Raw genomic sequence first — 54969 nt, 5'->3', positions numbered from 1 at the left:
TACGAACACCAGGCTGTGTTTTGACATTACTGTGCAACTTTGATTTTTAATTGTATGATTAAACAAAATAACATTAAAAGAACTGTGGTTTAAGTTTATAACTGAAACCCTCCCCCGTTATCAATGAACAATTTTTCAGTCATTCCCTCTTTTCACTCCCCATACCCATGTCCAGGAATAATAATAACTTTGATGATGACATAACCGGTTAATATTGCTTCAGGTTGAATATAAAAGTTAACGAGTCGTGGAGGTATCAACTTTTTAATAACAATAAGCACTAGTAATTACGCTATTACTCGTTTAGATTAAAATTTGAATGTGGTTATAGCCCGAGATAATTTGTTTCTCAGCTTATTACACCTTGACATATTTAAGCACAAAAAATTATGCATCTGAAAATATTAAGTATATATTTCGATAGCATTTAAATCAATCACATTTTCAAAATATTTATGTCCATACACTCGAGACTAATTCTTAAGGCTGAAAAAAAAGAACACAGTCGTGTTAATGTCAGTCAACTGAACAAACGATCCACCAAAGACAATAGAAGATGGTCGCGCAGTATCATGGATTGGTTGAAGTTAAACATTAACACCATCGAGTGTCAGCCGACTCAGTTATTTAGAGGTTAAGCATTAGCGCACGAGACAGGTCTTGGGTTCGAGTCTAGCGTGAGGTATCGTGGATGCCCACTGCTGAGGAGTCTCATACTAGGATGAAACGAACTTTCAATGCTTCCGGGTTTTCAATGGGTGTCTAACATCGATCGATTAGTGATCTCAGTCAGGACGCAATAATCTCCACAACTCTATACTGATTAAAATAAACTAATAATTCATGTTTATTCATTGAATTCGGGGTCGCTCATCATTCAAAATTGATAAACTCGTGTTTACAGTACAGCTGAAGTACTATCGTACAATGAGTACAAAATTCTAGATTTAACATTTTTTTCACATCTAGGAAGATAAGATCGTTTTTTTATCAGCTATGGTAGTCTTAGTTGCATAATGTTATAAAAACAATTTTTTGTTGGACTTCTACTATTGAAGATGTTTTGTGAAAAGCAGTTAAATGTTTAATTAAGCAAATGCAATGATGGATATATTAAGTACAGTACACAATTTTAAAAACCAATTAAACATGATAGTCCATCGAAAATTCAATGAAGTCTCGACAAGATTGTCAAAATTCATAAAATCTAGGCAATATAATTATGGATCATGTAACCATCCCAACCCTTGTTGTTGTATATTAGATCATACAAGAATAAAATAACTTAAGAAATAATTTATATATTTTTATATCTTAATAATATGTACATATAAATTAACAAGAATGAAAACCAATGTTTACTACTTATAATACTTCATTGTGATCTATTTCAATTTTAGCCCATATTAAACCTTTCCAACGAGGTATCACTTCTGTATCATCAATAATTTCATAATAAATCATATTGGTATTTAATTCATTGGATTCAGTTTTGAAATAAAATCTAAAATTATAAGAAAAATAAATGAACAACAGTAATGTAAACATTAGATAGAAATCATTGTAAATAATACAATGTAAACAAATATGTATTGTCAAATATAATTGTCTCTTTACTGGAGATTATCGATAAACAATATTCAAATGGCACATTGACCATTGTTTTCAGAATAAAGTTTTGGGTATGAAAACACTAGAAACTGATAAACCTATCTCATGTAAAAGAGATAATTAAGTGACAACTTTAATTCTCTTAGATTTAAGAATAGTCATTTGCATCAAACTAACCGTAAGAGTAGTAGAAGTAAGTATTTAGATAGACTGATTAGAATCACATGAATCATAAAATGTCATGTTAATTTGATCTTTTGTGAAATTGATGATATCCATTGATCTTACTGATAGTTGTTACGAAGAAATTATGTTGTAAAAAATCTACTCTTCAATAGTATGTTACCAAAGTGAGTAGCTTCAATTAAATCTATAGTAAAACGCTAATTCACAGATGAAACTAAATAAAAGTGATACTGTGTTGATAAACACACTGAACTTAAAGTAGTGAGCTATTTAATTCTGACTGAATGACTGTTCATTAGAACAAGAGAGTCTTTGATTGAGTTCTTATATAATGCATTTTAATTATTCAATTAATCAATTACCGTTTTATCCTTTTTAGAGAGATAATGGATTCTAAAGTTTTCTGTTGCTTATTACCTTGAGGTTTCTCAAACCGAAATGTTATCAAGACAAATCAATATTTTGCGTATAGTGGTTGTGGAGATTATTAAGTTTTTAACTAAAGTCATGAAACGATTGATGTTAAACCACCATTGAAAGCCTTGAAGCCCTGGACGGCCGCTTCGTCCTGTTGTGGAACTCCTTCAGCAGTGCACATCCATGATCCCGCTCGCGGGATTCGAACCCAGGACCTTCTGTCTCGTGCGCGAACGCCTATCCTACTGGATCACTGAGCCGGCATCCAGTAGTGTTAATGTCTGACCTCAATCAATTTACGAAATTGCGCGACCATCTTCCATTGTACTGAGGTAGATACTTGTCTCTACCCAACATGGATTAGATCCACTGATCATGGCTTCTCACTAGAACTCCGAGAACTCCCTCACAAAGCTAGTTACTAGTGAGCAAATAAATATGGATTTATTGTTTATTATCTATCAAATATCTTGTATAAACAATCAGGTAATCTAGATGTAAGCAACAATCTTCATGTTTAGCTAGCGAAATCTTTGACTTTAATAATAACGTTATTTGGTCTTTATGAATATCATGTCTTGAATAGGTTTTTTCTTTGAAAATTTAAATTCTCAATTATATCCATGATTAAAATCTCATATAAACTACATAGATTAGAAAAAATGCTTTATCATACCGTTTCTTCAAATTCTGGAATTCATTATACATTTCATTTTGAAGTTTTTGATTAATAGAATATAGTTTTTGAATAACTTTCTTCTTAAAAAGTTTCAATGTCCATTGAATATTTTCACATAGAATTATGTGTGGTAATGAATCTTCTGATATATAAACTATACTAATTATGAAGTTATTCAACAGAAAATCTTCTTTATCATTAATAACATCCTGTAATGATATTGAAGTTTGAATGAAATGATTATGATATTTTCTGTTATTGTATTTCTCTGATTTATCTAAACAGCTATTATATGAGGGGCACCTATTATAGAACAAAAACAATATTTAAAATAAATCCAATTTTAAAATAAATTTAGTCATTGAATTCGTCGAAATTGATAGGTTACCAAGATAACCGATATAGACAAAATGTGAAGTTTATTCATTATAAAATGAAATTAATAGCTAAGACTATATAACACTTTTTTAAGTAATCAAAACATATACGAATTGTTGTACCAATGGGTTAGGCTAATGCGGTCTAATTGAACTCATATATGGTTATATAAATACACGCTGTTTGATCTCAATTGGTAATATAAGGCTTTTAAATCATTTATAGTGGTTGTTTGAATCTTTCCATTGATGTTTATGACTGCTGTTTATCAGTCTCTTTTGTCATCCGGGATTCTGCTATTAGCCACCATTAAAATAAGGAATTTAAGTCTCTGCTTTTCAAAAGGAATTCAACCTTTGGGAGCTTGGACTGTGAATAGATTCTGCCAGTCTATTGTTGAAAACTATCTAAATTTTTAAAATCTACTATTTTGCTCGGTCATTTATATTTGAGATCATTATCTTTAGTTTGCAAGTTGATCATGACTCAGTTAGATTTTATCACTTTTTTACTATCCTTAATAAGCAGCACATCCGGCGTGATCACTTACCATCATTTTATATCTTGATTTAGTGACGCCATTATTGGATACTATAGTTTCTAGTTAATGTGCGCACATTAAAGTTTTCATGGTTTACCTTACCACCTATATACCTAACCTTAATTACTATCCAGATTTTTTGAAAGAAAAACATACATTTTTATTCAAAATTGGCGTTAGAAATGTTAGCTATTTGCTTCATTTTTTTAGTCACATTAAAAAAATTTTCAGGCCTAATTTAATCTCTCTACTATGTTTTATACAAAAACTTAAGATGATTTAATTTAACTACTTATTATTCAGTTAAAACAACAATTTCATTCATTGTGTGAACATGGGTAGAAAATGAAATATTTGTTTATTTTTATCTGTCAAGGCAACACAAGGCTAAGTCAGTCAATCATACATTTTAAGTCTAACTGTCACTAATATATATATATATATATATATATATATATATATATATATATATAAACTTGTATTGAAGAACTGACACCTATATAAATTATTCTGATAATGATTTATTAGTCTATGAAATCTGTCATCCAAATGACAAACACCATTACCATTGTCTAAAAATTTGTTTCAGCAATGTAGTTATTAATCCACACCCAATATAAAACAATAAATAAAGATATTTCCCCATTATTTTTAATATACTTTCACACTGTAAATGTGGTCTTTCAAATATATGAAACAGTAAATGAATGTTATTACAGTAGACAGTGTTTAATCTGTTAAAATAGGTTTTGCAACCAAATTTTAATGAGTTAAAGAACTATTAAGAAGTAACAAACCACAGGTAGCTATTTCAAAATAGATTACACTACAACTTGAAAATTTAATCAAACAAATGAAATTCTTTCACTATAATTACCAGATAGTAAAACTATATGTTATTACAATGTAAGAATGCTATCAGATAGTTTTTATTTTTTTCAATTCATAGGTTTTGTTATAAAAATTGTCAGAATAATTAATCATACCTAGAGTTTCTGATGAAATTAATGCGAGACTATAATTTATGAACTAACCAATTAGATTTAGGATAACAGGTCTTGGATTTTGGTGTGGAATTCACTCAACCATCAAGCTAAACAGCGTCTTGGCATTATAGCTGATTTCAGTTCGTAATGTCAAACCATAAATCTAATTCTTAACCTTAACCATCAACTATGAATCATAATCTTTATTCTTAAAACTACTTTATAACCTTCATTTAACCCTTTTAAGCAGTTAGACACTTTCAAGGTCACTTTGGTGTCGCTTAAAAGTTATCCATAAATTATGGTCTCACTAAAATGAATCCAAACTATGAGTCTTAAATTGAACTCATAAATTGTATATTTAAAACAGGTTCACATAGACTAATTTTATAATTTCATTGCATAGTCAAATTATATATATATAATCGAATGGATTCAAATATTCACCATATCAGATTTTCTTTCTCAGTTCATTTATATCTATTTTATGATGATATTTATCTAAGCAACATATTAATCACCACTTCATCTGAGATAAACTGGTTCTTTACATCCACTCCAAATGTATAAATTGTAATTCTTAACATCCTACTTCTTACTATCGCGAATTCATACTACTTATTTGGATATTTTGATTTATCTAAGTTATTATTCATATGTATCCGTCGAATTTATGAAACCAAATCAGGATAGGAAAATAAAGTTAACAAAATAATTAATAAAGAATTCTAAATATTAGTAATATCAATAATAATAATAATAAAATTTAGGATGTATATGGTTAGAAAAGAAGGAACAATTTCTCAGAATAAACGTTATGAGATAATATTAAAGCTCAGAATCTAATCAGAAGATAAATAGTTCGTAAATCTATGTTACTATAATCGATCACCAATTGTATTATTACTTTATACAAATATTCGTCAAGATTGGAATGAATAATTTGACAATCATTAGGTGCTGAGTATGGATAAGTCAGTATATGTGGAAATTATATTTGAAATAATCTCAGCGATTAAAATTTAAAATAATTTCGTTTTGTCTAGCAAACTTGTCTAAACTTCTTCAGGTTAATAATCAAAATAAAATCATCAAACATCACATCTATACTATGCTTAAATTTGATTGTTAAAACGTTATATAATTCTTTGATGATTTTGATTTTGATTATTACCCTGAACAAGTTCAAACATGTTTGCTGAACGAAACGTTGGAATTATTTTAAATTTCAATTGCTAAGATTATTTCTAATATATATTTTTCACATATAATGTATTATTACTGCTTTTGTCAAGTTAGATTTATCAGAAAGGGTTTTGTGGAGATTTTAGAAATTTCAATGATTGAAATCATTAGTCAATTGAACCTAGACCACCATGGTAAACCTGGAAGCACTGGAAGAACTAATAGATCCTGGATTCGAATCTCGGGGAAGGGGGGTGAGATCTTGGATGCACACTGTTGAGAAGTTACATTTAGCTTATGTTTACCATACACATATATATCTGTATCAAAGTAATGCATAATAAAACTAATTTATTCTTAATTATTTCAATAACATATTACTTTGAAAAAACAATATTCAAGAACCAATATACCGTGTAATATTTATCTACATATGAGATGACAAATTAAAAACAAGAAAAAAGAATCTATCATTTATACCAACTAATATAGTTAAGAAAATTTGTATTATTTTAAAAGTCCACATAAAAAGAAGAAAAAAAAGAAAAGGAAAAAGAAGGAAAATAAATAAATCTCTTAGCTACAATGTCCAGTTTTAAATATTTAATTAGTTTATTAGTAAACTAATTTGTTCTTCTTTAACAAAATCTCATGGGATTCTATTAAAAAAAAACATAAGTTGGATACATTGTATTATGAGTGAATAAGTTCGTTTTTTCTTTCTAATAACCCCATATAAAAGACAATCAAGTGAATGTTATTCTAAATAAGTGAAAAAAAGTACCCTTAAACAAAAACACAGTTTCCTTTTTTTGTGAATGAGAATGTTACCAAGTTGATAGAGAAAAAAATGTTAACTTGATATGCTCCTATTTAGTTCTCTGTTCTTTTTTTTCTTTTTTAATTTATAATTGAATTAGAAATTAGTTTCTAGTCAAATGTGTTTTTTGTTGTTGTTGTTGTTGTTTAATAAATCAAGCAATCATCTATGTGTATCATACATTTTCATATTGATATAGATTAAATTAAAATGCTTGATAACGAATTTTTTTCTTTTTTTAAAAAAAAATAAAGAAAGAAGAAAAACACAATTAAAATTGTAAAAAATATTGAAAAAAGGGATACTGTACTATTCAAATGTTGGAAGAAAGCGAAGAAAGCATAGAAGAAGAAGAAGAAGAAGAGGTAGAAGAAGTGATCATTGAACCATATCCATCTTAATATTAATAAGATAATTTTATTGTCTGTATTGATAATTTGGTCAGTTTGTATTCCAAGGATACGCTTGAACTAGCATCCAACTTATATGTTAGTATTATATATGATTGAATTAATTTTTAATGAATTAACAGAAATTACAGTACTATTCATGGAATCTTGGTAAGTAAATTAATATTCCTTACACTGCCATGATTATTGTGAATATGAAGTAGATGAAAAATAGTAGTAAAATTTGGGCTGTCAACCATTTTGTTCTTATTTAAACATTAATCTTCATTATCTAATTTATAATATTAAACAGTTAATCGGAACTTGATGTAAACGACTAATTTAGGTAGATCAATCAGTTTAGATAAAATGAAAATTGGATTTTTATTGATTTATTTTAAGATTTGTCGATTGGATAAATGTATACCAAAGAATTTTTAATATACAGTTAGAAACTAAACTCCGATTAGAGCCTCTTAGAGGCTACTGTCGATTCCAAGCCCGGATAAATGAGAAGGGTTGGGCATGTTGTTACAGACCACATCCCGTAGAAAACTAATTCGCTAAAAAACGCTAATCAGGAAAAAATAATTTAAACGATTTAAAATCTACCCTGAGAGTTAGAAGGTCTTTATTTAGAAGAGATCAACAAGCTCTGGAAGTGGATAGGAAACACACTGAGGAAAGCACCGAACTGCATCACAAGGCAAGCACTCACTTGGAATCTTCAAGGCCAAAGGAGAAGAGGAAGACCAAAGAACACATTACACTGAGAAATGGAGACAGACAGACATGAGAAGAATGAATAACAATTGGACGGAACTAGAAAGGAAGGCCCAGGACAGAGTGGGTTGTAGAATGCTGTTCAGCAGCCTTTGCTGCATTGGGATTAACAGAAGTAAGTAATTGAGAACTATACTAAAACAAGTTATTTAGAATACAAAGATTTTGTTTACAGTGTAATACAGTTTTTGTTTTATATACGAGTTGAGCGTTTTAGGTAAAGGCTACTAAATTCTAGTTCAAATGTGAACATCAACACTGAGATACAGGTATATCTAATTGATGAATCCCAAGTAAAATAAAATGTTAGTTCTAAATTTTTCTCCTAATCACGATTCATCTATTCTAAATAAAGCGAAATAATAACTATAACGATTCAGTTAGAACAGGATGAACATATGCTAAAGAAAGATCGATTAAAATCCATTTCTGAACATCAACAATGGAATAACTCAAGTTCTTACTAATGATGATATGTTGAAACGGATTTACGAAGAGCTCAATTTATCAATTAAGCACTAACCAATGAGAATGAGATAATTATTTTATTGATCGCAAAAAAGAACATGTTCAATTCACTATCTGGATTTGTCTCTTACTTTATATTATTAGATTGCTGAGAAGTATTTATTCACTTGAGTGAATCTAAATTCACTATTGAAAAATGTATCAATTTAAAATTCTAGACTGATCATGTCTATTCAGAATCTTGATGTACAAGCACTGCATAAAAATGTATATGGAATTCTATAATATTCGACCAATTTTCAGCCACATAACTACTAAAAACCAGAGGGCACTATATGAACGTTTTGTCTCAACTTTAGATTTATTAACAGTAGGAATTAACAGAATTAATTCTAAGACGTCTTCTTGTATTACAGAAGCCGAGAGGAAGTTTTAAACTGTGACCAAATGAACTACTAGTACTTCCTTGTTATTATTGATCTAAAAGTGAACTAAACATTCAAATTCGTACCTTAAACTTTTAACGCGATAAAGAAGTTCCTAAAATGAGCTTACTTATTCATTTGGACACGTTTAATTTTGAATCGTAAATAGTATTACTCACATTTATCAGGTATAATAGAGAAATATCATTTAAGGTACATAACAACTTTAGATAGTTTGTGTATGATTATTATGTTTCGAAAATTTTTTAAAACCTTATTTCGAGAAAAATCGATTTCTCACCTATGTTAAACATTTTCATAGTGTTCACTTTATAATACTATTGTAGTGAACAGAACACCAGTAGGGACAATCGAATGTATATGACACGAAATTACAGAGCACCTCAATAAAATCTGAGAACCATATAGTAAATCGTTAATTTGCAAAATATCAGTCCATCATATCAAACTTGACTGTTTCTGTTGCAAACATCAATCCATTGTCTCAGATTTCATTGTTCATACGTTTTCATACCAATTGTGTTCTGTTCCCGTTCTTTCCTCATCGACCTTCTACTGAAATACATTCTATGTCTGACCACCATTATATACTATTTGTGTGGATATAAGCAACCCACACCATACTATTATATCATTTCGTTGCTTATCATCATTTCCTTTATCAAAATCAATCAAATGTTTCCATATAATAATTTGTGATTATTTAACATGTTACATGTTACTTAAATATCACAAGTTGATGAAACGTTCAAACTGTCAATTAATATAAATAAATTGAGTTGTTTAAAGTTTACCTTATTGTAGACCCATTACTTGGGGTAAATTGTAGAAATGGTTATTAAAACATCTGGTTAACAAGTAAAACTATTCAATGACCCATATATTATTTTATAGAATTAAGTTTGTTATATAATTAGGACAATGAAACTTGAAGTAAAGAATACATACTAATTTCGTGAGTTAAACAAAACCTGTGAAGTAAACTTATGTTATTTACCTGTGATTAATTATTCTTTTATTCCAATTTTCTTTTCTTCTTAGGTCTATAGATGTATGGAAAGTGATATAATCTGTTATAACTTCATCCGAATACACTGGAGTATATTCCTCCTCAATTGGATTGAATAAATTATCATGATAATCATTTTGTTCAAAGTAATGCTTGTTACATAGATTACATACATAATATTTTTGTTGTAAATTGGTATGATAATTATTATGATCATATGAATAATGAGAAGTAGTGATTTGAAGTTGTTTCGATGAATTAAAATGATTTTTGATTAATGTTTGGTTAGAATTCCATCTATCAATATTCTCTTCATTATGATCAATATATTGAGAATTATTACAATTCCTATAAGATAATTCATCTTTTCCAATTAACTTCATATTGTTTTTGAAATCTTTAAAAAAAAAGAAGGAAGGAAGTATTAAAATATATTAAAAAGCAGTTACTTCAAATAATCATAGTTTCAAATGACTCATGATTTCAACTATTAAAATGACTAAAATTTCCACAAAACCCCTTCTGATAGTAATCATTAGTGACTGACTTCAAGAGGCATTTCCTGGAGTTCTAGTGAGAAGCAGTGACCAGTAGAGTTCAACCAAGTCTGTTGTGAGATATCAGCTCACTGAAGACAATAGTGTACGGTGGCGCAATTTTGTGGATTGGTCGAATTTAAACATTAACACTGTTAGATTCCGGCTCAGTGGTCTAGCGGTTAGGCGCTCGTGCGCTAGATTAATAGGTCCTGGGTTCCAATCCCACGAGGCGGGGTCGTGGACGCGCACTGCTGAGGAGGCCCACAATGGGACGAAATGGCCGTCCAGTGCATCTGTGTTTTCTATGGTGGTCTAGCTTTAAATGACTCCTGATCTCAACTACTGAAATTACTACAATATCCAAAAACCCCTTCTGATACTAAATTATATGTTTATTTTCTTAACAAAAAGTAATGAATGAATGATGAAATACTCAGTAACTGATCCCTGCACTACTTCACTATCAAATACTATATATCATCCAGTTAAGTGTTAGACTATTTGTCGTTTATAAGTAATGCAATTAATATATAACATATCTCTTTTCGTTCTCCTCCTTATAGTGCTTGTAAACTACTTCATTTTACACAATTAACCAAGAAGTATCTAACATTACAAACAAAATCACTTTTCACTTTTATTATGCATTGGCTTGAGTTAACTTATTGATTTTTCAAAACGAAACAAGACACTAAATGGATATTTATTCATTGTATATAACATTTCAGCAACACATAGATATGATTCTGAATGTGATTACATCTAAGTTTGTCAGCCTCAATCATATTCCTAGAAAATGTGAAGTTATTGGTTCAGAATATAATAATGCATATTTTGGCGAGTTTTTGTTCTGTTGTTTTTCAGTAACGCTTTCTTCAGATTGTGAGAATTCTTTTCAGTACAAAAGGATGTATTATTGTAGTATAAAGTGGTTTTTTGTCATAGAAGATTTCTATCTACATAACACTTTAGCATTTATAGGGAAAACAAATTGTCAATTAGTTAATTAAGTATTATTGATTCTAATCTATAGAATTAGTTTCCTTGAATTTCTTTACACTTACCTTTCAAATTATGATGAATATTATTATTATCTTCATAATAGATATGTTTATTTGTATGACATTTTCTACGAGTTTTATTACATTTTTTGGAACACTTTGGAAATGCAGTTTGTAAATCAATTTGATCTTCTGAAAGCATACATACTTCACGTGTTTTCCATATTCGACTAAAATGATCGTCTAATATTCTTTCTGGATTCTCTTTATATTCATCATAACAATTTATACTTTCTTTAAATAATGAATGAGCCCATGATTTTCCCGAAAATATTGGATGTAACTATCGAATAAATATGACAAATATTTGATTAAAATATAAAACGATACAATTAAAACAAAAACACTTTGTAACTATGTTGTGTAATTTAACAGAAATTGTATATAAATTTAAGGAAATTTTCAAATAAAATAAACATTAATTAACTTTCCACCTAATCATTCAAATATTTTTTGCGCCACTAAACTTGAGCTTAATAGAGTTGATCTACAATATGTTTGTAGTAAAGAAAAGTGCCTTCTGATGTTTGACAATGCTTTTGGATGGAGTTTTGTCCTGTGAACTGGATGGTTTGGTCATGGAGCTTTCATCGTTCTTCTGAACGACATTATCAGCACAAACTTCAGGTAGAAGTGAAATGTTTGAATTTCTTCATTTATGGTTCACAGCTTGTCCTGTTGATCGCGATGTTGATTGATTCTTGTTGCTCTTGAACAAATCTCCATCAAAATCATCCACCTGAGCTACAAATCTTCTCCACCATCTTGACAATCCTTAATCTGACTTTATTTCATGATAAATATTGTTATCCGACTACGTCTTGAAATGCTAAAAGGCTATAGTTCATTAATACTTTGAATATCTTGTATTAGATACTTTGATAGTTTTATTGTTTAAAGTAAAGTTATTTAAGTGATAGAACATAATAAAATCTAATACTAACAATCTTAGTCATCAGTTTCTTTTCTTATCTTTGATGGAAAAAAATTCCTCGTTGATAATCTAAATCTTACTATTTTCTAATGTGATACAGTTGAGAAACAATTTATCACAAGTAAATGATCAAAAAAACCTTAACCTCCTTTACTTACTATCCAACTTAACAAAAAATTAAAAGTTCAGTATGATTTAAATAATTTAGTATAAGAAATACAGTTGCTAAGACAAAATAGAAAGCAAAATAAGACTGAGTTACATTTTATCGAATTGAGTTGACAACAATTATAAATAAGTATAATTTATCATTAATTAATTTTAAAGCTTTGACAATGGTACCTTTCTTATTAACTAACAATATGAGGAGTCCCACAATAGGACGAAACGGCCGTCCAGTGCCTCCAGGTTTTCCATGGTGGTCTAACTTCAATTAACTCATGATGTCAACTGGTGAAATTACTACAATCTCCACAAAACCCATTTTGATAATAATAATCACCTGATCACTAGTGACTGACTTCAGGAGATACTCCTGGAGTTCTAGTGAGAGGTCGTTACCAGTGGAGTCCAACCAGGTCTGTTGCGAGATAGGAACTCACTGAAGACAATAGTGTACGGTGGCGCAACTTCGTGGATTGGCCGAAGTTATACATTAACACCGTCGGATGCCGGTTAAGCGCCTGGTGCGAGACTGATAGGTCCTGGGTTCGAATATCACGTGGAGCGGGATCGTGGATGCGCACTGCTGAGGATTCCCATACTAGGACGAAACGGCCGTCCAGTGCTCCCAGGTTTTCCATAGTGGTCTCGCTTCAATTGACTCATGGTTTCAACCGGTGAAATTTCTAAAAATCTCCACAAAACCCATTCTGATAAAAATGGGTTTATTATAAAAGTATCGATATGAAACATATTGAATAAGTGTAGTTAGTTTTCATTGTTTAATAACTTATTATATGTAAGGATTTGATTCTCTTCTAACCACAGTTCAAATTTACTAAAACTCATAGTAACATTAAACAGATCAAAATTATATTAATATATAGAGCTAAGCCTATGAATGAACTAAGAATACTGCAATTAGTAGTTTCTCTGGATTATTACTTATTGATACTATTATTTAAGCAATAAATTACATAAATAGTGCAGAGATCATAGAATAAATATAGATGAAAACTTTGATTACGGTGTGGTAGACTGAAACTCACAGATCATTTTTGATCTTTTATCAAGTAAAAAGTAAATTCAAGATTAGCTTGAACTACAAGTTATTTTCTTGACACAAAATAAAAGTGTACTTATCATTAAAAAAAAAGAAGAAAATAACTACCTTAAAATTGACAACTGAATTTTCATCCTTCCTTGATATCATATTTTCTATTTTGGGAGATTTTATTTCAATTTCTTTTCTTTCAACAGTTTTAAATGGTTCCCAAAATGTAGACAATGAAATATCCGATAAAATATCTTCTAATTTAGATATATTCTGATTATTTTGTTGATTGATTTCAGTTTGTCTTTCAGAAATATTTATATTTATTGAATTGTGATCGGATAAAGGAGCAATAAACAATGGATTAGTTGTATTGATCTGACGATCAAGTAATTCTTGTTTAGGTAGTTCTAAGTGTTTAAACAATGAAGATAAATTTTCTGATGAACTGGATAAAAAAGAAATCAGAAAAACTTTCATGAAATGTTTATTTGGGGGGGATTTCAAATAGTAACTAATTGATTTTATATATATGAAGTAAAAATCTGAAAGTGATATTCAATAATTACTAGATTATACAGTAAAACTATTTGATTTTACATTGGAATGCTTTACTTAAATGAAGTCATTGATTTTAGATATGATTGTGAGTTGGTTATCAATCACTTACTGAGTTATCTAACGTCCCAAATCTCTCAATACCGTATTGGTTTGTAAATAAACACCATGAATTGTATTCACAGACTATGCTGAAACAAGTTTATACATTTTGAATTGTTCCATCAGTTTGTGATGGAAATTTATTTCTAAATTACGCATAGTTTTAATGAAAAGCTTCTAAATAGAACAAACGGTTTTTGTTGTTAGTACTGAATATTTTTTTGTGGTTTCAGTTGGTTATGTCAAAAGGATTATTATAATTGTTATGGATAAAAATTTTTACATAGAGTAAGTCAGTGCTTCACCAAAATATGCAGTTATTCCTTATAAAGATAGGCATGAATAAATATTGTTTTAATAAAGGGTGAGAGTTTGTTGGGATCGTAGAATTTTCATAGTTTGTATCACAAGATGATCTATGTTGAACCGAAGCTGGAAACCAGAAAGCAATGAACAACTGTTACTTCTTCAGCAGTGACCATCCATGATCACATCTGGGATCGAATTATACACAATTGGTCTAGGTTAATGAGCCACCATCTAGTGCCTTCTAGTTTTTCAACAAACATTCTTATTCGATAACATCATACTTTCTGTGTTTTATCTAACCTTAGTTTATTTATCTAATTTTTTTTCAACAGCTGACCATTTCAGTCAATCCGTTAGATGCTCGTGGCAATTTATATTTCAATAAACTGTAACATATTAGATAACTGATGTACTAAGTTTTATTATAGGCCAATCATCAGTTATGCTATTGAACTGAAACTTCAAGTGTCATAGTTAAGATAAAGTCAACCAGGTCATCTTAACAAATGCAGAATCTTTATCTATGATATATCGCAGAATGACTACAAACAACCGATAGTTATCGGCTGACTTGTACATTTCCAAATTAATTAAATGATTGAGTATAGTCGTCAACTTTATGGATAATCTAAAAAGAAACAGTCAATATATACAATCTTCAATTGTTGCTCATGGTCATTAAGCAGGTATTAATTTAAGATATTTGATCAAGAAGGTCTCTTAATCAAAATCATCATCTTATGTTAAAAGTACCAACCTATTTAGTTATTCACTGGCCAATAACTATTTACTGTAAAAGAAATAACTATTAAAATTCATGCTCAAAATTAAGACTATTTAGTTACAGAAACACTAACTTAGTAGATAAACAACATTATGGTGTAAAATAAATGTTGATCTACGTTATTAACTTTAAATGCTCGTCCATGTACACTGTTAACTATGTTAGAAGGTCATGAACTATTCAATAGTCTTCATTATTTTGAATTTATTTCTTAAATCGATGTCAGTTATGATGAAGACCATATTTGAATGATTAAAACTGTCAAAACTTACTATCTCCAGTTTATCTGTAAATCTTTGTTTTTGTGATCTATTCCATTTAATATATCCTGAGTTTTGTTTAAAACAAAGATTATGTATTATATATTAATGAATGAATTTGACTTAAAAAGTCTAGTATATTTGCACGCCATTTTATGCATACGTGTATGTGGGTTTATATATAATTAAATGACTGATTATTCATTCAAGAGTTAATTGACAGGAAATTGTTTCATCGTTAATTTTAATCACAAATCACATAACAACAGGAAATGAAAAATAACACACTGAACAATTGAGAGAAAAAAAAACCCACCATAAAAGGAAGGGAAAGAGAAAGAAAAATAAAACACGTTATGTGGTAGAAGTTCAATGTCATTTATTCTTATTGAAATGAAAAAAAAAGCCACACTAGCAACATTTGTAAGTTCACTTCAGGTAGGTAGGTTCATGAGTAAACATATGAAGGACAACAAAATCGTATATATACTGAAGATTTTTATAACTAAACATCAGTTAAAATAATAAATATTAACTTTACAGAATAACTAAGTTGTTGACTTTAGTTTGTTTATCAAATTGAAACACTCAATGTAAATGCTATTTGTTTGTATTGTTAGTTAAGTAGTTAATTAGAACTGTATACAATTATTTATTATAACTATCATCCACTATTGAAAAAACTTTATTGCTTACTCAATTATATTTTTTTTAAAAAACAAAAGCAAGCGAACTTGAAATTGATTTCACTTCGAGTGATAGTTCTTTCATTCCATATGTTGGTGAAATGTAAGGTATTTTTTCATAAAAGTATTTTATCTCTTCTCATTTACCTTTCATATGAGAGAAATCTTTGGAACAATATTGTTAATCTTGTATTTGTTTCTGACAAGAATTTAGTTTATAACAGAAAAGAAAAATTGAATGGATAGTAAAGAAGGTATTTCAGGTATATGCCAAACTTCTGTTTTTCAATGGTCTGTGACTTATGTTACAAATTTCAACTGGTTTCTTTCTTGTACAAGGTATTTTTAGCCTATTTTACTGATTAACAAAACGATGAATGGTGATTAAACACATAAATAATTAGATAGGTCAGATATAAAGATTTATGATATTTAAAACGAATACACATTATTATTATGTAGAAGTTAACTATTTAAATGATCTTACAGTTTACTTCATTAATAAAAGAGGACTTGAAGGACTATTAAAATGAACATGATAAAAATTTGAACAGTTATAACTAAATAGAAAAAGGTTGGTTTCGAATAAGTAATGAAACGCTTAAAATCACAAGACATCTGATGATTTTGTAGTGGCTGTGCTTCGTTGACCAATCACCCTCGTAACCGTTATCATATAATCCTCAATGGTGTTTGAAATCAAAGGGCAAAGAGAAGCAGCGATCACAGTTTTATTAGCAGATAACTCAGACCACAAAGCAGAGAGGCGAATGAGTGAGTCAGCGAACCGTGAATATTGAGTGTTAAATGTACATGTATATATATATAGAAATGAATGGATCATCGAATCAATTAAGCAGTTAATAATAAAGCTAGCAGAATGAATATGTGCGTAGGCGATAAGCAATGTTCAAGCATACATATTTTATACAAGCACAACAATAATAAAGGTACAATAAGTTGTTATAGTACGGATGACTTTGTCCTCTAAGTTAAAAAATGGCTTAACTGAGTTAAATGAGAACAAACTCAATCGCACGTGAGTTGCTATAGTTTTACATGTTCAGTGTAATTTCCTACTCTCTGTAGTGGTAATTCCATCTTTGCTTCAAAGAAGATTTGACAGAGAAATTTATCTGTAACATTGTATAGTGTTTTTTTCTTGGTGGGCTGCTCTGTAATGTCAGAAACAATTCCTTAAAAGATTCTACATGGCTTCCACGTTTTAGGTATAAATTTCTGTAGAAACTAATAGGATTTCAAAAGAAATGTGATCAATAATAGTGAAGTGATTTTATCGTAGACTAGCTGGATATAGTAAACGCATTATTTTTCTGCTCTTCAATTTTGAAAAAGAGAAAGAAAATCACTGCTGACTGATTTCTTACTACTAATAAAATGTCTCTTCAGCCCATATTTATCCGCATTCTTATACATATACTTCCAAGTCTCAATCGCAGATGAGCATCTTGCCTAAAAATCTAACTCTTTATAAAGAGGAATCATTAGTATTGTGTCCACTAATTATCACATTAGTTCAGTAGGTGCGCCACGTCCACGATTCTTTTATACCAAATGACTCCTTGCTAATCACCTTAACCGAATAACTATTTGTTTTTCTTCCAATGTTTACGGTGTCTCTCATTCAACTGTATGTAGTTCCTGATAACCAATAATTGATTTAAAAAAACCCATTCAAACTGATTATTTTATATTATCCAGGGAAAATTATCCATAATAAATGCACTTTATCAGAAAATATTGCTCAAACTGATTGTTATTAAATAATATTGTTCTGAATATGAACGATTATATTGTTAATTGAAAGATGTGCGACTTTTTTCATTGTTGAATTCATGAGTCAATCTAAGCTAGACCATCGTTGGAAAATTGAAAAAAACTGGAAGACCGTTTCGTCCTAGTATTGGACTACTTATTGTTATGCATCCACGATACCACACCCAAGAATCGAATCCAGGACCTTCGGTCTTGCACGTCAACGCCTAACCTCTCGACTACTGGGTCGGCATCTAACAGTCTTAATGTCTAACTTCAATCGACCCATGATCTTGCGCAACCTCTCATCGATTGTCTGAGGTGCATAACTGTGTTACACCTGACTTGGATTGGACTCCACTGGTCATTATAACAAAAATGTAAGATGTGCCGCTCAGAAAATGATTGAAAGATTTCAGAGAAAAGATTCAATATATTAACTGTCTATAAAAAGGTTATAAAATGATCACTAATACTAATAAGTGTTATGTAATGAGAGTGACAAGTAAAAAGCTTTCATATATTGCTTTATATATATGAAAATATTGAAACAACTTTTAAACTAAATATTTCTCAATGTATTTACTATACCTTAATTAATTTTTTATTAGATGTAGTTCAGTTAGACTGTATGAAGTAAAAATAGTCTAAAACTTAAATGATTATAATAATCATATACCATTAGTCTTGAGCACTTGTTAAGTTTATAAAATATTGTATTTATTTATTTTAATCGACCTATATAAGTAATTTTCACTATTAAATCTCTCAAATACTTTAATGCATAATAAGGTATGTGCTCAATCCCATGAAAAATGTATGTCTGAAGTGTTTGATTAAAACCAGTACGTCTTGTTGATTATTTTTCATCCAGTTCCTTCATTGAATGTCACTTCACCTAATCAAACCTAGTGTAGCCTTTCATTTTAACGTCAATTAAATCGAACGATGATGTTTTCAACAAGCTCACCACTTTAGTGGCCCTGACTCCATTTGGATTGTATGAATGATTGTTATTGATATGTACATGTGAACGAATCTTCGCATAAAATCATCGACTTAACTCGCGTTAGTGAATAATGGAATTAAATAAGTCAAATACGAGAATGAGGTTTGAACACATATATTTCGTACACTCATTGGTCTGGACAGACAATCAGGAAAACGCAGCGAAGGCAACGAATAGAAGTCGATAGAGACAACCCAATTTAATCAAGCGTGAATCGATATTTGTAGTCGGAATAAATAAATTACAGACATGATGAATAGAGTAAGTGATCAACACACATATGATCATGTAAAAAGCAATCAGGATTGATAAATGAATAAGCGACATGGTAAAAATGTAGCTTGAGAAGAATGAATAGATTGGTCTATCTAGAAGCTAGAATAGCCCATGTGAACTTGATAGAATACCAGTCCCTACAATCTATACCATATGAACAAAAAAGTGCAAAATTTGAGTTTGAAAATATTTGGTTTTACATTTTAATTTCATTTATTGATGAAATAATTATCCAGCAAATTAATTCAGCAAATGATATTGAATTGTTTGATGTAGCAAGTGGGAAATCCTAAATTTAATTAGTATTTCACGATCCCAAAATTCAAGGAAATCACTACCATATATCATATTCCGAATTCAGTCCTTATAACTCTAACTAAATACATTAAGTAATCATGGTGTGACTATAATTTATGGACGACCTCTGAGCGACGCTAAGGTAACCTTGAGAGTGTCCCCTTTAATAACTAAAACCAAACGAGGGTTATAAACCAGTGTGAAGAATTAGAATTGTGATTTATGGTCGATGGTTAAGGTTAAAAATTACATTGAGGGTTTTCATCACCAACTGACATAAGCTATAATGCCAAAATTCTATTTAACCAAATAGATGAGTGAATTTCGCACTAAAATCCGAGATCTTTTATCTTATACCTGATTGGTTCGCCCATAAATTATAGTTTCGCCGTAATCATTAAATAATTAAACTAATTTATAATGTCATTGAATACAAAATAAAAGGAATTCAGGGAAGAAAACTTTCTCTTTTTAAGGAAATCATCAAAAAGAAACTGCTGTCTCCATAAATTTATATAAACATGTATAGTTTACAACATGTAGTCAGTTAAGAATATTTTATTACTGACAATTCAGATTCCAGTTTACCTCGATTGATTTATTGTTTAGTATTAAAATTGTTTGGCAGATAGTATATCATATTATAATTGTATCTTAATTGGTGATTAATGTATAAACGTTCAATTCCATCACAGACTTTTTTCAGATATGTCACTGAACAAAAAGAGTACACATTATCAATCGCTGAAACTCAACATTCAAAACATGTCGATAAATTAATGAAATCAATGACAATTTGTCAACCGTTTGAAAAATAAAATCTAATTTCTGATAATAATGACATTTGATAACACATTGATGACTGTTTTATAAAGATCACAACCATAGTAACTATATACATTTTAATATTCACAGTGGGAGAATATAATTCTAAGTGTATCATTAATATCCTGTCATAGTTAGGAAAACCATTTTCAAACCGATTACTTTTAGTTCAGTAGCGATTGAATTTTTTAATCGGTATTTCTTAATTACCATGCAACAATCGAATCACACTTGATGGAGAAGATTTGAAAGATGTAAAGACCGTTACATATCTGGGCAGCATCATTGATGAACACGGTGGATCTGATACAGATGTGAAGGTGCAGATCGGCAAAGCAAGAGCAACATTTCTACAACTGAAGAATATCTGAAACTCAAAACAACTGTCAACCAACACCAAAGTCAGAGTTTTCAATACAAGTCTCAAAACAGTTCTACTGTATGGGGTGGAAACATGGAGAACCATGGAAGCAATCACCCACAAGATACAGGTGTTTATTAACAATTGTCTACGAAAAATACTTTGGATCCGTTGGCCAGACACCATCAGCAACAACCTACTGTGATAGAGAACGAAGCCGATCTCGGCGGAGGAAGAAATCAGGAAGAAACACTGGAAGTGGATCGGAAACACATTAAAGAAAGCACGCAACTGCATTACATGGCAAGCCCTCACATGGAATCGTCAGGCCGAAGGAGGAGAGGAAGACCAAAGAACACATTACGCCGAGAAATGGAGACAGACATGAGAAGAATGAACAAAAATTGGATAGAACTGGAAAGGAAGGCCAAGGACAGAGTGGGTTTTAGAATGCTGGTCAGTGGGCTATGCTCCATTAGGAATAACAGGCATAAGTAAGTAAGTAAGTAAATGGTGTAAAATTTATCAGATACCATCCATTTAGGATGAGAAAAGAATAGCAAAAATAACTGTAATGACAATATTTTTGACAAGCCAGTTGGCAACCGGATGGTTGTCATTTAAAGAAACAATTTGTATTTTAGCTATAATTTCATTGAAGATTTAACAAACAATTCATATTACCGTATTGCATTATATTTTATGGTTGAGCTATCAAATGGAACGGGATTACCGTTCTTAAAGAATGATACATTTTCTCCTCTTAAAGTTATTAAACTAATTATTTGGAATGATAGAATCAATAATACAACTTGTAAACTAATCTACGAAACTTTCTGATTAAGGATGTCGAAATTCAATCGTTTTAAATTATCATTTAAATTTATTCGCTTCCAATCAAAGCGAAATTGTAATCAGGCTGATATAAGTATTTTATAGAGTGAAAAATGGCCAGAATTTATCACCCAGCATTTAGGCATATTATTAACATTTTCTCTTACTTAACATGTTTTGGATAAGATAAGAGTGAATTATCATCAATCGTAAAGCAAACCCTACAAATACACATAGGTAGAATTGATTTTTATGTATATAAAGGAACCTAGAAGTTTTTGTTGATGATTCGATTCAGGATTATATTCGGTATCCAGTTCATGTATAATAGGTGGGAATATTCATTATCGTCGATAACTAATATCAACAAAAGATAATATTATGTCATTATTTTATTAACAATGCATTCGTGAATCATTCATACATTTTTCTTCAATCTCATAATTAAGAAAGTAATTTAAGACCTGATTATTTTATTTTATTAGGACTGTGAGTAAAAGTGAAATCCAGCACGCACCTTACAGTTTATATAGGGCCCTTCATATGTATGTACCTGCATCCTAGTATTAATATTTACTGTCGTCCAGTTACGGTGTAAATATAATTTATTTTAAAAAAGAATTCATCCATTTAATGTCGAAATTTAAATATCCTTTGCAAAACAATACAGTATAGTTAATTTTGGGATGGTAGAGAAGATGGATGATTTATGTAGAGTTTTGTTTTATGAGCTGGATGGTTTGGTTGTAGATCTTTGGTTATACTTCTAAACGACATAATCAGCACAAACTTCTTGCAGAACTTTGACTTTCGTGTTGATGATGTTGTTCAGAAGAACAATCAAAGATCCACAACCAAACCATCCATCTCAAAGAACAAAACTCCACCTCAATTATATTTACTAAATAGACACGTTAACAAAACGAGCTTTATGCGGACTGGTTTAAGTTGTATGGGGTATTTTTTACAAATATCCCTAACTTCTAGTAAGAAGTTTACACCAGTTGTTTTCAAACACGTCTGAAATGAAACAGCCATTGAAATTGACATTAGGTGATCGTTGCACTATATCACCTGAAAATATATACCACTGGATCCTAGGCTGTCAGTTTCACAGTTACGTGCTTGCTGATAGGGATTCCGATTTATGGAATAGTCATGAGTAAACACCATCGATGTAATCCCAAACTGGGAGAAAACAAAAACATTAGTTACTTAATCAACATTTGAACCAATAAGCGGGTTTCACCAGTTCTTTTTATAAACCACTTCATTATTAATGAATATTTTTACTTCATGTGGATTATTTAAATTTCGTCGACGGTTATAAAGCAAATTGCAAGTAAATCATTTACTGTGTTTAAATAATGGTATAATATAATGATGGAATCAGCCGTTCTTCGTTTATTCTCCACTTTAATATTATTATAAAAACTATATAACCCTGATATTCAGATTCGACTACATGGACTAATAATAATTTGTTGATCTGAAGAAATTTCAGTCTGGTGAAAAAGCATTTATGAGAATTTAACTCTTATTATAACATTTTTTAATACTTTGATTGATAAAAATCAAATGCTTAATAAGAATAAACCATTTTATGGTTCATTTTATAAATACGTCAATATACTTGTATACTTGAATAACTAATTCATGTCTAATACACAACGCGATGATGGAGTTTTGTTCTCTGAGCTGGATGGTTTGGTAGACTTCTATCTGAAGTTTGTGCTGATGATGTCGTTCAGAAGAACGACTAAACCATCCAGCTCAGAGAACAAAACTCCATCACTATCAGAGATTATTGCAACGATCCATTGTAAACAACGAATATTCATTTTTCATAGTGATTTTTCTGGTTAGCTTTTTTATAACAAGGTTCTTATTTGTTACGGGATGAATTTGCTTATCCCATCTTCAAACTCTACACTTTTGCTCAAGTTTGGGATCTCTGTGTAACTGATCATAACTTATATATCTTTAAAAAAAGAATTATATTTAGTAACTTACGATTCATTGGACGGTAGTCTTATCAGATTATTACTGCTAATATTATCTTCTGTAGACAATTCATCTATTGAATAATCACTCATTATTGTTTGTTAATGATAATTATTTTCAAGTAAATTCATCCAATTAATTCATATCAATGTTATAAGAATATTTCGATTTCATTGCGCCATGATAAGGTAATGGAAGTGTTTTTAATAATCTTGGAAATGGTATTATTTCTGCACAGATTATAGAAAATAATTTGAACTGCTTCAGTTGTCTAACATTTCAAGACAGATAGAAAATGTATTAAAATCAATGTCCTCTAGTTAAATTACCAATTTGATAATGATCAATTTCAACCCCTTTTTGTAATATCAAGAAATAAACAAAAATACCCCTTTCATTAATCATTATTCTCTACCATTCATTGCTTTAGTTTGATTGGATAATTTATTTTTCTTTCCCATTAAACAAATGCAAGTGGAAAATGGAATGAACCTATCATAGAGACCATCATTATTACTGACTTTTCACAAAAAAATAGTTTCTTTTCAGCTTAACTGTAAATTTGTTTTTTTATCTCAAGGGTGGTGTCAATATTGAATAAGCCAATGGGGAAAATAAGTTTAATTTCTTTAACGAAATGGAGTGAAAATAGGAGTTTAGAACAATTATGCGTCTAGAAATTGATACGCCCATAATTTAAAAACTACAATTCAATCAATAAATGAGATGGGAAAATTTTTTATCAGTTTAATAATAATTTACCACGCTGGTTAGCTTTGTGTTTTAGTTAGGATTTATGACCTATGGAGTAAAGCAAGCCAACATTAACATTGAATGAGCCTCGTACTATATGGCACGTAAAAGCACAGATCACTGAATTCTGAGCACATCACACAGTATTATGATCACCATGATAAATGAAGTTTATGAGCTCAATCTTGTACGGAGTTTGTCAGTGTGTATTTGTGGAGAGTATTTAACTAGCACGAAGCAATAACCCAAATTCGTTCTGCTTTTCTTCAGTTTTTCAGCTTTTTTTCGTGTCTGAAAAATCACCGTCAGAGTCAAAAGTTTATGCCAATGGTGTCGTTCAGAAGAACAATGAAAGCTCCATGACCAAACCATTCAAATCAGAGAACAAAATTCAAACAAAGTCATCCACCTGAGCCACAAAACTTAACCACCTCAAAGCTGAAAAGTACTATACTTTAATACGAGGCTTAGTAGTGTTACATTGTTTGAAACTATCCATGATCGCAATTAAAACGTACTCAGTAATTAAATGCTATGGACTACATGACAGGATTTAAGGAACTGAATCTTACTAAGATATGTGCACTCAACAGTGATACTAACCAAATTCTACCAAACAAGTTTATTACATTGTAACTGTTCTTAGTAGCAAGCAGTGGATAGTGTTTCATTTTTTATTGATTCTAGATAATCGTTAAAGTGTCATGTTCATAATTTTTGCCCTTGATGACACTCACCGCAAGGACATATCTATAAAATCACGAAAGGTGAGGAAAAATGTTTCATGGCATTATAATGTACTAGGTACCTACGATCGAAAGTCCTACTTTAGTCATCTCATACTAACAACAAATTGTTTTCCCACTGATGTTGTCTAAGAAAAATTTTAGAAATAGTATTTACAGTTAGATATATTCTTGGATTGTTTCTGAACATAAATCATTATCATTGGGATTGTACTGCGATCAAAAACAAAGTACTTATGAATCAAAACTTGTAGAACAATAGCAGTAAATAATAATTTAATGACAATTCAAATCAATTATTACAATTCCATTACAGACATATGCTTAATTTAGTTTATTTATACAAATTGAAACTAGTCAGATGGGGATAGCTCTTAGTTTTTGTAATTGAGTTTAACTTTGGTAAGTAAACAAGTAACTTAATAGCCTACTAAGACTAAAAGTTATCCTCTTATGAATGACACGATCATGTTCCTTGTGAATAATGTTTAGGTTTATTATTCAATTTACGATTCAGCTGAAGTACACATCAGAACTATCGATATACACTACATCAACATAGATTCTTTTCATAAAATCGTAAAGCAGAATACCATAGACACAGTAGATAAGTTGTTTGTAGGTAGGATTACTGTTGGTTGTTTCCTGTTACAGATATTTAAAAATGTATGACAGTGTACATACTAAGGCCTATGGATTTTGATTTGTAGAGATGAGTGGAATAATGATTATAAACCTCGTCGTTTTTTATCCCCGAAAACTCCACTAAAAGTGAACTGTACCAAAAATATATTTGGCACTTTCGTGAAATCCCAGTCCGTGTGTTAGTTTTTATACCTAACCTTATTAAGAATACCTGAATATCTTTTCCAGAAGTCAACAAAATCCCTTAGTTCCTTCTAATCAAATAAATAATCTTTGGTTATGTAGGTACAATAAGCTTGGATATTTGTACGGTGTATTCTGATTCCCAACAGTCATTTAGTTCATGTCAGATGATGCTACAAACTGAGATGAAACAATACGAAGTCTACAACAAATCAATTAGCCTAACAACTAGTGACTAATGTTAAAATTTATTTCCTCCGTTAAACTGATGGGAAATACCAACTCACCTATATTAATGATGTAGTGCTATATTAAGCCCACATAACTTATTCCAGCTTCCAGACAAGCCGATATATTCATTCTTCCTGAGCCACGTTTTGACCTTGTTAATTATTCGCTTATCAACCTTGACTGTTTTTATGTAAGCGTATGTGTGCACTTCATATCCTATTCATCACATGTCTATAACTTATTTCTATGCGACTATAAATATCGATTATCGCTTGGTTAAATCGAATTGGCTCATACGCCTTCTCCACTGCGCGTCATTTCGCTCCACTCTCTTCTCTTCGCCCCGTCTCTCTGTCTTTCCAGATCGATGAGCGTACAAAATATACGTATTCAAAAATCCATTCTCATATTTGACTTATTTAATTTCGTTATTCACTAATGCGATTTAATTCGATGATTATTTGCGAGAATTGGCGATATGTGTATTACGATAGCAACCATTCGATAATAATCATTCGTACGATAAAACTGGATTCAGATATTCCAGGGCCACTAAAATAAAATAAGGATTGTACTATATTACAAATTTACTGACGTTGAAAATATGGACTGTTGGATTCCAATTCAATGATCTTGGTATATTGTGTTTGTTGTAAATACCTGTAAATATTTATCCTTATCTCATTTTGGGTTTTGTAAAACGTTTAGGAGTTCTTTAAAAATGTGATTAAACATTTATTTAGTACCATTTCGGTTTTTTTATCATCTAATATAACTTTGTTACTGAGATGGTGGAGATTTGTAGCTCAGGTGGGTGATTTTAATGGAGTTTTGTTCTCTGAGCTGGATGGTTTGATCATGTGCATCGGTTATTAATAGGTGTACCATTTTTCTTCCACCTTGCTCAGCTATTCTCCATCTGATGTGAACAGGGAAACAAGAAGCCCTGAAAAACTACGAAAGCTATTTTTTGGGACGTTAATTCATTTTATTCAAAGCCTGTAAAACATTAACACTTATTTTTGTCCCTTATCTATTCTACAGAACATAAGCTTTCGTTAGATGTATGATTCATTGTCATACCCTTTTCTGTTCCAAAGATATTGTAATTTAAACATAATATTTTGCACCCTAGTTTCCACGCGAATTACCCGCTTTGGACATAAATGTATTTTTCCTAATTGTTGTACTTTGTGGTCGGGTTAGTCACCTATTTATTCATGTACCTTTTTACATTAATCCGAAGAGGAAATCAGGATATCAGGAATAGATCGAGTAGTGTTCCAGTTGTTTTGTCTTCATTTATTCGCGTGCTTGTCAGCCAATCAGGTGATAGAATAGTTTTCTTCTCTCTACCCCATTTCGAACTCACGCGTACTGACCTCAAGGTTAGGTCGGTCAGCCTATCGCGCCAAGGTCTTAAACTGGATTAGATAAGTATCCTCAGTACAAAAAGTGGGTAGATAGATCAAGGACATAACACCATCCCTTTGGGTAATTGATTGGAGGTTGATCCCAGAGAACAAACTCCATTAATAACCTTGTTACTTAAATTAATTTCAGAATAACTTATAGTTCTTAATAATAACACTAATTGCTGACGACTTCATCTTAACATGTTTGTATTAAAAAAAAAGCGGAAATTTTAAGTTACACTCAAATATTTGTTTTATTTAGTATATCAGTAGGAGAAATAGTTGATTGTATAGGGAAACAAGATTCTTACTAGAGCTATCCATTTATTAATAAATTTAAGTGTAATATTTATATTTACGAGTTGAAGAAGTAATGTGAAATTCAGCCAAGATATACTTTACACTATACTGTTATATGAATGATTTGTGCCTACATTAGTAGTAGCCTGTTGATTTATGCATTTAGGATATATATATATATATATATATATATATATATATATATAGTAAAACCGGATGTCTACTAGTATCTCTTTAGTGAACAAGGACTCAGGTGGGGGAAACCATTTTATTGTTTAACACAAAATTAAACAGTGGTTTAGTAGAATATAAAAATCATACGTTAAATACACCATTTACACATCGTCGTTACGTTATCCTTTACACACTCCATTATTCCTATAATCCTGTTGTTATTTTGATTGCTCTCCAATTTCTTTTCTGTTCCCTACAATTCAATGCTCTGTTGCCAGTTGTTCCAGTTCTAATTGCGGCTACACAATACGTATATCTGTCAGCATAAGTAGCATACATCACATCCGGATATGGACCGTCTGAGTAACTGTATTAAATCTACTATTTAATCAAATTCTTCTACAACAGAAAAACTCAAAGTAAACTTATCAAACATTTTATGCACCTTAAACTACATAGAAAAAAATGGCCTGAATTTTGTCCGTTTCATTAAAATCATGTAAAATTAGCCTGAAATTAATCAGTAATAACACAAATGTAGTGATTTAGCAGAACTATAATTTCCCCAATTTATAAAAGAGTAGATCATTGTTTGAAAAAACTAAGAAATATGTATTATGGATCTGTATTGTGTTATAATTCTTATTAACATTCGGCATATAAAATATGTGTATGATGAACATTAAGCTGTTTTTAATTGACTAGTTATAAAAGTATTGTCAACACACAGTAATGCAGCTCAGCTGTATTTATATGCATTTATTATGTTAAAGCCAAACTATGGTGAAAACTTGTATCCACCCACTGTTTACAGTCGGAATCAGTGCAATGTGTGACATTATTATTATTATTATTATTAATGGCTTTATTCAATATTATATTTTGGTATAATATAGAATTCTCAGCACACGGTATTTCAACAAGTTGCTTGCGCAAAAAAAGCAGTAACAAAGACAAAAAAAGGAAAAAAGGGTTTCAAAAAACTGAAAAACTGTACAACTTTTCAAATTAGAGACATGTTAAGAATGCAGGTTATTGACTAGGTTAACTCTAACAACCTGTTCGTCACAGAGTATATTTGCTAGGTAAGGTATTATAGAACTTTTATACTTTTGCTTGCGTGAATGGATTTTAATGTAATTGCATCTCGTTCTACCAAAAAATAAATAAAGAGAAAGATATGAGTGAAGGGGATGGTTAGTATCTGATAGGATAACACTTGCCAGGAGTTCGCAAGACTTTAGATGTCTATCCACAACCATATTAATTATGACCTCGAAAGATTCACCACACACCCTGCTAACTGCCTTCAGCACTCTCCGCAATACAGAAAAGTCTTTTCTCAAAAGCTCGGGAAACAATAATGGAGAACAGTAAAGAATAATAGGTAATATGCAAGAATTAACAAATTGTAAGAATAAATGACGAGTAATCCCAAGAGCATACAATCTCTTTATGTAGTAAGTCAGACGAAAAACCTTCCTCGATAACAATAAAACTTGAGAAGACCAAGAGAGATCAGCGGAAGAGGTAACATCAAGATAATTGACCTTCGACACTGTGTTTATCAAAGAGTATCCAATGGTACTAGCATTATGGGATCTAAAAATGGTGTTTAGATTCTGTTCATGTCTCATGCTGAAGTTAACAGCTTGACATTTAGACGGATTAAGTATAAGACCATTACCAATAGACCAACAATCAATACGAGACAAAAATTCATTCATTTCTATGGGATGTAAAGAGGAAGAGATAGGCATACATACAGTGAGTTCATCCGCATATTTCACAAAAGTGTGTTCTGTGGAAGGTGGCAGATCATGCAGAAAAAAAGAGAAAAGAGGAGGTAAAAGAACAGCTCCTTGTGGTACACCTTCATGAGACAGTAGAGTCTCTGAACACTTTCCTCCAAACACAGTGTACTGTTTCCTTCCAGAGAGGTAGGAACATAGCCAGTTGGTTATCCAGCTGTCAGTGTTGACGCTCATTAACTTGTTGAGTAAACGTTGTCTTGGTATAGAACCAAAAGCTGAAGTATGGTCCAGAAAAGCGCATCGAACATACTTCTTACCCTTTTCTAAGTTGAACACTATATTGTGATGCAGAACAGTAACAGCATCTAAGGTGCTTCTTTTGCATCTGTAAGCAAACTGATACGGATCAATATGCTCTTTTATCGCAGGCTGAAGTGGAAGTATTATTAATTTTTCCATTGTTTTGAGGAAGGGTGAAGTTATTGCAATAGGTCTAAACTTCACATTCTTATCACCAGATACTTTCTTGGGTACAGGGATTATCTTCATCTTTCTCCACATTTTCGGTATGAGATTAGATGAGAAGGATCTGTTAAAGATAGTCGTGAATGGATAACATAGGACGTCAGCACACTTTTTAAAAAGGAGGTTTGGGATAACATCAGTTCCTAAACATCGGCATGAATTAAGTGACTGGAGCCATCTTCGTACATCAGTTTCAGTGAAACTAGGAACACAGCTGTTCTTTAAACCTATGGATGAAGGAAGCATTACATCAGATGACTGACGTACAAAAGACTTATTTAAGTCACAAACATTCAGCTGGTTATCGCTCCTAATCTGTCTGTCACTTGTAAGTTCTTTAAAGAGTTTCCATATACTTGGAGAGTTTTTGAGTAAACATAGAGTTGAGACGTCTAATCTCTAGATTTATCAGACCATCTAGCTTACGAACTTCATTAGAGTTCTTCTCCCTGTACATTCTCTCTTTCACCCTCCGCAGTCGTTTTAGTTGTGAAGATGTAAGTTGATCAAAGCTTACAAAAATGGTTTCAGTGGGACAACAGATATCAAAACAGAATTTAAGGTAACAAGTGATAACATCAGTAGTGATTTCCAGTGAGTCATCTGTAAATAATTCCCAGTTAGTCGTATGAAACATGTTTTTCAGATTTTGGATAGTTTCTTCTGAGTAATTCCTATATTTGACTTTCTTGGTTTGATGTAAGAGTGTACTTTTCACATGCTTTCCATATACTTTAGATAGAACACGAATTATACAGTGATCCGAGCTAGACAATGGAGCACGTTTACGAGTCACATATATACCCACATCATTAATGAAAACGAAGTCTAAATGAGTATCCAAACGAGTATGAAAATCTACTACATTTTGGTGACCTAGTGATGTAAGGAAGCGACAGTCACATGAATTGAAATCACCACATACAACTGAAAGTGAATCACTGAAGGCAGTAACAGCGAACTTAGTGAATTCATCAGCGAAAACAGATAGCGCAGATGATGTTCAGTCTGGAGTCACGTAGATATTCGTAACATAAACATATTTGTATTTATTCAGATATTTTTGACGACATTTTAGAGTTAGACAGTCGATAACGTCATTTGAAAACTTAAAACACACAAACGAAGATCGACACCAGTTTATGTTTACAAACGTAGCTACACCGCCACCACTCCTCTTTTTATTGTTTGATCGATCTTGACGATAAATTATGAAATCACGTAGTGATACTAGGCAGTCATCCTGTAAATCATTTAACCAAGATCCTTGAATTGTGATGACACCACAATTACGATACATATTTTGATTTAGTAGGAATTGCAGATAGTCCACTTTGTTGATTAGTGATCGACAGTTCGAATTTGGCAGCTCGGGAATCGACATACGATTAATATTCATTCTCTTTAACGCATGTTGCCAACCATCACGATGTCTTTTATAGTACTTTTTGTAACTTGTGCAGCGAAAGGTCGTAGGCTTTTCATAAACGCTCCTGTATAGATTATGTAACTAATGGACATAATGAGATGTTAAAACAAAATAAAACAAACCCAGATAACTTGTTGAAATAATTGGATGGCAGAAACAGGTAGCCCAGATATTCAAGCAGGCAAGCATACAAATAGTACATATCAAGTGTTGTGGACCAGTTGGCCCTTACTGAATTACTGAAGAACGAAAGATAATGAGATAATTTGTCTTTCATAGACGAATTCAGAAGAATAATATGAATAATTAAATTTCAATCTGGTATATTATAATTTTAATTTATAGATAACGTATGTTTGAATTGTTATATAATTAAAAAACTGAGGTATTGACCTTTCATATGAAGTGAATATCTAAAAGTGTTTATATTTGATGCCAATCAGTAGATGGAATCTAGTTCAGATGTTTTATGCAATTTTCAACTCTTATCTGAACGTACTTAGGTATTAGGGAAAAAGATTTAACGCAAGAAGTATCTAAAAGCGAAATCGAATAATCTTTCCAAGGAATCCAAGTAACAATAAAAGTAGTTCAGTTTAATAAAAATAGTTTAACTATTTATCGCATTTGTGGGAACGCAGTACCGTTTAACGAAGAGTCACATTCGACTATAATTTTATTTTTCTTATGTTCTAAATGGTGAAAAAACTGTTTTGCGTTATACTACTTACAAAAGTAAAGTAGCCTGTATTTTAACAAATAAATATGATAAACTATTTTTTATTTTTACTTATAACTGTGATGATTATTATGACCAATAGTCATAAATGATCACATATCTTGATGAAAATAATATAAAGAATATCGTAATTCGTATCTAGAAATGTAGACTAGGATGAGATGTTGATAGTTCTATCAAATGTAGTAGGTTGAAATGAATTGTTAGCATAAGCGAATGACTAGTATAAAAGCAAGGACAAGAGCTGATGGAATCCAGATATCTAAAATCAAACGGAATGAAATATAACAAGAAATTCTTTGAAATACTAACCACATTCTAGTTCTGATAGAGAATGTCTTAAGATGAACCACAAAATTCCATTCTCTCCCGATCAGTTAATTTGTAAAATTACATTCCTATTGATTTTATTGAGATCGACTTTTATTCAACATGTATGAAAACGTATTGGACAGTCTAAAGTAAATCTAAACACTAACTAACAAGTCTCTTGACACTAGTAACTGGACGTTTTTGACCATATGAAATGTAATCTCATAAGTTTTGTAAAGAAAATTGTTGGTCAGAAACATGTATTAACACTGTATTAATTCCTTCAATCATTGACGTTTAATAAGTGAAAAGGGGAATTCAGGTAGTCCTTCTTAGTAAATGTTTAGTGTGTGATACTGATGTCAACAGATATAAGTAGTATGCATCATCAATCGGACGTGAATTGCCTGGAGGCAGAAGGTTAGGAAGATGAAAGAAAAGAGAACGCGAGCAAAGAATCATTGTTGTGGAAACGAAAGACCAATGAAGTCTGAGACGATTGACTGACATTTTGTAAATAAAGTATTTACTGTATGGTTCTCAGATTTTACTGTGTTCTGTTATTTTGTATTCAAATACATTCGATTTTCTCCATTTGTGTCCTCGTTCACTACAAATGTAGGTACTAACCAGCTTTTGCTATGCTACTTTCATTTACTTCTCAAGTTGTGTAGATAATAGTTAAGTATTGGTCCCAATTGTATAATGTCGAAAAAATCAGAGAAAGTTCAACAGATTTCATTAAATTGATTGTAGACGATTGTATGTGGTTAGTATCAATCGAAAAATTATAAAATTTTCACAGTAGTAACTGTGTAATGGCATATCTTTGAGAATAAACATGATCAGCTATAAAGTTCAATTCTCTCAAATTTTTGATTGCGATCATGTTAGACCATCATTGAAAACCTGAAAGCACTTGACGGCCACTTCGTCCTATTGTAGGACTCCTCAGCAGTGCGCGTTCACGATCCTGCTAGTGGGATTCTAACCCAGGGCCTTCAATCACACTTGCGAACACTTAACCTCTAGATAACTGAGCCAACACCCATCTCTCAAATTTCTTGATTAAAAATTCTTCATAATATTTCAAATCATACATTTCTAGAAATGACGGAAACGATATCCTGTCCAAGTGCTTAATACATAAGCAAATGTCAGCGTTTTTCCAACTAAAATAAACTCAGAAATTATAGTAGTAATTTATATTGTTGACTCCTTTAAAAGAATATCTACGAAACTCGGAGTTTTAAATGAGATTCAGTAAATTAAATTAAATCAAACATTTAGATTAGCATCATTGAGTAAATAGAACACTCGATCTCTTGCCGGATTTGAGTTAGATTTAGCTTCAGTGATAGACAGACTTTCTAGAAACTTATGATATAAGTAATTCTATAAGTATCTAACACTTCGGTTTGACCTTATTTGTTTTATTTGAGTAAAGTAGATAGAGGTACTCAGTCAAGTACCAGCACAGTTTCGATATCACATCATATGTGTCGAGCTACTTATACGTACTTCACACTTAACCAGCTATTCTATATCACAATCACTAAGTTCGGTCGTCTTGCACATTTACTATTCCATCTAAGTACATAATGTTCTCTTCTTGGTAGCAGTATCGTTAACATTTGCAAAAACCTGCCTCTTAAAAGCTACATCAACGGTTCATACTTGAGAGTTGATACATAGATTAGGAAGTAAGTGTTAATGAATAGCTAAAATGAAGTAATGCCATGACTTTTAGGAAATTACCAGTTGAAACTTGAACGATAAAACGAGTTTGCAAAAACTGACAAATTTCTTACGGTACCATTTTTCGGAGCTCGTCAAAGTATGAAGTGTGTATATGAGTTATAAGATAAAGTATATACAGAAAACATTCATTGCCAGAAACCACTGAGATCGATTGGACGAGATTATTTTGAAAGCATTTTACTTGTTCGGAATCAGCGCAATAATCTAGACTTGGAAGTTTCAATAAATTTCAGGGATGTAACAAAATATTTAGCTGTTTTTGGATGGTGTTCCCTTAGTATTTTTTAAGGAATAAATTGGAATTAAAAAAAATAAATTGTAAAAGCCAGCAAAGAAGTTCATACTGGTTATGCGAGTATTTTAATGTTTCTTTACTTTACCAATAATAACAATCTAATAGTAAATACTAACAAGACTAACATTCAAAAAACCTATTAGCCATACATCACTATTCAAAAACTATTACTATTGTGAAAGAGATTATATTTAGCAATACGAAATGGTACTAAGCCAGGGAGCTGTAATGATTCAACTTTACTAACATTAGAGTTGAAAAAACTCATAAAACGTTTGTGTACTTTGTTATTTGCATAAGTGTTCAACATAATGCAGTGATTGTATGACAAGTAATTGCTTTAATTCAAGTTTCTGGACTTTCTGCAGTCTAAAGGTTTATTTCAACTAGGAGTGGTAATAATATGCATAAAATAATTGTAGGTAATTCTCTTGAACAATAAACGATAGAAATCACTATAGATATCAACATTGATTAATTACGGGGATAATTGAAATGAATAAATGAAACGGCGACATATTTGCAAGCTAAAAAGCGCACATTATTCAGTAGATGGTTGGATATGAGTTTTATAAGCTGTTTTAACTGAATTTGAGTAAAAGCTTGTTCTAAGTCTCTGTGATTAGAATTGATTAAAAAGTCGTATTCCCTGGGACATCTGATTCAGTAGGGTAGACAACTGGAAGATTGATTGATGGTATTCAAAGTCAACTATGCTCTGCCAGTAATCCTTATCGGTTAACCTTTTTATTAAGTTCGTCAGGTACTAACCTATCCTTTGAAATCTCGTTAATATTCACTATTAATTATATATCCATAACTGGTGGTAAGTCAAAGATAATTCTTCTTTTTAAGTCTAAAACAGACATTTCCAAAATCTAAAACTCATAAATAGTCACACATTTATAAACAGATTCCTTAGGAACAACTCATCATCTAGAGAAAAATACTGAATGTTGTTTTTCCAAATATGGAATGAAAGTATTTTTTTCCAAATGATATGGGCTATACATTTTAAATTTGTTACTTGTTATGTTTACTCCGAAGAAGATAATATCGTCTAAGCCTGAAATCATTACAAGTAGTTGAACTTGATTAAGCAGACAGAAACTATCCTAGTAAAGTTTATATATGCTTAATTACTGATTGTTAACAATTCAGAGAAATATTGTCGATCCATATGAAACGTTCTGAATAATGTACTTTCATCACTAGATTTGCGTACTTAATATAGTAATGCGCTAAACAGTAGTTAAGCCTATTCATCTTAAACATTACTTTGTATATTAATAGTCAGTTATTAAATTTCTTCTAATAGAACCCATCATATTCTAATAACAAAAAATTGATTAATAAATGTATAAGTAATAAAGTATTCATGTAATTTATATATTTGTATTTACTAATTAATTGTCTACATTGCTACAGTTATGAACTGGGTTATTTTTTTGTTTGTTTTGTTTTACTCCTGACATTGTCCAAATTTATTCCCAGTGAAGATTCGAACACTTATGGAGCATTAGTTCTGTTCATTATTTGTGTAGTAGATTTTTCTGTAGTTCTAAGTATAGTATAAGTAGGTTTCTGTGTAGTTATAGTAGGTCTCTGTGTAGTTATAGTAGGTCTCTGTGTAGTTATAGTAGGTCTCTGTGTAGTTATAGTAGGTTTCTGTGTAGTTCTAGGTGTAATAGTAGATTTTTGTGTAGGTTTAGGTGTAGTAAACATAGTAGTTAAATCTGCAGTTGATAATTTTTCATATTGTGCTTTAATAAATGATGCCTGTTCATACAACGTACGAAACTTGCACAAATCCGTATAGTATTTTACGACTTGTTCAGTATTAATTCCAATAGGTTGACTTTGAATAACTATGATAATATGTAAAGGAGAAAAAAACAGATGAAAAATAACTAAAACTAGAAATTTGTTTTAACCAAATTGTTCACATTTCTGAATAAAGATAGTTTATTGAAAGGAAAGCTCACTTTAATTATTTATTGTCAGTGTTTTCTTTCAGATATGTAAACATAAAAATAGTGGAAGAGATTAAATGAAATATATATACACTAAGATAATGTTGTAACATAAAAGTTATATAAGAAAACAATGGAATACTAAAACAATCAAGTTAATGAATTCATACCAAGTATTCTTGTTACTTGAGGCGGCCTGCTTGAGCATCTGGGCTACCTGTTCCTGCCATCTAAATATTTCAACAAGTTATCTATTTTTGTTTGTTTTAATATATCATTATGTCTATTAATCGCATAAGCTATCCTGGTGCATTTCTGAAAAGTGTACAACATTTCGTTGTCAAAGTTACAAAAAGCCCAATAAGAGATAATGTGGTCGCTGGCAGTATGAAGCGAAAAGAATATACATTATTCAGATGTTCATTTACTGAACTGCTAACATCTAACTGGCGATCACTCAATATTTATAGTCAGGATCGACCAAGAATTAAGAAACGGAAACTTGTTGAAATACTTTGTGCTGAGAATTCTATATTGTACCAAAAATATTGAATAAAGCTTATAATTATGATAATAATAAATGAATTGAAATGAATTCCATAACGGATATATTGGGAAACTATTAAACTTGATAATTTCAAATCAAAAAGTTGATTACTGTTTGTTATTGGTGTAGTTTTGTATTCAATAACTGATGAATATAAAGAAAGGTATTTATGAAGTGATATGACGTCCCCGTATTTCGACTCGCTATCATTATTATTTCAAGTAATTCATAAAGTTTTTAGTTATAAAACTTAAGTACATTTTAACAGGGATAAAAGAAAGCGATCAATTATTTAGATATCATTACCATGATTCGACTTAATGATATTAAAGAAATAAGCTGTTCATTAGGTTGTTTGTAGAAAAATAATATTCTGGTGTTTTGAAATTTAGAATAAAGCACTTCTTCAAAGAATAATATGAATGTAAATGATAAAAGAAATAGATAGAATTTTAAAAAAATGATTTCATATGGAGATAAACTTATATTAGCCTTTGTTATAGCTAGTAAAGATGATTGCATGTAATTGTTTTATATATCATTGTGTATATGTGGGTGATTGGAACGAAATATGAAACTTACACTATGACACAATGATTACTGTTGTATATGTATTTGTAGAGAACAGACCAATTTCTAACTGAAGAGGAAATTACGGAAAGATGCTCAAAGTGGATACACATACATTACGGAAATCACCGAACTGCATCATAAGGCAAGCCCTAACTTGGAATCCTGAAGGGAAGAGGAAAAGAGGAAGGCCAAAGAACATATTATGTAAATAAATAGAAGCAGATGTGAAAAGAATGAATACCAAGTGGAAAGAACTGGAAAGGATTGCCCATGACAGGGTAGAATGGAGAGTGCTAGTTGTCGGCCTATATTCCTCCAGAAGGGGTAGGAGGCGTAAGTAGTATATATATGCATCTTTCTCGTTACGAAACGGCGATATATTAACAAAATTACTTACAAGTTAGTGCTTGTTTTCCACCTTCAATACTGCAACATTCGATAAGATTGGTAACATTACAATTTGATTGTGATTTAACATATACAATCTGGATAAATAAACTGACAATTAATAATGAACTTCTTGTTAAATCCATCTAAAAGTAATATTATCAAAAATATAAGATACAATTTTACATAGCAACTAAATTCTATAAAGAATACAAATAAATATATACATAAAAAAAGTTTATTTTGTCAAACGTTACCTTGAAAAAGAAAAGATTATTTCTATTTTTAGAAAAGTAAATAAGATAAGTATATGAAAATTTCTCACTTGTAATAAATTTTAGTAAATTAAAATAATACTACTATACTTCACTTATTTATACAATAATTGAACCAATCACTGAACGAATAAAAAAAAAGAAAAGAAAACAAACAATCAACTAATAATCTATTGGATACATTGAACTATTTTTTTTTCTTTTTAAGGAAAAGAAAAACAACAAACAAACAGACAAACGAAAAGAAAGGAAATTTGTCGAATTAATTAAATTAATGTAATTGTCTTTTCTATCATTAATTATTCTATTAGTCTAAATATACATGGGGTCATTATTAATGAACAATAGAATAATATACATGCTCTTATTGCAATACAATTCAATTATGAATAAATAAATAAAAATATATCAAATAAAGAGTAAAATAATAACCATTACATTAAGAAGTACTAAAAAGTAAACAAATAAATGAATATCAGAATGGGTTTTGTGGAGATTTTAGAAATTTCACTGGTTGAAATCATGAGTCAATTGAAGCTAGACCACCATGGAAAACCTGGAAGCACTGGACGGCCGTTTCGTCCTAGTATGAATGTAATTTTAAATTAATGTTAACAATGAATACATTTTCTTATCTAACAAATTACCAATGAGTGTAAATGATAATTCGTTTGAATAATAGTAAATATAAATAAGAAATATAAGTAAAATAATAATCAAAACAAAATATATGCAGAAACAAAATTGTATAACTAATTTTCATAAGTTTAATAGTTGAGATCATAAGTCATACCTGGAAAAACTGGATGACCGTTTCATCCTATTGTGGGACTACTCAACAGTGTGCATTCACGATCCTGCCACATGAGATATTGAACCCAGGAGACTATCGGTCTTGTGTGTGAACGCTTAACTTCTAGACGACTGAGTCGGTATCCAACGGTGGTAATGTCTAAATTCATCTAATCCACGAGATTGAGAGATACATCCACCATTGTCATCAGTGAGTTACTATCTCACAACAGATCCGGTTGAATTTCATTGGCCACTGCTTCTCATTAGAACTCTAGTAAATACCTCTTGAAGTCAATCACTAGTGAGCATATGTTGATGAGTATCAGATTGTAATTACAAATTATCTGACGGTCAGTCGAAGATTTTAAGCTAAATCTATGGAAGGTTATTCACAATTTGATCTCTTGTCATTATATTTATTTAGCCATTATAAAATATATGCTTTTATATGAATTAGTGCTTTATAGGTCATGAAGACTTGACTATTATGCATCAATTCATATAAATAATCTTCTGAGTCATCATAAAAGTAATTTATTTAAATTACGATTCACTGACAATAAATACAAGTTTCTAAATTTTGCACACGCACACATAGTTTGTATTTATTAAAAACAGAATGTTCAATATCTCACAGCTTTGATCTTTTATGAATGCGGCACCAATTGTTATATCTGGTCGTTTCTAATTGTTATGTCGAAATCGCCTATTACTTATACTCGTAAAAATGCGAGACCACTGCGATTCTCAGGACACGAAAGTAAGAAAACCAAGATTGGTACAAGTGAAGACTTATTAACCCTTAAAACATGACGACGACTCTAGTCGAAAATACACTCATTTATATATTGATTTATATACCTACTTGGATTAATAATTAGGATGAAATCATATATATGGGAAATACTCAGCGTTTTAACAAATCGCATGCCACATGTCACAGTTCATGCTAATTTAATACAAGAATATCGTATAAAATTCACTTAGTATTGTTTCCTTGAATCTTTCCATTGATGTTTAGGAATGCAATTCATCAGTTTCTTATTAGCATATATGCATACTGTGTGTATTGCTTCGATATTACCTTAATAGAAATAACCAAGGCGACCTGCTTGAATATCTGGGCTACCTGTTCCTTCCATCTAGATATTTCAACAAGTTATCTATTCCCTTGTTTCTTTCAACACATCATTATACCTTTTATTCACATAACCTGTTCATGTGCGTTTATGAAAAGTTTCTGACATTTCGCTGTACAAGTTACAAAAAAGCCCAATCAGAGACATTATAGTTGCTGGCAATATTGATTGAAAAGAATAAATATTATTCAGATATCGATTCGTGAACTGTTAACATCTAACTGGTGATCACTCACTGTTTATCGTTAGTATCGATCAAGAGATAAAAAACAGAAACTCATTGAAATACTTTGAGCTGAGAATTCTATATTGTACCAAAAATATAATATTGAGTAAAGCCAACAGTAATAATAATAATAATAAATTCACAAGCATTATGAGTAAAGATGGATAGTGGCTAGCAGTTGAACCCAGTACGCACGTTTTTTTCTCATTTGGGACTCATCAGCTGAGTGTGGAAGTAATGTTGAACAAAAATCTCAGAGTAAAAGAATGTAAATTTTGCCTTTTTAATCCCATCATATCAGATCTCTAAAATTCTATCATTTAAAGATTAAAATCTATGTGTGTAACAAATGCTTATATCCAATGTTTAGCTAATTGTTCTATTTGATAAAACTAGTTTTAATATATATGTATGAAAACAAAAATATTCTTTACTTGACTTTAATTAAATTGATAGACATCAACACCGTTGGATGGCGGCTCAATGGTCTGGTTGGTTAAGCTCCTGGTACGAGACTGATAGGTCCTGGGTTCGAATCTCGCGGGGTACGGGATCGTGGGTGCGCGCTGTTGAGGGGTCCCATACTAGGACGAAACGGCCGTCCAGTGCTTCCAGGTTTTCCATAGTGGCCTAGATTCAACTGACTCATGATTTCAATCAGTAAATTGATAGACATCAGTAAAGTGATTTTTTGTAAATTAAAGATGATAAATACATAGTCTTTATTTGCTAATAAATTACTTTTATACATATGAACTGTGCAAAAATAAAAGGATTTTATTCCTCTACAAACATAATTTAAACACTTCTTATGTTAATGTAAAGTAATGTATATGAAAGATTTTTCTTACAAAAGACAGTTCACCAATTATTTACTACCAATAAAATTCCGAAGGTGCTTGGATGATAATGAGCAATTTGAAAAGTTAGAGCTTTCTACACTATCATATTATAGATTAAAGGGTAATTTTATTACTATGTACAGGATAATAAAAAGTAAGTTTGGACCTGATATCATCCTATTTTTATTCTAGTTACGTCAAGACAAATAAAAAAAGCACAACAGATAATTCTAAAGATGAAGAGCGAACAGAATCGTCAAGGTATATTGGCTTTCCCACTATGTACTAAACGTTTGAAACTAAATACCCAGAGAAGTGATGTCGGGAATTTTAATGCATTCATTCAAAGGAAGATTAGATATGTACAGAAGTGCATCAGAAAATGGAAATACACAGATCTCAGACTTTTGAACTTCAAAGCACCAGTTTGGATGTGAATTGTTAAGATAGCTTTATTGAGATTTTAGTAATGTTTTCCACGTTGAATGTTTTGTGATTTTTAGTGGTTCTAGAACAGACAACAATTTATGTTGAAAATTACTGATAAACTGTACAGTATCTCTATGAAACTAACATAAGTATATTTTGATTTTCGATCAACTCCATTGATGAAAACTATGATGAAAGTCATACCCTGTAGGGTCATACACCATAAGAGTGGTAAATTAGCTTACTGATGATATTAGATGTGCATCACATTATATCAAAAAACCCTTGATATTGAGAATGTGGGGTCATTGAATTATGAGTTAGGTATCGTGCTCACTATGAAACAAGTCTGCTGTAAATTAACAGGCGAACTTTGTTAAGACAGTTTTTTTGGCCGGAAACTAGATTTTGTTTTTCATAGTTATTATTTGATACACTACTAAAATAATTTCATTCTATTTGTAGACTCTTCAGCAATATGAATCATTTACTGCTCCTTAACTTGATTATATATCTTTGAGATCATGGATATACAGATAATAATCCTTTAACTAGAACAATACACTCGTTTTGTATTCAATAGTTTTAAATATTATTTATGATTAAATTCACTTGGTGTTGTTTCACTTGTATCTTCCCATTGTTATTTAGGACTGTAATTGATCAGTTTCATGTTAGTATATATTCATCCTGTGTGGATTACACTAATTCATCAAAACTGTTAACTCTCTAGCAAGATATCTGAGTATTATCAAAGTGATTCTAGATCTTGCAAAGTTCGTTTTACTTAAACTATACAAAATTTAAGTGCTGTAAACTTGTTACATATAAAACGATGATCAAAAAATAAGAAACTTTCAGTCACCTATTAAAAGATTATTTCAATACATGAGTTAATAAACAAAACGTTTTGAAAATGCATTCATTACATTTTGAGGACAGTCTTATTGTTAATTCATTTCTGATAAAGTGTAGTTATAAAGCGTTTTAAAAAACAACAACAGTTGAATCCTTTAAGTGTTTTTATTTGTAATAGTTGTAAAGGGATGTTATTTCTTCACAGATGGGAACGCGTTATTAACTATAATATTATTGTTATTATCAATTATATTTATTCTATTATTTATTAAATAATATGCATTGGTTCTCATGGTAACTTATATCATTGTTCACAAAGAAGGCAAAAAAAAGTACAGAATAACTATTATCCTCTTTTCTAGATTAACAATACATAACCTTAATTATTAAAGACATATGATTTGAATGTTATAAAGATAACCAATGATTTTAAAAGTTGAAACAATTTAATAAAAGTAGAGCATATTTCCCTTATTTTTTTGTCCATATCAATGTAATTGTTTAAAATGATTAATAAATTTCTTTTTATTTCAATGAGGTCATGAATTCAATGAATCAAAATGTAATGATGTGGCAGTTGAAGCAGTAATAGTAGTAATGTAATAGGGAAACAGTTATTTCAAGATATTCGTAATAATACTGAGTAAATTGCAACTTTAGCAACTGTAAAATATTTTTGGCAAGTATTCAACAAAACTGAGTGTTCCCTTTATATATATATATATATATATATATAAACTAAGTTTCCATTTCGTAAATGACTTATTTCAACAGGTTAAACATGTATTTAAATTGATATCTGTATGCGTATATGCACAAGGTGGCCTGCTTGAATATCTGGGCTACCTGTTACTTACTTACTTACGTCTGTTACTCCCAATGGAGCATAGGCCGCTGACCAGCATTCTATAACCCACTCTATCCTGGGTCCTCCTTTCCAGTTCTATCCAATTTTTGTTCATTCTTCTCGTATCTGTCTCCATTTTTTGGCGTAATGTGTTCTTTGGTCTTCCTCTCCTCCTTCGGCCTGACGATTCCATGTGAGGGCTTGCCATGTAATGCAGTTGCGTGCTTTCTTTAATGTGTTTCCGATCCACTTCCAGTGTTTCTTCCTGATTTCTTCCTCCGCCGAGATCGGCTTCGTTCTCTATCACAGTAGGTTGTTGCTGATGGTGTCTGGCCAACGGATCCAAAGTATTTTTCGTAGACAATTGTTAATAAACACCTGTATCTTGTGGGTGATTGCTTCCATGGTTCTCCATGTTTCCACCCCATACAGTAGAACTGTTTTGAGACTTGTATTGAAAACTCTGACTTTGGTGTTGGTTGACAGTTGTTTTGAGTTTCAGATATTCTTCAGTTGTAGAAATGTTGCTCTTGCTTTGCCGATCCACACCTTCATATTTGCATCAGATTCACCGTTTTCAACAATGATGCTGCCCAGATATGTAACGGTTTTTACATCTTTCAAATCTTCTCCATCAAGTATGATTCGATTGTTGCATGCTGTGTTATGTCGGAGAATCTTGCTTTTCCGTTTGTGTATATTGAGACCTACTGCTGCTGCTACACTGGTTGTCTTCTCCTACATTTGTTGTTGCGTGTGCGATAGAAGAGCCAGATCATCTGTGAAGTCTAGATCGTGCAGCTGCATCATAACTATTCACTGTATCTCATGCTTTCCCCCCAGATGTTGATGTCCTCATGATTTAGTCGATCACCAAAAGAAAGGGAAAGGGTGAGAGTAAGCAACCCTTGCCTGTTCCTACCATCTAGATATTTCAACAAACTATTTGTTTCTTTGCTTGTTTCAACAGATCATTATGTGAATTAGTTGCATAACCTATTTATGTGTATTTGTGAAAAGTTTCTGACATTTCGCTGTGCAAGTTACAAAACAACCCAATCAGAGACATTATGGTTGCTCGCAATATTCATTGAAAAGAATGAATATTATTCAGATATCGATTCGTGAACTGTTAACATCTAACTGGTGATCACTCACTGTTTATCGTTAGTATCGATCAAGAGATAAAAAACAGAAACTCATTGAAATACTTTGAGCTGAGAATTCTATATTGTACCAAAAATATAATATTAAATATAGCTAATAATAATAATATTAATATTAATAATAATAATAATAATAATAATTAAAATGCCTTTATGATGGCTTTTTTTCTTCATAGAACAGTTATATAAATGTTATGTTTTTTAGAAATATAAACATAAATACTTAATTATCTGAATTTAACAAGAAAAAGAGTGAATAAAATTGTGTCATAGAACTCGAGAATAAATTAATTGAATACTTTGAACTTCCTATAAGTATTTAGACTTTAGTTAACAATATCATTAATTTTACATGGATTCTTAATTAGTAATTATAGAATAATCACAATTAAGAATAAAAAGTATCTTTCTATATTATTTTATTGATTAAAGAAATTGTTTTATGACTTAAACAAACTGATATTATCAGAATGGGTTTTGTGGAGATTTTTAGAAATGTTACTGGTTGAAATCATGAGTCAATTGAAGCTAGAGTTCTAATGAGAAATCGTTACCAGTGGAGTTCAACCAGGTCTGTTGTGAGATAGGAACTCACTGAAGACAATGGTGTACGGTGGTGCAACTTCGTGGATTGGTTGAAGTTAGACATTAACACCGTTGGATGCCGGCTCACTGGTCTAATGGTTAAGTGCTCGCGCGCGAAACCAGTAGGTCCTCGGTTCGAATCTCGCGGGGTGTGGGATCGTGGGTGCTCACTGCTGAGGAGTCCCGTACCAGGACGAAACGGCCGTCCAGTGTTTCCAGGTTCTCCATGGCGGTCTAGCTTCAATTGACTCATGATTTCAACCAGTGAAACTGATATTATTTTGAATAAATTAGTTACATGTTAAGTATATAAAACAAAATGATTGATGAAAATCTCATCATGAACTTGACTTATAGAAACTGTAAAACAAGAAGACTTTAATTAGTAGCTTTGTTTGAAAAAAATATGTTGTCATTTTTGTTTATAACTAAGTAATCATTATTTTGAACATATTTGATTAATAGAAATAGTCAACAGCAAAATTTGAATTGAATGTTCAAGGAGAATCTATACTGCCGAAAAAAATTGTTGCTTCTTCAGAAATTAGAGTGTGCAACTCAACTTTCATAAGTGAATCCTGTAGCACTGGTGTATCTAAACAGATGTGGTGTTTGACTGAACTAATGATTCCTTTGTACTTGTTGAATGCTTGATTCCGAATTCCAAATACAATATGTTTGTTCGTGCCTATCTAGTACTTCTTGATCCGATTACTTTATTTCTGGGATTCTTAGTTTATACTATGATTCAAATACTCCTAATCATCATAACAGATCAGCTGATAAATAGCAACCAGACTAAGATCAATATTTTAAATGATGACCGAAGTCTCTAGGTGATTTTTTTCTATTTAGCCGTTAAAATAAGTAGCGCAACTTTGAAAGCTAATTTGTCTAGATTTATTCAGCATGGATCCGTGTTTCGTTTTTGACATCAAACAGCGACTCTGTTGTACTAGATGAAAGTGTCACCTTGAACATTTTAGTTTGTTACACAAGAAGTCTGATTCAATCTGGTATCCTTCGACTCCAAGGAATTTCAAAACAGCTTATAAGTGATGATATTTACAAAAATTCCCATTCTGAATTATCCTTTATTGAATGGTGCTATATCTACAACTTATTTTTTCAGCACAATTGTCATATTATTCTGTTAAGCCTCTAAAGCTAATATATGATAAATTAACTGGAATTTTTACATTAAATTAGAAACGAATGACTTGATATCCATACTATTCGTAACTAAGCAGTTTTTACGTTACACTGTATCATCAGCCTCCAGTAAACACACCTTGATTTTATGCTTTGAAATAGTATTTATGACGTCGTAGTTTTGTAATGTAATATTCTTATAATGAAACTGAATCTGATACTTTCCATATTTTTCAAATACTTATTCTAGGTTATCTTCAGATGAGTTGGATGGTGGCTAGCAATGGAATTCAGGACGCGCGTCCAATTCTATTTGTGGCTCGTCAGCTGGATATATCTGCATCCCAGTGTTAATGTTCACATCAAGACCATAGTATGCTTGTGACTTAGTGGCAGCATTGAGGTAACCCACAGAAGATGCAGATATCCTAAAAGAGACTGACTAATTGCAGTCTCTAATATCAACAAGAAGGTTCATACAACCAATACAAATGAATCATCTTCAATGGGAGTTTATTTTTCAAACTGAACATACTTTATATTTGTGGTAAAAGTAAACATAGACGTTGCTTAGTCTTACAGATGAATTTTATTTCCAACACCTAAAACGTTTTAGAGATTTCTCAATGCACTTAATGTTCCATGGTAATATGACGAAGCATTTGAAATATTTTTAGTCCCAAACTAACAATTTCATTTCGTGGAAAGAAGTTTGTGTTGTAGCAGGTTGACGTCAAAGATTCATGTCAACTAAAACCTAGGGAGTACTAGACTAATTCTCCTTGCCTTAGTTAGGAGCTCCACAACATGGTACATCCATTGTCATCACAAAAACCGAACCCAGGACTTTCAGCCCTGGTGGCTTGATTATGTAAAGGAGAGAACACGTCATGACTGTTGACGCTTTCCATAAATTTGAAAATCTTTTATAATGTTAAGTGTGTATACCTCGTGTTGAAGTGTTTCAAAACGGTATGCAAGGCAAAATTTCCGCCTGGATGAGAAGTGAACAGTATTATCTAGGGAGTTTAACGAGAGTGCTCTGGCAAGAACAAAACATTGGAGGCTCGGACATTTTTGTCGAAATACGGATACTACTTGTTGCTCATTTAAGTATGTCAAGCAGTTCTGCTAAATTAAATCCCAACCATAAATCTGGGATTTTTACCACTATCATTCAATGAAAAGCAGAATTTGAAATTCCCAAAAGTTAGGAGACAATTGACGACGGAATTTTGGCCTCTCTTGTTTCATAGTATTGATCGTGTGCAAACGCCTCAAGTATACTCCATTGCTATGCACGTTGTAAAGACTTCGTTGCAAAAAAACCGATAAATTAAAGAGTTTGTGTTGAGAATGAACTGATTGGGACTAAAAAGAGTATTTTGGCTGGTTGATGCTCTTTCCCTTTTTTTCAAATTTATATTTAATAAGATTTACACAAAGTTATTCATGATCTTGCTGGCTCATCTAATCTCGCTGAGATATATTGATGTGTTTAAACTGACATTCTCAAGCCCCTTATATTTTTACTGTAGGACTGTTACTCTGAGTTGATACTATACGAATGAATGTGACTGCTGACTTTGTTCACCAGTTATGATGAACTATATATCCATCATTTGAAAAAGTAGTTAATCAAATGTACTGAAGAAATAAGTGGCAAAATAATGTTTGTAGACGAGTGGTACAAAGCTCGCAACTGAATTAACACCACAAACCATTTATCGATAGGTTTCTAAAAAAGGAATAAGGTTATAAATTGAAGGAATGTCGTATTAACAGTTGGGACGGAAGTTAGGCGTTGTAAGATTAAGATTATTTAGGCGACATTACACATAATCTAGAGAAAATAGCCCTACATTTCTAGTAAATACAATTGCTTTACTAGGTAGCTAAACCCTAAAACTATGGCTGCAGTTACTTGTTGAAACCTTTCAACCAGTCAATTAAAGTCTCTTAAGTTTGTGTTAGATTTTTGGGTGTCTTAATAACCAAAATTTAATCGATTACGAAAATAAATTCTTTCACGGCAATAATAATATTCTATAGATATCTCCCCAACTACATAGGAGTACGTTTACAAAGACCAAATACTAAGCGAAGGCTTTTTTAAATAAATATACAGACAAGTGACTTTTGAGCATTTAACCAGTAGTTAGCTAAGTATTCAGTTGGAAGAGACTTACTTAGATCCTAGAGTCTAAAACAATTTTACAACTACAGCACAACAGCCAGGTACAAGTTTCTTTTATTTATGAATGTATTTAGTAAGCGAATATTTAAATCCTAGTATCCTGTAGATGAATATCTGTAGCTAAACATTCATCTCACTTTCAGAATCAAAAATCTATTTTTTAAAGATTTTAGTTGTAAGATTGGTTAAAACCTAGGATGTTACTTGAGCTACAAAAAATCAATTTACTTTTTACAAGCCATCTAGCATATAAAGTTGATAAATCCCATGTTTTAATATTATCTTTTACCAGACTAATGTAAACCACTTAAGTGTGACATAACCTATATGAGGTTACAATTAGAATATATGAATTTGACTGATATGTTATCGCAAACGTGGACTATAGAATGGCTTGTAAACTATATATAATACATTTAAATAAGAATTAGCACCCAATAAACACATATTGTTTACCTACACTTTCAAGTACAACAATTAATGGTAATTTAAAACAGTAGAATAAAATCAACTTCAGAATTACTGTGAATTGCTTTTGATAAGATTAATTTTATTGTGAAATAAATATTGTTACAGAGATTAGTTCATATACAAAACTGGATAAATAACAACTAGAAATTTTGTAATTCAATGATGTTTAAATTAAGCGGCATCATTATTTATGAATATATTCAACAAACATTATATGTACATTGGTGAATCAGTGATATCGAATTGTACCCCAATCTAAATAATACGGACTAATGAAACTTCGACAGCCTGCATAGTTGTGCGCTAGTGCATAACCTGGTTCATAAAAGGGATTTACATTTTTTTCTTTAATGTACGCCTCTATTTGAGACTCAGTATCTAAAAGCTCTTGGGAAATAAATCTAGCATGGAATGGCAAGTTATCAGCAGCACGACTCAATATACGATAGGCTTCTCTCCAGTTCAGATAACCTCCAAGTTCGACAATAATCCTTTCAGCTTTTACTGGAGTAGAATAGTGATGTATGTTAGCTGATAAATAAACAGAAAGAAACATATTCAATAGGTATAACAAAGTTAGTTCAACATTTTGTTTAAAAATCACATCATTTTCAAAAACTTTGTCTAACAATGGAGAATATAATTTCTGTCCCATTAAATAAAATTCATGAAAAAATAAAAGCAATTCATGGAAGAAATTCTTATTTTTCAGGATATCGCTTACTAAAACTGTATAATCTTATTCACACTTATTTAATGAAAGCAAGAGAGATGGAAAAGGCAGCGGCGATAGGTAATAACAGACAATCGTTCAGACTTGTTAAGGAAACCGACTGTTAGCGAAACACTCTCAGAGAAAGATGGACACATTATACATTCTCAATCCAGGAGATTGGATCGATGGGCAGAACACTTTGGGGATCAGTTCAACTGGCCTTCAGCCACACTTCGGTTTCCCACGATCTCCGGTCAACCTGAATGGCAAGTTAATGTAGGTCCTCCGTCTCTTTACGAAGTTGAAAAAGCCATAGGAAATCTGAAGCGAAGGAGAGCAGCAGGTCCTGACAGGTTTACTCCTGAGATTTTTAAGGATGGTGGTCCAGTATTAGCAGTGAGATTAACCGAGGTCTTAGGTAGAATTTGGGAACTGGACGTAATCCCATCTGAATGGTCTCAATCACTGATTGTGCCAGTCTATAGGAAAGGACAAAGGTCCTCTTGTGACAATCACAGAGGAGTCAGTTTGACAAATATAGTGTCTAAAATATTAGCTTCAATAATAATTCAACGCCTAACCAAAGCTCATGAAGAACAGACTAGAGAAAATCAGGCTGGTTTTCGACCTGGATGTGTTTGTATAGATCAGATATTCACACTACGTCAGGTTCTAGAACACAGACACACATTCAGACGCCCCACAATGGTAGTATTTCTCGACCTTAAGGCGGCATTCGACTCTGTTGATCGTGAGGTTCTATGGCAGTGTTTGTCACTGAAAGGAGTACCAAAGAAGTACATTAACCTTATAAAGGCTCTCTACTCGAACACAACTGGTAGAGTGAGAGCTTATGGCGAACTGTCATCAGAATTGATTACCTCAAGTGGTGTTCGTCAGGGCTGTCCACTCTCTCCATTCTTGTTCAACTTTGTCGTCGACATACTTTTAGAGATTACACTTTTCTCGTCTAGATTTCCAGGGGTTGAGCTTCTACCGGGAGGTTCACTTGTTGACTTAGAATATGCTGATGACATAGGTTTATTTGGTGAAGACGCTGATAAAATGCCGAGTCTTATGACCACTCTAAGCAACAATGATAAGGAGTGTAGTTGAGCGTGTCGACCGCGTAACTCATCTGGAAAGTCTCATCAGCCCTTGTGGTCTGGTGTGTGACGAAGTCTCAGCACGGATACAGAAGGCTCGACTAGCTTTTACCAACTTGCGTCATTTATGGCGTAGGCGAGATATCCGTCTACTAACCAAAGGACGTGTATACTACGCAGCAGTTCGTTCCGTTCTACTTTATGGCAGTGAAACATGGCCGGTAAGAGTAGAGGATATTCGTAGGTTACTAGTATTTGATCATAGGTGTCTTCGAAATATTGCTCGTATATCCTGGGACCATCGAGTAAGTAACACAGTTGTTAGGAAACGGGTACTAGGTAAGGATGGCAAATCAATTGATGACGTAGTGAAACTTCATCAGTTGAGATGGCTGGGACACGTGTTACGTATGCCCAACGACCGACTGCCTCGACGTGCTAATTTGGTGTGGCAACTCGAACTGATGTACGTACGTACGAAGTTCTACGTTGTTACTGACTGAAACTTATTTAATGCACACATAATAGTCGATTAGAAAATGGACTGGGATTGAGTCGGATATCTAATAAAAAAAGGTTAAATGCAGATAGGTTGTAAATGAGCGAGTTGTCCACTTGAATATGAAATAAAGAGAAACAGTTGAATTCCGTATTTCTTCTCTTGAATTTAAATTAACACATCCTTTAGGTACTTGGCTGTGAGCCACACTATATGTGTAAGGGCTAGTGGTACTATCTGGTTGCTCAAACTAAAGTTTATGGAGCGAGGATCAAACCCGGGGCTGAGTGGTTGAAAGTTAAACGACTTATCCACGAATGAATATGAGAAAACTAAAAGGAGGCTTTAACGATCTACTGATTTAAGCCTAAAACTATGTATACGGAAGCAACATGTTTAGTCTTTTATTCTACTTTTGCTTAATAACTAGTTGCTATTACTGCTTTCTAACGTTTCATAAATATTTGTAACAATAAATAAAATCATGAATCTCCTTAATATTTATCAAAGGGACAAGCATCTTCATCTTATTGTTTTTTAATAGTCTTTAGATCACTAAAGAATTTACTTTAGATATCTGACTCAATCCCACTCTATTTTTTAATACACTAACATATGTATTAAATAAGTGTAAATACGGTCGTACAGTTTTGCTAAGCGGCACAGTGTAAAATTTTTTTTCTACATATGGTCTTTATTTTTTTTCATCAAGGATGCAATTTTTTCATTAGTTAAACAGAATTCAGATAATTCAAAAACAACCTGAGAGTAAGTTATACAAAATAACGATGGTATGACAAGAAATAATTTGTTGGTTTATCATATTTAGTATAATTATATTTCGAAAAACACTCTGAGACTAGCAATACTGCAGGAATAATTGCTACAACAGTTATAAATTTTAGAAACGCGATGGAGGAATCAGACGGCATGTACCAAGTTGGAGATACAACAAATGGAAGACAAATACTGTGATTCATTTACTAATTGCTAGTTCACGTATTCAGTTTTGAGGCAACGTTTTTTGTATGAGGACTAGTGATACGTAGACGATTTGTAGCTAAGATAGTGTTTCGTTTCCTGAGATAGATTGTTTAATTGTGAAGCTTGCACTATCCTATTGGATAGTGCCATCAGCAAAAACATGAAAAGTGAGTTATTCAGATTTCTCCACATATGCTTAACAGCCTGTTCTGTAGACATTGATTGGTTCTTGTAAACTCTTTCCATGTCATTATCTGTATATTCATTTTGGTTGTCTTCTCCAACCTGATTCTTGATCTTATGGCTTTTTGGGATTTTCCTAATTGTTTGATAAACTGGGTTGATGTAAATGTGTTTATTGATTGTTGACTGGCCTGAGTCCCAAGCTTCTAAAAATTCTGCCTTTCTTTTCACTTCCTGTCTTAAAATTCAATAGTTCCCCAGTCGAGGATGTATTTACAATTGTTTACGTGCACCAATGTAGGTGGGGATACATAATGGTTTATGATACCCAGTTGGTGAATATGCAGACCAACAGCCAAAAGATAATTTTTGGTTGACCTGAAGAGGTATGAATTCACTTAGTAACAATGACCACTGAGGTTTTGGTTTTACAAAGGGATTTTTATTGACTTCAACATCCTATTGAGCAGATGAGATGCTTAAATATGTAACAAAGAGGGAGCATGTTGGGTAATGAGTGCTCTTTGTCCCAGTGTGCACCACTCAGTTACGACCATTAGTAGATGACGTTTGTAGGCCACTCACTCTATTCCTAATGTTTCGAAGTATCACTACGTATAATGAACAAAGATGTTAGGCAAAGATAAAAAACATCAGCTGATGAAGTGATGGATTTTTATCAACTGGTGTGGTTAGGACATATGTGCACTCAATCGTTATAATATGATACCCCAGGTGCAATGGGAGCAGGAAGAGAGAAGCCTGGTCGAAATATGCTATAGATTCACGAAAATGTTGATTTGAATGGTGTATGATGTGGACAGAGAAATTAAGAAACTATGACGAACAACGTATGCTATTTTTCAGGACACTGTTTACCTTAATTCAAAGCTTGTAAAATACCAGCATTTAGTTTTGTCCCTGTCAATTTTTATAAACCGTAAGCTTTTGTTTGATGAATGATTCACTGCCATACTATTTTCTATTCAAATGTTGTAGGAAGTTAAATGTAACCTTTAGTACCTCATATTTCCTACCATAATGCTTAGTCTGTATTTTTCCAATTGTTTATGCGTTGTGATCGTGCTAGTCATCTACTTATTCATGTACCTTTGTGCACTAATCTGAATCGAGAATCAGGAAGGAATCGAGTAGTGTTCCAGTTGACTTGTCTTCTCTTTCTTGTCGATCAGTAAGGTAACAGAATAGTTTTCATCGCTCTGCCTGAGGCCGTTAATCTTAATTTAGGAGTCACAAATTTCTAGCATCAAGGTCAAACCAGTTAGCCTCGTGTCGAGGCCGTAGCCTATGTCGAGACAAGTTCTCGGCTGTATATTATTGGGTAGACAGATTAAGGACGTAATAGTGTAGTAGATAGCAAGTCATTTATATGAAATTTGTGTGAAGGTTGAGATTAAAGGCTGATAACCTCAAATAATATTATTTAGACACAGACAATGTAAGAACTAATAAATACATCCATATAACATTTTAAAAACCTTGACATGTTATTGTCGTATATCTCTCATTACACCTTTTACGGCAGCTTCTTTTTATGCGAACATGATCTAGTTGTAGTGATATTTTTCAGTCTTTTTTATGTTGATTGGTACCGGCTTTACTGATTGTGAACTGAGGCAAACCAATAAATGTGCTGGGTGCTGTGTTGTTTGTGATTGACTGTAGGATGAATATTTATGCTAGATACTTGATGAACATCAAACTGAAATAAGAATAATTTTAATCGAATACTCTGACGACTATGGAAAAATACCATGTGTGAACAAATTAACTAATGTTAAGGGTATGTACCTTTTCCACCACCCTTTCTCCTTCCTTGAGAGCGACGAGTAACTGGTTTCCAGGGGGCCTCGACACCCCATACTGCGAACATTCGCTTTTCATCTATATGTTTGTTGATAGATATTCTCATCATTTCGAAATGACCAAACTCAAGTTCACCGCCCTCCATTGCCTGAAAAATGAATTGAAATGAGAATGAAAGCGAGTCAAAAGATAGTAATCAGGA

The 54969-nt window shown here is 31.7% G+C and overlaps 3 protein-coding genes across 3 annotated transcripts in view; all 3 read right to left on the bottom strand.

The window, feature by feature from the left end:
* Nucleotides 1-1096: 1096 nt before the first annotated feature.
* Nucleotides 1097-28109, bottom strand: MS3_00001761 (uncharacterized protein). Its single transcript, XM_012940727.2, has 7 exons — nucleotides 26344-28109; nucleotides 23739-24085; nucleotides 13766-14096; nucleotides 11502-11781; nucleotides 9887-10295; nucleotides 2891-3196; nucleotides 1097-1504 (listed from the first exon to the last, which is right to left on the bottom strand). The coding sequence occupies exons 2-7, from the start codon at nucleotides 23819-23821 to the stop codon at nucleotides 1366-1368; spliced, it is 1548 nt and encodes a 515-aa protein (XP_012796181.1). The 5' UTR covers nucleotides 23822-24085; nucleotides 26344-28109; the 3' UTR covers nucleotides 1097-1365.
* An 8255-nt stretch (nucleotides 28110-36364) lies between these two features.
* Nucleotides 36365-43431, bottom strand: MS3_00010182 (uncharacterized protein; the record flags this gene model as incomplete). Its single annotated transcript, XM_051218542.1, has 4 exons — nucleotides 36365-36859; nucleotides 38482-38617; nucleotides 38729-38827; nucleotides 43414-43431. 4 exons carry the CDS (start codon nucleotides 43429-43431, stop codon nucleotides 36501-36503), a joined length of 612 nt encoding a protein of 203 aa, XP_051074687.1. The 3' UTR covers nucleotides 36365-36500.
* A 6080-nt stretch (nucleotides 43432-49511) lies between these two features.
* Nucleotides 49512-54969, bottom strand: part of MRPL16 (mitochondrial ribosomal large subunit component) — a gene marked incomplete at its 5' end in the record, with an annotated part of 9052 nt that continues 3594 nt past the window's right edge. The window contains 2 exons of the mRNA XM_051218541.1: nucleotides 49512-49984; nucleotides 54753-54915. Of these exons, the coding sequence (XP_051074686.1) occupies nucleotides 49683-49984; nucleotides 54753-54915 (465 nt within the window). The 3' untranslated portion in view covers nucleotides 49512-49682. The remainder of the gene's footprint in view (nucleotides 49985-54752; nucleotides 54916-54969) is intronic.

Source organism: Schistosoma haematobium, chromosome 1 (genome assembly GCF_000699445.3).
Source record: "Schistosoma haematobium chromosome 1, whole genome shotgun sequence".
Taxonomy (NCBI): Eukaryota; Metazoa; Platyhelminthes; class Trematoda; order Strigeidida; family Schistosomatidae; genus Schistosoma; species Schistosoma haematobium.
The sequence above is the reverse complement of the archived record's forward strand: the minus strand, read 5'-3'. Positions and strand labels throughout refer to the sequence as shown.

Bases quoted from the DNA above. Each gene is read 5' to 3' on its own strand.
- MS3_00001761 (XM_012940727.2), bottom strand. From the start codon at position 23,821: ATGAGTGATTATTCAATAGATGAATTGTCTACAGAAGATAATATTAGC. The intron at 14,097-23,738 runs GTAAGTTACTAA...TTTTTTATCCAG, and splicing joins AGACTACCGTCCAATGAATC to TTCATCAGAAAATTTATCTT. The intron at 10,296-11,501 runs GTAAGTGTAAAG...TTTTTTTTAAAG, and splicing joins TATTCATCATAATTTGAAAG to ATTTCAAAAACAATATGAAG.